The 72,089-nt window shown below is 37.3% G+C and overlaps 1 protein-coding gene across 1 annotated transcript; it reads right to left on the minus strand.

Moving 5' to 3' along the window:
• Positions 1 to 25,678: 25,678 nt before the first annotated feature.
• Positions 25,679 to 26,581, minus strand: LOC149155697 (glutathione S-transferase U19-like). The gene is made up of 2 exons (XM_089441078.1): positions 26,249 to 26,581; positions 25,679 to 26,044 (listed from the first exon to the last, which is right to left on the minus strand). Exons 1-2 carry the CDS (start codon positions 26,579 to 26,581, stop codon positions 25,679 to 25,681), a joined length of 699 nt encoding a protein of 232 aa, XP_089297204.1.
• Positions 26,582 to 72,089: the final 45,508 nt, after the last annotated feature.

Below are 72,089 nucleotides of genomic sequence, written 5' to 3' on the forward strand. Positions count from 1 at the left end.
CGTAGCACTTGTACCCATTTGTTTAGTGGAATTACAAGATTTGTGTGTTGGATAATAGCACTTATTTTAAACTCGGTAGGGAATTGTAGTGCCTATTGTGGAGTTGTAGCTTCTATTGCGGGGTTGCTTGCAAATTTACAACAACAAAGAGGAGTTGCAGCCATTTCCCTTTTCTCATGTGTGTCATTTTTAATCTAAAGAGTGAAGTTTTCACAACATAAACTATAAGAATAAATATAAAGTGGCATAAAGGAGACTATTTATGCCTTCACCAATAATAGGGAAATCATGGATGGACAATGCGTAAGCAAGGAATGAAAGGTGTAAAATGACATGAAAAAGGTTTTGGACAATTGCTGAAAATGTGCCAATTTTGGCACCCATCAATATTAAAGTTGCAACATAATATATGATGGTCTAAAATGGATTTGAAGAGAATGAGAGTGGTAATATTCCACTAGACAGGATAGAGGAAGATAACACATAGGAATGTAATCCTACATTGTGATTTGTTAGTTGAATGTCTCATCTATTTTCCATAATGTACTTTAAATTAGGGTGTCCACCTTCTTTGACGTAGAAATGCAATTTCCAAATGAATTTAGAAGTTTTCATTATATAGTTTTGGAGCATGGTTATGTAGACGTGTAATATTACTTCATTCGCCTACCTAAATGGAAGTTAACCATTTCACTCGATCATTCTTACCATTCTCACATTTAAGATTTCAAACTCCCGGAATGCATTCTTTATTGTTGTTAAAAAAAAATATTAAGATAACTAAAATCAACAATCCAAAAGGGGATTTTACAGCTCTTACGTATGAAATAAAGAGGTTATATATGTAACAACCCTGGTTAAAAATCCATGTAAAATATATAAAACCACGGTCATGGGACATGTATTCTAGGATGAGTGGTGGGCAAAATACCTTAGTGGGTGTTCATTTCAGTTATTATGGCTAAGGAAATTGGCAAAGGCAATGGAAAAGGATTTGGAAAGGAATGAGGCATTTATTAGCATTTTATTTATGAAAATAATGGAAATTAGGAGAAAAGGAAGGTGAAAGGTCACATGTTGCACATGAGGAGGAAATTGAAGGAAAATAATGGAAATTGAAGAAAATAGAGGCCTCATTGATAAAAAGGCTTATGAGGATTAGTTCATGGAATTTTCTTAGTTTAATTTTGGAGCTCTCTCTAACTCTTGGACACTTAGAGTTTCCTGGAGAATTTTGGAATTAAAAGAAGGGAAGAGGAAGGAAGGAGCAAGCAAGGAAGAGCGGGATCAAGCAACCACAACATGATTCTTTGTAGGTATCAATTTTCATGTATGTTTTCCTTGCTAGATTTGGCATGCAAGGTATTGAATGTGGTCCTTTGCTGTTATAGCATGGGTTTTCCCAGGTGTGACATTGCTTTGATCCTAGCCTTGCCATTTCCGGATAGCCATGGTTTCATGTTTTGGTTGAGCTAGATTGTTCGATGGATTTGAACCTGAGTGAGGTAGATCTCCAAAAGAAAGAACACATAGTGATCCCTGGATCAGACTATGGACTGTGGTAAAGCCACTAGCCTAGTGACCCTTGAACTAGAGTCTCAGTTGTGGTAAAGCTAGGTATTTTGTACCTTGGCGGGCCTAGGAATCCTCAACCAATGAATGGTGGGATATACCATAAAGCTTAGAGGTGGGTGCTCCCCATAAAGCCTAGTAATGCTGAGATGGGATATGCAGTAAAGCCTGGAGACTATGTCTCGGTTTAGGGCCTAGTGATCCAGTCTTGATTGCAATAAATATTGAGAGTCTAGGGTACAAGAAAATTTCTCACGGTGTAGGTGGAGAAATTCGGCGACATCCATGCTTTTTTTGGCCTAGTTATCAGGGATGGATTACAATAAAGCCTCGTTTATAATGATCAAGGTGAGGTGGTTTAGTCTCGGGATGCCCTGGTTGATTCTTTTGGTTTGAGGCCCACATTCATGCTTGGAATATGGCACATGGGTGAATGGTTGGATAGAGATTTGGCTCAACCATTATATGGTCGGGTGGAACGTGGTAGTCACATACTAAGTTGGCTTTTGTATTCTTTAATAAGAGGTTATTTCCTTGATATCTTATATATAAATGGACTGGTCTATATGTGGATTCTATCGCTCATGTATCATTGATGATGATGTATGGCTCTCTTCATGTTATTATTTGTAAATGAATAAACAATGTATCGATGAGCTAATAGATGATAATGCAACTAACGATATAAGGGAACAATGATTCTTACTGATTCTCAGATAAGTATAAGACCCCTATGCTTAAATATTTTGTTTATACATTTAGATTACATATTTTTGATATATTTGACAGAATGTCTGTCATAGCTAGTAGGCATCTAGTCAAGCCCTTGATTAAGTAATTGAATTTTGATAATCATTCTACCTTTATGTTTTGAAGGTGTCATTTAATTATGGGAAATTACCTCGGCTCTAGGCCTGAAACAGTGGCTCAAATCCTAGGGATGCTCGAACAACGTTGAGTAAAATAGTCCCTGGACACTAGCATGACATGTTGTGGGATCTTCCAGAGCCCTCTAGACATTGGAAAGCCCATAGCATGGGAGATTTTAGGGGTTAATTGGTCTAAAAACTTAGTGGGCCAAGGGTTGGTTGTTATAAAGGTTGGGATGTTTCCTAGGAGTCCTCATGCTGATCTGGAAGGTTTGTATTTTGTGTTTGCATCAATTCCTCTTCCTTAAGGTCACATAGGAGGTTGAATCCCATCATAGTAGCCTCTCATCACATGTTTACCCTGGTTGGCCAGTTACTTGGGTAGATGTGGGAGGAGTGTGTTACAATACATGAGCATAGAGATTAGGAAGGTTAGTTATCCTTCATTATTTTTCTTGAAGTTAGTTATCCTTTACTTCCTACCTTTTTTTTCATTGATTTCTTGAGATCCATGTTTTATGCCTCTAGATTATTACTAAAATGTGTTTATTTGACTGGCTTCCTTTTTCCCATGGTGAAGGGATGATCCAGGTGGCTCTAGAGAGGGTAAAAAATCAAAGAGGCTTTAGGAAAGGCTGAAAAATAAAATTTATTATATTGCTATGAAACTAAGGTCATTTCAAAGAGTTCATCACAAGATTTCCAACAACACAAATGGTACCTCAATCCAAGACTATATGCGAAAGCTATGGCCCATTAAAGTTTTGGTCAACTATGCCCCTTGGCTAAAGTTAGTAGAGCACTAACTAAATTTGGAGCCTGGCTAAATCTGGTTGTTTGGCTAAATTTGGAACAATTTGTAACTTTATAGTGATGGTTTGTAGCAGTAAGAACTGGCGAAATTGTCACATACTTAAAAAACCAGTGACCTCGAAATTCTAGCAGGAAAATTCCAAACAATTGGTCAATATATGTTAAATATATATGTTGTATGGGGGCAGGCCGCCATTGGTGGACTCACCACCCAACGACCATAACAAATTTTTATAATCGGGCCGACATGGATCAAACCTGCCTGGCCCGCCCCATGAGTGGCCCCACTCACCACAATCCAAACAATGCAGACATAAATATAAAGGGCCTTATTTAAAAAGTTGCGACCCATGGGTTTGACCCTGGGTCTTACTACAATGATTTGCCTTATCTACACTCTGCCAACCAATCGCCCTAAGGGCCAATCCTTGGTAAATCTACGACCTCATAAATATTTAAACATACATTATCAACAATTTGGAAAACGAATGAAAGTGGAGCCACATGGCGGAACCAAGAGTGGGAAAAATTATCTAGACACAATATTCATTCATGCAAAATCATTAAGGAATCTAAAAGATTCCCTGAGGGTTGATATTTCAGATGTCAGAATTATGCCAAATTTATACTCAAATTACATAGAATTTCGCTAGGACTCTAATGATGTAGACGGATTTCTAGTATTAGTGTATTTTATAGAGACATTGTTGAGGGAAAAACCATGACGTAGGAATCTACATGGAATCTAAAAGATTCCCTAGGGGTCACTTTTTGAAGGTAACAAAAGTATGCCAAATTTATACTCATTTTTATGAGTATTTCACAAAGAGTCTGATGGCGTAATGAATTTCCTCATCTAAGCAGTAGAATTTTAGTCAATCTATAGAAAAGAATATTTGCAGAATATTTAAAATTCTCTAGAGCCCTGAAAATGATAGTTTTAGAACCATGCCAACTTTATACTCATTTTACTCTATTTTTCACAAGGAACTTGACGGTATGACCATTTTACTCATCCAAGTAGCTGAATTTTAGTCAGCTCACATAAGAAAATCTTTGAGGAATCTTTAAGATTCCCAGGGATCCCAAATATGACCAAGTCAGAAAGGGATCAAGTTTATAGTCAAATTTCACAATTGTTTGCCAGGAATTCAATCATGCATTCCATTTCTTCATCAGGGGTGTGAATTTTCAGGCCAACCCTAGAAGTGCAGGTATAAGAGGCACTCATGTGATTTCTTCTTTTGATTTTTTTTGAAATGATGCTTTTATTTTTATATCCTCATTTTCTACTATGTTGGAGGATCTTTGTATGCCACTTCATGTGATACTTTAGTATCTTTTCATGCTAATGGATAGCTTTTATGAGTGAGAGTTCCTATAGGAGAACATCTCGTGGAGAGACATGCCACTCTGGTTAAGGGAGTTGTTCCTTGTATTTACAAAAAATACATCATGTACTCATCATATTCTTATGGAAACTAATGAAATGGCCACCCCAATCTTGACATTGAGCCTGGAGACAGTCCACATTGGAAGAACTCCATTATCAAGTTGTGTGTGTTCTTCAATTTGATGGTTGCCATTATGTTTCTTCTTCTTTAAACTATGCACATGTGGTCTTCCATACTCTTTCACATGCAATTCCACTAACACCACGAAAGTAAAAGATCTTGGTTAATTCCAATAGCTGAGAGGATCCAGATCAATTTTGGCATCAGAGCGATCTTTTTGCTGATGCGAATTGTGAGTGTGAATGATAAATAGAGATTGAATGTGCAAAAAGAAGGAAAATGGAGGATCACAAATATCTCATGAGGCCTTCTACAATATGGTCAACATGGTATATATAATGTATGCAGGTTATGAGGAGAATATTCACTTGAATATTGAGATGGAGTGAAAGAGAAAGTAGATGATTATGCTCCATCTCAACCTTCAAGTGAATATTCGTGTTCTTCATCTTTGTCTCATCATTCAAATGAAGAGATTAATCAGAACCTTTAAGCATAGAATGATGAATCAAAGAGACTTCTACAAGAATCAGAAGAGGAGAAGAAGAGATTGCAACTTCAATTACGAGCCGTGAAAGAGGCCTTGGAAAAGTTGAATTGCAACAAAGGCTTAGCGAAACCATCATCACCTTGTTTAGAATCAACAATTGAGGTAAACAATGTTGATAGTTATTTAGTTTCATTTTCACATAATGTTATTTATGTTGGAAGCATGGAGGTACCCATTTCATGAATCTGAGTGAGACTCCTTACCAAGATGGGGCATAAAGGAGGGGGACTTGGTGTTAATTGCGAAGGAATGACTTAGTCATTGGAGGTTGTGCAAGGACCTCAATTTGCAGTACTGAGGTACATTGAAGGAGAGTGCTCAAAGCCATTGTCGAAACCATCAAGGAAATAGGATGATGGGAACACATCAAAATCCTCCCATGAAAGTGTACATTGTAGAGGAAGAGTTAAGAAAAACTCTCATCCCCAGGATTGCACCAGAGACAACAAAGAGAGGTATAAAAGGTCTCATTATTCTAATGTTCATTTTAATTACAAGCACATTTTTAAGGATCAACAAAATTTTTCCCGTAAAAAACATGTAGTTTTTGTGGCTTGTATAACCATGTGGTTACCGAGTGTTGGAAGAGAATGGCAGCAAGAAAGAGGACAAGACATGAAAGACCTTATCCACATGAGGGAAGGAAGAAGGTTAAGAAAGTCTGGAGGAAGAAGATTCTTTTCTGTCATTGCAATAGAGATGGACATCAGAGAGCCACAAGTTGGAGGCTCCATCTAGAGAAATGTCTCAAGAAGGACAAAGCGCAAGTGCATGAACCAGTTAGTAAAGTTGTTCAACGAGCGAAAAAACTATGGAAAGATGGCCCATTCACTCTCTTGATTGAGAGATGGTTCTTTTAGATATAGTAGCTTTTCATGACCATATTTTTGTAAATCATATGTTGCGAAATGATTGTAAAAGTGATGATGTGCTTTTCATCACTTATGAAAAAAAACATGATGATGATGACCTTGATATAAACTTGACCGAAGGGTGCCTTATAAAATCTTTGCAAGTATGGGGTTATTTGGGTCATGATTGGTCATGTAATTGAACATATAATTTGCAAAGAACGTACTACAGGTTTTCATATGATGCGGATGTTAGTTCATCACTTATGGCTCTGAAGTACAAAGGTGAAGGAGAAGGAAGTGTGGCTTGACATGGAAATTGTTGTGCAGATAAGGGAGTACAACAGATTGTGGACTGTGTTCCTACTTTTGGAGGAGAAAAAGCTCCTTAGTGGGGAGGATTAATCCAGGTGGCTCCAGAGAAGCTCAAAAATCAAAGAGGGCTCAAGAAAGGCTAAAAAATAAAAGTTCTTTTATTACCATGAAACCAAGGTCAGATTGAAGAGCTCATCGCAAGAATTCCAATGGTGCAAATGAAACTTCAATCTGACATCATATGTGAAAGTTATGGCTAATCAAAATTTTGGTCAATCAGGCACATTGGATAAAGCTAGCAGAGCACCAACTAAATTTGGAGCCTAGCTAAATCCAGTGATCTGGCCAAATTTGGAGGAAATTAATGAGGTAACAATTTGAAACTTTACGATGATGGTTTCTGGCGGTTGGAATTGGCGAAATTATTACCTACTTTAAAAAATCGGTGACCCCAAAAATCCGGTGGGAAAATTCCAAACAATTTGTTTAAACATATATATATATATATATATATATATATATATATATATATATATATATATATATATATATATATATATATATATATATATATATATATATATATATATACATATATATATATATATATATATATATACATATATATATATATATATATATATATATATATATATATATATATATAAAGGGTGGTGGACCACCAACCCCGCCACTCCTATAAATATATGTTAAATATATAAGTTGAATGGGGGTGGGCTGCCATTGGCAGACACGCCACCCAATGACCACCATACATTTTTAAAATATGGCCAATGAGGATCTAACCCACCCAATCAGTTTAGCCGACCCACCCCATAGGCAACCGCACTCACCACAATACAAATAATGCTACCAAAAATACAATGAGCCATATTTGAAAAGTGGCAACTTGTGGGTTTGACCCCAGGTCTTACCATAACAATTTGCCTTATTTACACTCTACCAACCAATCAACCCAAGGGACAATCCTTGGTAAATTCACCACCTTTTAAATATTTAAACCTACATACTAAGCCATTCGACCAACGAATGGTGGCAGAGCCACATGGTGGAACCAAGAGTGGGCATAGTTATCGAGACGAACAATATTCGTTCATGCAAAATCATTAAGGAATCTAAAAGATCCCCTAAGGGTTGACTTTTGCAGGTCTCAGAATTAGATCTCCATCAACTGGAAGTAATTTGTTTAGTGCCTCCCTACCTGCTTTGCTCCCTTGTTAGCTTTATACTCAAATTACTCAAAATTTCTCTAGGAGTGTAATGGTGCAGACACCTTTCTTATTTGAGCAACAAATTTTCCAGAGACAGATTGTTGAGGGCATAACCATGAAGGTGGAACCATGACACATGAATCTACATGGAATCTCAAAGATTCTCTTGAGGCCAAATTTTGAAGGTGACGAAAATATCCCTGCTTTATACTAATTTTTCTCATTTTTTTGCAAGGATTCTGATGGTGTAATCGGTTTTCTCATATGAGAAACATAATTTCTATGAATATTCAAAGAATAATCTTTGTAGAATCTTGACGAATCTTTCAGATTTCCTAAAGGCCCGAAAATGACAGTTTCAAAACCAAGCCGAATTTATACTCATTTTTCTCAATTTGTCACAAGGAACATGATGATATGACAATTTTTCTTACCTGAGAAGCCGAATTTCAGTTAGACTATAGAAGTGAATTTTGAGGAATCTTTAAGATTCCCGGGGAGCCCAAATTTGACTGAGTTAGAAAGGGGTCAAGTTTACAGTCATATTTCACGATTTTTCACCAGGAATTGAGCTGTACAGTCCATTTCTTCAGTAGAGATTGTGATTTTTAGGCCATCGCTAGAAGTGGAGGTATAAGACGCACTCATGTGATGCCTTCTTTTGATTTTTGTTGAGATAATGCTTTGATGTTGAGATCCTTGTTTGCTGCTATGTTGGAAGATCCTTTTTATGTCATTTCATGTGAGAATTTGGTATCTTGTCATGTTTATGGAGAGCTTTTATGAGTGAAAGTTCATATAGGAGAACGTCTCATGGAGAGACATGCTACTCTAGTTAAGGGAGTTCTTACTTGTATTGAGAAAGAATACATCATTTACTCATCATCTTCCCATAACAACTAATTAAGCACTCCCCATTCTAGACACCAAGCCCGGAGACATAGTCCACACTAGACAAACTTCATTATCAAGTTCTATGTGTTCTTTGATTTTATGGTTTCCATTATCTTTCCTCTTATTTAAAGTATGCACATGTGGTTTTCATACTCTTTCACATGCAATTATGCTAATATCACAAAAGTAAAATATCTTAGTTAATTCTGGTAGATGGGAGAATCCAGATCAAGAAAATTACAAAGGAAGAATATCCCAAAGGCCTTTGAATAAGGGGAATATTTTTAATATATTATGGATGAAGGTGGGAGATAGAGCCATGATTTTTTGATAGTTGAATGAGATGAATGGAGTGTTATGTTGGAAGAATATTTTCTTATCCTTGGGAGTAATGTCTTTATTTAAGTGATTTGGGAGCTTGTAGCTTGAATTATTTACCTTGGTGGATTGATACCTTGACTTTGGGGTGTTGTTCATGTTGAATTCCTATCATTGGGTATAATTTTTTCTATGGCAAGCAATTACCTAAACAATAATTATATAAAGATAATTGTTCTATCTTTGGGTATATATATATTTTTATAAATTCACATGGATTATGCATTTTATTTAAGTGTGCTAACTATGTAGGATTCTTATGGTTAGGTGGAAATTTTCCTGTATGAAACTAATTACCCAAAATGTATTTGTATATAAATAATTGTTCCATCTCTATGCATAAATATTTTGTTAAATGTTATTTCTTGTTATAAATTTAAATAAATTATCCATAAAGCATGTGCTTTTATGCCAAATTATGTACATATTATTTGGTTCCATAATTCCTCTTAATTGATACATCGTAATTCCATTACATTTTATTATATTTCACAAATACATGTATTAAAGGGAAATTTGAGCCTTAATGGAATACACTATTTGTGTTGTATGGTGAATTGATTTCTAATTTTCAAATGATTGTAGATGATATTATAGTGATTTTATTAAACATGTTTTCCCTTTTCCTCATTAGTGGTCAAGATTGAGGGAATAAGTTGGAGAGTGAGTGGGAGGATGCGCATTTAACTTCAAGTAACAATCCTTCTCCAACCCTAATGGTGTAAAATATAATTTTTCACTATCCAACCCCATGTGGTTGAAGGGTTAGGATGGAGATGAGAAGACTCAATATTTTAAACTACATAAACTAACGTTAAAATAATTATAAAAAGCTTTACATATTTTTGTTAATCATTTCAAATTTATTATGATTCTTTTTTTCTTTTTTTTGCTTAAGCAAGAGCAGTTCCTTCTATTTCATTATAGCGAGAAAAAATTTACAGAATATACAAAACCCTGAACTCTCGAAGGCGATAGGGTAACCAAGGGCATGATGCCAAAGTAAAGCTTTACCCCACTACATCAGACAACAATATCGTGCCCAACATACTTTAGGATGACTCAAACAAAACAAAAGCCAAATCTAAGGCTTACAAACACCCTCGCCACTCAAGCGAAAAGCCCGCCAAGACCCGTGACCCCACCAAAAAGTAGCTACAGATCTGACGGTAGACACAGCCCCAAGAGATCAGACGACGCCCTGAAATATCGCACCACCTAAAATGTGCGAAACTTATCTCGCGATGGAGGGTGGTTTCAAAACCTCGCGTTGGCCATGTGGTAGAAGTCTAATGGGATCGCTGCCAAAAAAACCTAAACCACTTACCATCCAAAATCAACGTGGTCACCCATAAACCACCTTCTCTTGGTTTTCCAATTGGGAAGAGAAATGAAGGGGAAACTACTTCACCGAGAAACAAGAGCCACCATAGCCCGGACTCTCCCTTTACAAAACCAGCAACGGAGACCCCTGAATATCGTGGGTAGATCCTGATTAGCAATCTGAAGAGGAAGGGGTGTGGCCTCATTACACCAGGTAGAAACTAGACAAACTTAGCACTTGTCCGTCCTCCCCTAGCCTCCCGGAGAACTATGATCGAACTTGATTAGAAATCATCATAGAGTTTCTTTCTTTCGGGCCCAATGTTTGAAAAGTTCTCTATCTTCCGCTGCTTGTTCCTCACAAAGAGCTTTTACTCCTCTGAGAGACATTTCCTTCCAGTTCATCTCAAACCTTATTAAACGCTCCTTGATTGACAAGAGTATCCGCTAGTTTGTTGGCTTCATGACTGACATGTCTGAAACTAATAGTTCTTAGACTTTGGAGATGTTTTTGTATTCTCTGGTACACTTGAATTAGTCTCCAATGTTTTGAGACCTTCCCCAGCACTACTCCACAACTGATTCTTCTAACGGCTTTTATAGAGATTTTTGAGTCTGCCTCTATGATGACATTTGAGCTATGAGTTTGTTTCAGTAGTTCCTGGCATTTTTCCAAGGCCATTAATTCAACCATGTTATTTGTGGCTTTACCTAAGTGGCAGTGGAAAGTGAAGCTTATAATTCCATCCTCATCTCTTAACACCCCTCCATAACTAGTTATTCCAGGGTTGCCTTTCGAAACCCCATCTATATTGCATTTCAAGTAGCCTTTCGACGGAGGCTGCGAGAAATCCTTTTCCTTTCCCAAATTTCCTTCTTCTCTTATAAGTCCATTGATAATGGTTTCTTTCATTCCCAGTTGTGTGAGGGTTCTCATCTCATTTATTGTGGGCATGTTTTTGGGAATATTGTGAATAGTTGTGCTCACTGTCTCTCTAATCTGCTTCAAGATTAGATCCAACAGTTGAGGAGGATTGGAATTTTCATCCCTGAAAATCCTTTTATTCCTTTCTTTCCAGACATTCCAAATGATGAAGCTAGGTGTAAAGGCCTAGGCCATATTGAGAAACTCATTCTTCGAAAAGTTCCTTCTCCACTTGAACAGGGTGTTTGTGATGCTTTCTTTATCTCGATCTGTCTGTTGAAAAATGGTTGCAAAAGAGTCCCACAACCAGGTGGTAAAGGTGCAACTGTTAAGAATATGCTCCATTGTTTCCTCTTGAGCTTCACATAGCTAACATCTAGAGGGCCCAATAATACCTTTTTTCCTAATGTTGTCCCAAGTTAAGATTTTCTTATGGTGAACTAGCCACATGAATAGCTTGATCTTCATCCACCCTTGTTGGCTCCAGAGTTGTTGCCAAGAATTCATTGCAGTCCTGGAATCCAGGTTCATGAGAATCTTCTTAGCTTCCTTAAGATTAAAGGAGCCTTCTTTGTTGAGGCCCCATCTTAATTGATCTTGCCCCTCTGTAACCAAGATTTTTCTTTGTTTTAGTATGTTCATAATTTCCTCGGCTTTTTTTTGGGGGGACTTTCATCATTACAGTCTATGCTTCTCCAATTTCTCCATTTCTCAGAGCTGTAAGTATGACTCCAGAAATCTTTAACTCTGATTAGTCCCTGGGAATTTGTTTCCTGCTTGAGTTCTTTATAGTCTTCTTTTAGCAGCATTGGTTCTTGTTGCCATTTGTCCTCCCAAAAGAGAGCAAGATCCCCTGCTCTGATTTCCCAGAAACTGTGGTCTTGTACTAGGCATCTGTTTTCCCAGGCTTTATTCCAGATGTAGGAGCCCTTTATGTTTCCCGACATTCTAATAAGATCATTAGTTTGCCAAGAGCTTGCATATTTTTCTTTCCAGGTTTTAGCCCATTGAGCTTCTGTTTCTTTAACCCACCTCCCCCAGAGTTTAGCTCCTAGCACATTACTTAACATTTCCTGTTCGTCTAAACCTAGTCCCCCATGAATTTTAGGTTTGCAGATTTTATCCCAAGAAACAAGTGCCCATTTCTTTCTTGTTTCTTCCTTGCCCCAGAGGAAGTCTCTCTAGATATTTCTGAATTGTTGTAAGACCCATTTGGGGGCTGGGAGAGCTAATAACAAGAACACTGGGATTGACTATAGAACAGCCTTTGTCAGAATTAATCTGCCTACCAGGTTCAATGATCTGATGGTCCATTTTTTAACTTTGTCCTGCATCTTATTGAGTACCGGTTCCCAAATGCTCTTATGCAGGGGTTTGTCTGTAAGGGGAATTCCCAAATACTTTGAAGGGAGGGAATCCCTTTGGAAGCCCATAATTCTTGAGATATTTCTCTGAATTGCAATGTTAGTATTCAAGAAAAAAAAAATGATTTGGAGAGACTTACTTCCATACCTGTGGCCAAGGCAAAAATGTTCAGGATTTGTTTATACTATGAAGCTTCTTTGACAGTGGGAATTCCATGTAGCATTGTGTCATCCACAAATTGTTGATGAGTCATTGTCTATCCATTTTCTGTTAATTGAAGTCCCTTAATTTTTCCCAAGAATTTAGCCTGCTTAATGGCTCTGCCCAATCCTTCCATCATGAGGATAAAAAGAAAGGGAGAGAGTGGGTTGCCCTGCCTGAGACCTCTAGAAGGAGTGAAGATAGCTGAGGGAGATCCATTCACCAGAATAGAAAAGCTGGAAGATGTTACGAGAGCCATGACCCATCTGATCCAGTTATGATCAAACCCAAACGCAGCAAGGATCCTCTTGATGTAGCTCCAGTTGACTTTGTCATAAGCTTTGGCAATATCTAGTTGCATGATCATACCGACCTATTTTTTACTGGTTAGCGTGTGGACTGTCTCGTGTGCAAGAATGATATTATTAAGAATTTGTCTTCCTTCCACATAACCAGATTGTTCACCTGAGATTAAAGAAGGAAGAAGAGGTTTGAGCCTGCTAGCCAAAATCTTGGATATAATCTTGTAAACCACATTACATAAGGCAATGGGTCTAAACTTATCAGTAGTCAGGGCTGAATCCTGTTTGGGGATCAAAGAGATGAAGGAGGTGTTGAGGGCTTTCAGAATAGTCCTATTTCTTCTGGAATCCTCCACAACATTCAGGATGTCTTGCTTGACAATGTTCCAGCAGGCCTTAAAAAAATCCACATTGAAACCATCTGGACCTGGAGCTTTGCCATTTTGCATGTCCTTGATAATCTCACTAACTTCCTCTTCAGTGACTGGTTTGTTCAGGTTGAAATTGTCCTCTCTAGTCACCAGCTTAGGGATGTTATTTGTAATTTCTCTGATGTATTTCTCCCTGTCTGGATTATTCTCCTTAGTGATACTTTTGAAATGTTGAACCAACACTTCTTCGATGTTCTTGTGAGAGGTCTGTAGCTGCCCTTTGTCATTCAAAATCACAGAGATTCTGTTGTGAGCCCTATTGGCTATGGTGGATCTATGAAAAAAATTTGTGTTACGATCCCCTTCCTTAAGCCATTGAATTCTAGACTTTTGTCTCCAAAAGATTTCTTCTTGTTTGCATAAATTCTCCCATTCTTGATGGTGTTTGTCAACTAGTTGACTTTTTTCCTTATCAAAACCCATTCTGATCAATGCTTGATTGAGTTCCTGTAGTTTGGCTTCCACTACCTTTTTCTCCACAAAAATGTTGCAAAAAACCTCCTTGTTCCATTCTTTGAGTCTGAATTTAATACGCTAAAGTCTTTTGTGTAGGATGAACATATTCATGCCCTAGATTTGAGGATCTTCTAGCCACCATAGTTCAATGTTGTTAGTGAAATCTGGGTGGGAGATCTAGATATTCTCAAACTTGAAGGGTCTGTTCTTGGGAGAATTAAACCCCTCGAGTTCTAACTGAATCGACCAATGATCAAAACCTCCAAAGGGGAGAACTTTAGCTGTTATTTCTCTATTTACTAGCATAAGCTCCCCGAAGATAAGAAATCTGTCTAACTTGGAGGTGACTTGAGCCTCACCTCCTTTATTGTTCCAAGTATATAGGCCATTCTGCATTGCCGAGTCCACCAAATTCATGTCATCAGTAAAGGTATGGAATAGATCTGAGTCCTTATTTAGTAGTCTGGTGCCTCGTTTTTTTCCAAAAGTGATTTGATCATATTAAAATCTCCTCCCAAGACCCAAGGTATACCTACATGTCTGCTCTTGAGCTGTGCTAAGGAGTTTAATAGTCTTAGTTCTTCATCTATTCTTTGCGGCCCATAGACATTTGTGGCGAGGAAAGTGTCCACAACTCCCACTGGTTGAATGATTACAGATAGATAATTTCTTGATGCCTCCGCATCTAGAATACTAACTTTTTGGGGGTTCCATAGAGTGAGGATACCTTCCACTGTGTTTTCTGTTTTCACTTCAAGACACTCAAAATTGTTCATCCATTTGCTATGGATTTGCTTTAACTTTTGAATGGAACATTTTGTTTCTTGAATAAAGATGATATCTGGTGATGTTTGTTTCATTCTGTGACTTAACATTCTTTGTTTTCTTTTACTGCCTAGACCTCTAATATTCCAAGATATGAGCTTCATAATTAAAGATTTGTGAAAGAGTAATTGGTTAGGTCTTTCATCTTACCCGAATCTATCATTAGCTTTCCACACTCCATCAGGAGCTCATTTTGCTTTTTCCTGCCCCGTTTTTTACCTGGATTTCTAGTTGCTAAACCTGGAGTTGATTTCATAGTTTTCACCCCTCTGTGTTCCTGCTTGTGAATACTTTTACCTTTATCCAATCCTCTTTCCTGGGTTTTCCATAAAAATAACTGTTGTATTCTAGAGCATTCTTCTGGAGGTATTGATTCTATTCCTTCCTTGGATCCCTGCCTCAAGAATCCTTCCAGATCCAGGTTTTCCTTGTCTAAGATTTCCTGTAGTTCATGATCTTCCAGATCTAGTTCGCTTTGGGTCATTTCCTGGTCCATCTCCATTTCTGTCTCACTCATAACAGTCTCATTATGGTATACCATGTCTTGAGATTGTTTCCTATTTTCTTCCGTTTCTTTTTCATTAGGATCTTTCTCCTGGGCTTGTTCATCCTTTGTGTTATCCTCATTCTCATCCAGCACTTGAAACCTATTCTGGCTGACCCTTTGCCTTTCGTTCTACTGTTGCTTCATTCCCTTTTTCCCCCTTTACTTCTACTTACCACTTTCTGAAAGCTCTCTGTATCCTTCAAAGTATTGAGGTGTTCTTTGTTGTCTACTTTACCGAGAGGGCAGTCCCTGAGTAGATGTCCATGTTCATGGCATCTATGACATCTGAATGGGATATGCTCGTAGTCCACGATTTGCACCCATTCCTCATCATGAACTTCCAGAATAACTTCATCCGGAAGAGCTTCTGATAGATCCATCTCCACACATATTCTTGCAAAGGAAGTATATTTCCTTCTTCTTGTGGCTTCAGAAACTTTGACAAAACGTCCTAGTTTATTACCAATAGCTGCTAATGATTCCGTTTGCCAATAATCAAGAGGTAGAGAATATAGCCTTACCCATACTGGAACCAAGGTGAAGGTCTCCCGCTCTGGGACGAAGTTCATCCTCCATGGCCTCATATAGAGACCAGCCGTTGCATAAAAGTAGGGTCCTCCTTCAAATATTCTGTCTTTGTCTTCTATGTTTGTGAACACCACTGTGAAGAATCCTTTTGACCCAAGATGTAGGTCAATGCTTCCTTTGGGCTTCCAGTGGCACTCAATCCACGTTTGCAAGGCTTTTTCAGTGGGCCATAGTCCCATGAATTTACAAATGATGGCATAGTTCCCCATGTGTTCTCTGTGCGCTTGCAGAGCAGGGTCATTTAATATTACTCTTGGCGTGATTGCAGCTTTACGCTTGCAAGGTCCCGTTTTCTTGTGTTCTCGTGACCCAAGATATTTTTCTTCTTCCCCCTTATCCTTTATGTTGTCATTTGTCTTGGTCGTAGTTCTCTCTGTCCCCTTAGCATTATCGCTGTTTTTTCCCCAGCCACGCCTTTGTTGTTACATTCCGTTGTTTTTCCTTTGTTGGATACCGCGTCCTTGTAGGAGGGAGCCGAGCTCCCTCCTTTGCCGCCCTCCATCAGAAACCATCTCTGCTATCCTCTGAACCGTCACCGTTTGCTCCCGCTCAGTCAAAAGCCCTTTTCCGAAAACCCCCAAAGAATGGAATCACCCAACAGGTCTCAAATTTATTATGATTCATTATAACCATTTACTCAAATACATAAATAAAACTTCCTTTGTCAATTATATATATATCTATATATATATATAATTGATTGATAAAACAATATTCAAGTCATTTATCAATTATGAATTTTGTATAATTAAAATAATACTAGATCCTTCTCACTCTTTATGCATCTTTCCATAGATTAATTTTGGAACATTGTAAATTGCTCCATCATCCCTATAAGCAAACATTACATCGTTAAACAATTCCAAATTAAATAAAATACATTTCGAAAGCCAGAAAATACAAACATCAATATGTTACATTAGAAAAATGGTAAATGTATTTATATAATTTTTATATAAAAATACATTTGTATCATATTACACATAGATTTAAAAAATAAAATCTATTTAATATTAAATTTAGTAGAAAAAGTTTTCTAACAAAAATTTTCGCAGACATATGTATATAAAGCATCATAATGGGTGATGACGCCATTTATTTAGTAGAAAGGATTCATGGGACTGTTCTAGACTCGATCCAACTTGATGCCAAAAGTTATACAAAGTGCAACATGTAACCACTTGGAGAAGCTTAATTCATGCAGGGTGGTGGAGTCAGACATAGACAACAACGAAGTTAATTAGAAAATATGGTGGAGTTATGAAGGATATGGGAGCCATCATGGTTGGTCGTGTGAAGAGGACTAGCTACTATTCAACATTATCTAAAGTTTAGAGGTGGATAGCTCACAAATTTTTGGGCAGCAAGTATTCTCTTACTATTTTTAAGCACATTTGATGTTTCCCTCATTTTTTTTTGGTTTTTTTTTTAATCTACATGAGTAGACTGAGTATTCAGTCTAGGAGGCCCTATGGAAAGGAAGAGAGCTTTCTTTTCCTATTTTTGTCTTTTTTATCCATATGAATATTCAATCTAGGATGCCCTATGGCAAGGAAGAGCACTTTCTTTTGATAGTGATAACTATGGGAAAAATTAATTATCAGGCAAGAGTTTTTTTTTTTTCCAAGAGGGAAATCTATTTATGGGATTCCACTCTCAAGGATCCTATCCTTTGTGAACCATTTACGATATAGCAGCAGTCTCGAGCTCACCTTCAACTCCTTTTTCTCTTATCCTTCTTTCTATGTTTCATGTTTTAGCCATTTTCATAAGTTTAACTCTCTATGTTCCTGTTCTTTGGGTAAGTAAAGCTTTTTCTTTTAGTTGCTATTCTCATCCCTTTTCTAGTGAGCCCATTCCTTGTTTTGGGCCACCGCTTTCTTCCTTTTTGGAATTTTCTATCTGTATTTTTTTGGGTTTGTCTTCCTTCCATGGTAGGAGGCTTAGGTAGAAAAAATGTTTACCTAGTTATTTAATAGTTTATCTTGACCTTGCCCAACTTTAGCTTCCTTTGGAGATCGCTTTCTTTATTTCTATATTTCTTTCCTAAAGATTTTCCTCCTCTCTAAAAGTTTCTTTGGCTTCTTTGGTCCTACTGCTCTCCTAGTATTGTTCAATGTGCTCAGATTTCGTTGCTTGAGAGGTCAGAAAGGCAAAAGTTCCAATTCCCTCCCCTCTCGCTTGAGATGTCAATGCTCTACAGAGTGCACTTGTTTGTGTCCACTCTATTTCTCTTGAATATGAAGCATAAATCTAGGAGGCCGAAAAAGAGGAACGAAAATTTACAATAAGAACAAAAAAACCAAGCACACAAAATATATACAAACCATAGATATCTATTGACCTAATTAAAAACAACCATGGGAAAATTACTGGTAGATTGCTAAAAAAATTCGACAAAATTTTCTTTATGCATTGACGAAATACATAGAAAAACCAAGAAATCATGCATAAAATCTCTAACAATAGAATGCAAATAAAATATGGGTAGCTGTGGAGGTTTCATCCACCAGTGAAGAGGAAGCCTACCTTGATACCATACAAGTTGACTCACCATCGAGTAAATGACTGCTATTTTTTCATTTCTAATACTATGTTACTAGCAAGGCTGCAACTATAGATATAGATAATTGTTTGCTCAATAATAGTAAGGTAAATAGGCAATGCAATATCTTATCGGTATTATTATTAAGCCCAAGAGTCTCGTTATATCAAAGACTTGAGCGTTATTTCACTTATCTTAACTAATTTTTCACAATTTCCATTAAAATAGTAATACAAATTCTACATGATTTAAAATTAAAATAAAAAATACAAATTTCTAAGATGCATTCAATGCTCACAACTTTGGCCGGGAAAGTTTCTCCGCAAATTATTTGGCTGGGAAACTTTCCCTAAAATTTCTTTGTAAAAGAATCGTGGTATCCCTACAAGATATACGACCCTATTTTAAATTAATCATTTCACTTATTTAATTACAGAGGTAATACTTTTCTAAAATTATCTTTAAAACATAAGATCATTTTATGTTACAAGTGCGTTGTTGGAACCAAATGAATAACATTGTGTATTGATCTCATTTTCTACTTTGCCCTCCTCGCAGGCTAAGTACAAGAACAGTAACTGATTTAATTACATAAGATCAGTTTGTGTTACAAGTGCGTCGTTGGAACTAAATGACTAGCATTGTGTATTGATCTCATCTTCTACTTTGCCCTGCTCGCAGGCTACAGTCCAAGAACAGTAACTGATTATATTTCTTCCTTTCCTGCGACGTCAAATGGTAGATCATAACAATTTATAATTGGCTTCCAATGTTTGGAAAGATTTAAACCATCCAGTAGAAACATTTAGTGACATTTTAATAAAGTATGAATGCGTTTTCTTTATTGCTGGTAATATTTAATCTATTAAGAAAATAACAAATCCCATAAATATTAAAAAGTCCAATATACATATAATTTTAAATAAATCAATCTGCTTTCCTTTCCTTTGTCTTCTCGGAAAGGAGTTGGAGACTAGCTTGAGCCTGCCGCTATAGCATAAATGGTTCAGAGCAAGTAGGATCCTTGAAGTAGAATCCCTTAAATAGATTGACCTCTTGAAAAAAAAAGAACTGAGACATTGTCTGATTATTTTTTCCGCAGAGTTATCAACATGAAAAGGGAGTGCTCTTCCTTGCCATAGGGACCTCCCATGTCACGCCCCTACACCTGCGGTAGTCTTCCAACCGCTTGTAGCGAGGTGCGGCACCACCGAGTGATTTCTTTTTAACAATACTAACACCCGTGGACTACGCCTACTCCAACATTAACATACTTAGTTTGTGTTTTATAACCAAGTAGAAGCATTATCCTTTATACTTTAATGAAGACCATTCTCAATTATTAACCATGAACAATAAACCGAGAACATCAACAATAATCAAGTACAAAGGGAGGGGCAACTCCCAGAAAGTCTGCCCGACAATTTTATTATATCAAGAATATCAGATTTTACAACAAGTGTGTCTTGGCCGAACCAAGTCTCACACTTAACCAATTTTTACAAAAGACAGGCCACCTGCCTTTTACAACATTTTATGCACCTTTGCATAAGAAGGAGTGCTCACCCGAGCCACTCGACCTTCCCACCAAATCCTGCATAAAACCGCACACAACTCCCACCTCGGCACGCTTGCCTTCACCCAAACCGCACTTAAGTCAAAACTGCACCTTTAGTAGCACTACGCATGAGGTATGCGTAGTCTACCTTTACCCCTGCTGTTTTACCCCTATGCGTATGAGAGATGAGCGAAGATGCTTGTTACAAATGAGCTCCAAGTTCATTTATTTATACACACTCTAACGTAGGTTTATGAAGGGGTGTGTAGCCCCATGGCCGACCCCACCATTATGCCCATACGCCACATGTCTCCATTCAACAAGTCGGCCTTCACATCCTTTTAACTTTGCATATAAACCTTTCGTTCAACACTTAGTCGAATTTCCGTGTGCGCTCACCCGCCCGTCGTGCAGACCCGCCCGCCTGTCGTGCAGACCCGCCCGCCGTGCAGCCTCGCCCACCCGCCGTGCAGCCTCGCCCGCCGTGCAGCCTCGCCCGCCCGTCGTGCAGCCTTGCCCGCCTGTCGTGCAGACCCGCCCGCCGGTCGCCCGCGCCCGCCCGTGTGCCCGTGCACGGTGACTTCGCCCAGCGCCCGAACGCGCCCGTACCCAAGGACCTTACATCCTAGGTCGAGTACATAGATAGATCCAAATACTGTTGGAATATTAATTCCAACTGCAGCAGAGTTTGCGGACGTGGACCGGGGCAACGATGGCAGGGCAGTGATCAGCCGGAATCCACCATCAAATCAGCCAGCACGCAGCAGGAAAAACCTCTTCAGCAAAACCACCCGACACTCATCGGACCGCCTTTTGCTGTGAGGCAGCTTCCGTACGCTCGCCTCCGATGCAATCATTTTTGGATGCGTGGTCCTTTGTACGTTCACAAAACCTGCCATATCGGAGCCTAACATTCAGCAAGAAGTGGGCTCCCGAAATCTTCGTCCACCGTCTGATTGTCTTCAATAATCTCCGTCGTCCATCAGAGAAACCTGCATTCGAGCCAGCATTAAATACCTTGCGTGGAGTAAAATCAAACATTTCAGTTTGACCGCTGGTTCTGTCAGCAAGGGATTAAATGAAACTTAAATGTGGTTCGTAAATTGTTGGTAGAACCTTAAATTTTAATTACACGGAAGTATGGGCACAAAAATGTATTTTTTGCATTATTTGTTTTTGTGCGTTGACCATTTTTCACATATGAATTACAATGAAAAGAACGCACACCGTAGTGTGTAAAATATGGAACAGGGACAGCGTAGGTTCACAATTCGTATGGAGAATGATGCGCGGCAGCGTGATGGTGTTGAGTTTTTTTTTATCCAAGTAATGCAGCGTGAAAGAGCAAGAATGCACAGCAGTGCATAAGGAGTTCAGGCCGTTGTTTATTGCACACATATGGGTTCATTTGCATAATGAATGATAATGAGAAATGTAAGCTCGCGGCAGCGAAAGAAAAGAGGGGGAGCGCATATGTTTCAGTATGGTTTTGTAATGTTTTTCTTGTTGACCAGTGTGTAAGCATGACACAGAACGCATAGCAGTGCATGGTGTTAAGAAAAGGAATGAAGACGAAGACCAGTGTATGAAGTAAGAGCGTATGGTGTGAGTGAAGAATTTTATTTTTCATAGTGAATGTAATGAAAATTTTACTGCATATGTAAAAATTCATTTTTACAGCAGTATGAGTAAAATGTTTTCACACCAGTAAATGTAAAAGAGTTTTACAGCAGTAAATGAAGAAGGGATTTTTACACACTAGCAGTGTAAAATCTCAGAAGGAGACAGAGTAAATATTTTGTTGGCTGAATGTATTTTTGGTGAATCCCTCTCAGTAAAAGAGGATGAATATGTATCAAGCATTATATTTTAATGAATACAAATCTCTTTGTGTGGGTGTGTAATACTCTGTTCTCAGACAAATTTTTTTAAAGCTTCCCTGTGCAAAGGATCCTGTGGAGAGAAGGAAACAGAGCATTGCCTCTGTGTGTTCAGTTTGTTTGTTTTTGGGATTTTACCAGAAAAATCCCCAACAGTGGTATCAGAGCAGGCTTAGGCTCTTTGAAGGCGTCAAAGAAGTTGAAGGAAGGTTTCTTTGCTGCAGCAGCTTCTCCAGCAGCGTGAAGACTTAGTAAAATGATCTAGGTATTTCTCAAGTTTTATGTGTTACTGTTGAAGACAGTGAGTTATTTTAATACACAGTCAAACATTTTAAAGCATAGTTAAGAAGTGCAAGGAATGGCTAGCACCAGCACTAGCATGGGTATTTTTAATACTCAGCTCCCACTACTCAATGGGAAAAGCTATGACTATTGGGCAATAGTTATGAGAGCTTTTCTTTTCTCAGAAGATTTATGGGAATTTGTTGAAGATGGTTTTGAAAACCCAGCAAATGATGATGAGTTTAATGGATTAACAAAGGCAGAGAAAGAGTTGTTGAAGAACTATAAGAAGGAGGATGCTAAGGCCCTCTACTTCTTGTATCGAGCAGTGGATGAGAGTGTGTTTCCAAGGATAGCAGCAGCTAAGACATCCAGAGAAGAATGTGAAACTCTCAAGACAGCGTATCAAGACATGGAAAAAGTGAAGACAACAAAACCTCAGTTCATTGAGAAGAAATATTGTGATGAAAGCTTAGAGAAAACAGTGAATGATAAAAACTGTTTGACTCATAATGAAGATGATGAGGAGATGGCTAAGTACATCCCCAAACAGCAGTGCCAATGCAAGGGCAGCAAGAGACACCCTTGAGGAGAAATGAACAAGAGGCAACAAATGAAGGTATGAATTCTTTGTTTGCTTTATCTAGTCATGTTGATGACCCTGTTTATTTAGAAGATGGAGTTAAAGATAAGAAATGGACATAACCCATGAATGGGAGAAATGAATTAAAGTTCCTTGAAGATCTGTTTAAAGAATATGGAGTTCGATATGTAACTCTTGTCAAGATGGCTGAGATGGGCTTCACTGCCAAGACCCTTGTCAATATGACAGAGGAAGAGATTGAAGATTTGATGAAGACCCTGGTAGAATTCTATCAAATAAATATTCTTATAGGGGAGAGATATGAAATTAAAACTCCCATGAGAGCAGAGAAGGAGCAGGTAGCAGATATACTGACCAAACCATTGGATCAGAAAAGTTTTGAATTTTTGATGAACTGTCTAGGTATGTCTAAACGCCCAGCAGTTGAAATTAAAGGGGAGTGTTGGAATATTAATTCCAACTGCAGCAGAGTTTGCGGACGTGGACCAGGACAGCGATGGTAGGGCAGTGATCAGCTGGAATCCGTCATCAAATCAGCCAGCACGCAGCAGGAAAAACCGCTTCAGCAAAACCACCCTACACTCATCGGACCGCCTTTTGCTGTGAGGCAGTTTCCGTACGCTCGCCTCCGATGCAATTATTTTTGGATGCATGGTCCTTTGTACGTTCACAAAACCTGCCATATCGGAGCCTAACGTTCAGCAAGAAGTGGGCTCCCGAAATTTTCATCCACCGTCTGATTGTCTTCAATAATCTCCGTCGTCCATCAGAGAAACCTGCATTCGAGCCAGCATTAAATACCTTGCGTGGAGTAAAATCAAACGTTTCAGTTTGACCGCCGGTTCTGTCAGCAAGGGATTAAATGAAACTTAAATGTGGTTCGTAAATTGTTGGTAGAACCTTAAATTTTAATTACACGGAAGTATGGGCACAAAAATGTATTTTTTTATATTATTTGTTTTTGTGCGTTGACAATTTTTCACATATGAATTACAATGAAAAGAATGCACACCGTAGTGTGTAAAATATGGAACAGGGACAGCGTAGGTTCACAATTCGTATGGAGAATGATGCGCAGCAGCGTGATGGTGTTGAGTTTTTTTTTATGCAAGTAATGCAGCGTGAAAGAGCAAGAATGCACAACAGTGCATAAGGAGTTCAGGGCCATTGTTTATTGCACACGTATGGGTTCATTTGCATAATGAATGATAACGAGAAATGTAAGCTCACGGCAGCGAAAGAAAACAGGGGGAGCGCATATGTTTCAGTAAGGTTTTTAATGTGTGTTGACTAGTGTGTAAGCATGACACAGAACGCATAGCAGTGCATGGTGTTAAGAAAAGGAATGAAGATGAAGACCAGTGTATGAAGCAAGAGCGTATGGTGTGAGTGAAGAATTTTATTTTTCATAGTGAATGTAATGAAAATTTTACTGCATATGTAAAAATTTATTTTTACAACAGTATGAGTAAAATGTTTTCACACCAGTAAATGTAAAAGGGTTTTACAACAGTAAATGAAGAAGGATTTTTACACACCAGCAGTGTAAAATCTCAGAAGAAGACAGAGTAAATATTTTGTTGGCTGAATGTATTTTTGGTGAATCCCTCTCAGTAAAAGAGGATGAATATGTATCAGGCATTGTATTTTAATGAATACAAATCTCTTTGTGTGGGTGTGTAATACTCTGTTCTCAGACAAATGTTTTTAAAGCTTCCCTGTGCAAAGGATCCTGTGGAGAGAAAGTAACATAGCATTGCCTCTGTGTGTTAAGTTTGTTTATTTTTGAGATTTTACCAGAAAAATCCCTAACAAATACGAGAATAAATGAGAGAAACAATGGGTGTCCTTAAAAATAGTCAGAGGATGCTAATTGAGATATCCACGTCCAAACATTCGAGAATGTTGAAGAGTTGTTAGTGCTCTTCGCACGATAAATCACGATGGCTCCACTATCCTCATAACTCCACCATGTTTTCTAATTAACTCGGTTGTTATCTATGTTTAAGTCAACCATCCTACATGAACTAACCCTCTCGCTCTCCAAAGATGGTTGCATGTTGCACCTTGGTATAACCCTTGACATCAGGTTGGATCAAGTCTCTAGCAGTCCCATGCATCCTGTCTACTGTACACACTATGATTACTACATATTATCACCCATTAGGATGGTCTCTATATATAGATTTAAAAAAGTCTTCGAAAAATTTGTTCGAAACACGTTTCAACTAAGTTTAATATTAAATACATTTTATTTCTTAAATCTAATTGTAATATGATACAAATGTATTGTTATATAAGAATTATATAAATGCATTTACCATTTTTCTAATGTTATTTTCTTATTTTGTTTATTTTGGAGTAACGATGTAATGTTTGTTCATGGGGATGATGGAGTAATTTACAATGTTCCAAAGAATTATCCATGCAAGGATGCATACAGAGCTACAAGAATCTAGTATTATCCTAATTTAATGAAATCCATGATTGATAAATGACTTGGATATTGTTTTATTAATTATATTAATAAATAAAACGGAAGAAGTTGCTTCATTTATTTGAGTGCAGGGTGTATATATATATATATTCCAGGATTTTTTTTCCAATCATATTCAAATAGAATTTTGTTAATCTACTCAATAATTTATGTGGTAATTCAGGTCATCGTGAAAGAGAAACTTGCTGCTATATTAAAAAGAGAATACACCCGTCGGGATTTTAGTCTATCTGCAAATAGTCATAAATTCTGTGGCAGCGCGAAGAAACATGTCCACAGGCCTAGAACCAACATAAGACTCGAACTAAATTCATTCATATCAGTACTATACTACGCCACTCTAACCAGTTATGATTTCCAGTCATTCGAAGCTGACAAATCTCTTCCTAAATTGAACGGCATATTCCAAAACCTTTTGAGGGTCCGGAAGGATTTTGTTAACGCTCCCTCTCTCCATGCATGTCTTCATCCACTGCTGGAGCCTTGGGAACTCACTTTCCCATGGTATCTTCCATTTCCCCAGCATTTCCAATGCATGGAACCAACACGCATAGGGAATGCATACAATGTCCACGAACCCAAACTGGTCTCCTCCAAAGTAAGGCTTACTTCCTCCTGCTGACAGCTCCCCTTCTAGCAATCCCAGGTATTGTAACATATGGCGCTTACCCTCTTCTTGAGCTTCTCCTGTGCATTTCAAAATGCCATAAAATGCGTCTTCGAAAAACTGAAAGCAGACACACCATTTGACATGGATTAGATACATCATAGAAGTGCTAGTCATAAAAATGTAACTTCAACCTTTTATTTGCAGAGAGGGAATGTCTGGGTTAGGAACCTGAAATTACATGTCCGATTTGAATGGTCCTAAATGCAATTCATTGAATAAAATCTATTGTATGAGATTTAATTTGGTTCTGAATATATTTACCTTCTTGTTTAGAAAGTCTGCCCAGAATCTTGCAAGAGCTCGGTCATAAGGGTTGGAGGGCATCAGAGGGTTAGTGTTCTGCCAGGCCTCCTCGATATATTCGAGAATGATGAGGGACTCAGAGACAGGCCTGCCATTGTGGATGAGGACAGGTACCTGCTTGTGGACAGGATTCATTTGCAGCAGTAGGTCAGTCTTGGAGTCAAGATTCTCTTCCTGGTATTCATATATCACCCCTTTCTCTTCTAGTGCAATCAAGACACGCATGCCGAAGAGACTAACGCATAGATTTAACACTTTCACCTGTTCCTTGCATTCGAACACTGTCGACATTTGAAATACTGCAAATCACAGGAAACGCACAGGTACGAGTAAATGGATGCCTGACCTTCTGGCCTTGTTTACGCAAATACTTGTAGCCAATAGTTCTTCTCGAAAAACACAGGTCTGGGGATGGAGAGCATTTTTTTTTTATCTCTACGTATAAAACAAAGATCTTGGGATGTCGATCACCTGTGTCCTTGGCCTCCGTTCTAAATAATTGGTGCATAATAATTGAGCAATGATGTCGCTGTATAATAATTGAACACTGATTGCCACATGATTACTGAACTCCGAATTCTAAGAACAGAATATTGTTTGTACTTTGTGAGCAGCGTGAAAATATATTAATGGTTTTGCGTTAAAACTAGTTTATTTATCTAATTCGGTATCTATTATGGATAGTATCAAACTTCTAAATGTGTAAAAAAAAATTGGAGTACAGAATTTGACAAAAGGTCATTGAGAGATTTGTTTTTTGTCACGACATAATAGATTTAGAATTAAATAGAATTAAATATATTTAGGCTGGTTCTAATGGTAAGCAACAATGTCTTATTTTCACATTATCATTATTAAATATATATTTGATACCAATTTCATACTTTAAAATTTACCAGTTTATTATTTATTATTATGAATATGTTTGAGGATCTAAAACAACCATGTGTCCTGTCTCAATACAATCTTCATTTTGACTTTGATTATTACTGCCGAGTTCATAAATTTGAAGCTTGCCATTATCTCAAAGTATGTAGGTACTTTTCATGTATTAAGTCGTTGTCAAAAAGTGGCTGTCAAAACGCTGCATGGTGAACCTATGCCTTTCAATCCTGTTTTGTTTTATTTGGGTTTCACGATTGTTACCATTTTGTGGTGACTTTAAATTATGTTTTGGTTGCCTAAGATGACTTTAACATTTTAGCCACTTGTTACAATTTTTGTGGTGATTTTACATTATGTTTTAGTTGTTTGAGATATTTTAAGATTTTTTTTTTTTTTTAATTTAGTTTGTGTGGGATATTTTAAGGAGTTTGTATATCTAAGTTTAGATGCTTTCAGTGGTTTGTGTATTTGTGTTTTCATTTGGATAGTAATATTTGTGATGTTATATTCTTTGTGTTGTATTTATGTATGTATACGCAATTATATAACTGTAATTAGTTGGTAATGAAAAACGTGACGATCTGATTAATAATTAATTTCCAGCATGCAAGAAGATTAATTATGCACAACTATTTCATTTAATTCCAAGTATGAAAATTTTAAGAGCTAATTTATTCTTAATAATTTCCCTGTGGGTATAACAAATATATCTCAAAGAGTACTGCAAAAGGGAGATGATCTTGTTAATAATTAATTTCCAGTTTGCAACCAGATTAATTATGCACAACTATTTCATTTAATTCCACGTATAAAAACATTGAGAGCTAATTTATTCTTAATAATTTCCGTCCAAGTATAACAAATATATCGGGAAGAGTAGTACCAAATATATTTATGTATGTACATGTAATTATATAACTGTAATTAGTTGGTAATGAAAAAAGTGACGATCTCATTAGTAATTAATTTCCACTATGCAAGAAGATTAACTATGCACAACTATTTCATTTAATTCCAAGTATGAAAATTTTACGGGCAAATTTATTCTTGATAATTTCCCTGTGGGTATAACAAATATATCTCAAAGAGCACTGCAAAAGGGAGATGATCCTGTTAATAATTAATTTCTAGTTTGCAAGCCTGCAGCATGAATTTTACGTGAAGTGAAAGTTACATTTATTGACCACTAGTAAATGTCAGTAAAACAGTAAATGCAATTTACTGTGGGTTGGTAAGTTTTGGTAAAGATTTTAATTTTATTTGAGCTGGAGTATGGGCATAAGTAAAAGTTGGTAAAACCATTTAATTTTACTGTTTTCCTTTTACGGAAGCATGGCAAGTGAAAACGTGAAGTAAGTTCTTTTTGTTGTCATATATATATGTAATATTTTTGTGTGTTGAAGTGTAATAGTGAAGAGAAAAGAACGCAGCACCGCGTATGAAAATATACACAGCAGTGTAAAAGAATTGTAATGCACAGCAGTGCGATGTAAAAATAGAACGCAACAGCATGAGAAGAATTGATGTGAAATTTCCACACAGCAGTGTGTTGATGTCTTTAGCAGAGACAGAAGTTTTATTTGTAATGCAGTGTAAATCCTTTCAAAAGGAGAGACAAAGTAGTTTTTGTGTGGAACTCAAATGTTCATGGTGAATCCCTCTGAGAGAGAGGAAGAAGTTTGTAAACAGCAGTTGCCTTTATTAATGAATAGAAATTTGTTGGTGTGTGAGAACTCTGTCAGCTGCAAATAATTTTTTTTTTTAAGTTTCCGCTTCGTTAAAGATCCTGTGTGTGAAAAATAGAGCATTGTTCTCTGTTCTTTTGAGTTTGAAATCACCTGAAATTTCCAACAACTGGTATCAGAGCTAGTACAGGCTCTTTGAAGGGTTCAAAGAAGCTGAAGGAAGGATTCTTACTGTAGCAACTTCTCCAGCAAAGTGAAGTCTCAGGCAAAAGAATCCAAGGTATTTCTCTTAAATACTTGACTGTATTTTGAAGCATAGTTAAGAGTGTAAAAATGGCTGGCACCAGCACCAGCAATAGCATGGGTATGGAGATCCCACTATTTGATGGCAAAAACAATGACTATTGGGCAATAACAATGAAAGCCTTGTTTGCTTCCCAAGACTTATGGGAAATAGTTGAGGATGGTTTTGAACAACCAGCAGATAAAAATGAGTTTAATGGATTAACTCAGGGAGAGAAGGATTTGTTAAAGAGCTACAAGAAGAAGGATTCAAAAGCTCTTTTCTTCTTGTATCAAGCAGTGCATGGAAGCGTGTTTCCAAGGTTAGCAGCAGCTAAGATATCCAAAGACGCATGGAAAACTCTCAAGATAGCCTATCAAGGAATGGAGAAAGTGAAGACAGCAAAACTACAGTTGCTGAGGAGAGATTTTGAGAACCTATGCATGAAGGAGTCAGATAGTATTGACTCATTCTTCACACATGTAATTGGTCTAGTCACACAAATAAGATCTCATGGAGAGATACTTGAAGAAAGGAGGATTGTGGAGAAACTATTGAGGTGCCTACCCTCAAGATTCCATGTGATTGTCACCACCATAGAAGAGACAAAGGATCTCTCAAACTTTTCAGTTGATGAACTTCATGCATCACTGATCACACATGAGCAGAGGTTGAGTAGAAATGAAAACTCATCTCTAGAGCAAGCCTTCAAGACCCAGATGTCCTTTGGAAGAGGAAGAGGTCAAGGCAGAGGAAATAAGAGAGGAAGAGGCAGAAGCCAAAACAGAGGTGGAAGGAACAGTCCAGCAAATGCTCAAGGAAGAGGCAGCGATACAAATCAGAACCAAGGTCAAGGCAGCAGCCAACAAGGAGGAAAACATCATGCTCAAGGACAAAGGTATGAAAAATCCAATGTCCAATGTTATTATTGTAAAAAATATGGGCATTATGCCAGTGAATGTAGGAAGAAGCAGCATGATGTGAGTAATAGGTCTAGTGCAAATATTACTAGAGAAAATGTCAGCCAAGATAATGTGTTGTTAGCTTGTAACATGGCTGAAACAAATAGTGAAGATATATGGTTTCTAGATTCCGGTTGTAGTAACCATATGACAGGAAACATAGCCCTGTTTTCTGCTTTAGATCAAAGTGTGAAGTCACAAGTCACACTTGGGACTGATAGCAAAATTTCTGTTATGGGTAAAGGAGAAGTTAAAATATTTACAAAGCAAGGTGAAAGGAAAACCATAGCAGATGTCTATTATGTTCCTGGAATGAGATGTAACCTCTTGAGTATTGGACAACTTGTTCAAAAGGGTTACAATGTTTTCTTTGAGAATGATGTATGCGCCATCATGGATATAGCACCCAACAAAAGATGCATTGCTGAAGTGAAGATGACAAGGAACAGAATATTCCCGCTCAGAATAAGGGCAGATTTGAAAAACAAAGATGCAATGGCAGCAGTTACCCAAGAGGCTTTCCAGAGCCAACTAAAAGATGAAAATTGGTTGTGGCACTTGAGATTTGGACATCTCAACTTTGGAGGCCTTAATTTGTTGAGCAGAAAAGGAATGGTAAGGGGATTACCATTGATAGAGAAACCAGACAGCCTTTGTGAAGGTTGCATATTGGGGAAACAACATAGAGAAAGTTTTCCATTAGGGAAAAGCATAAGGGCGAAAGCACCCTTAGAAATTGTCCACTCAGATTTATGTGGACCAATGCAAACCCCATCTCTAGCAGGCAGCCAATATTTTCTAACATTTATTGATGATTTTACAAGAAAGACTTGGGTTTATTTCTTGAAGAAAAAATCGGAAGTGTTTGAAAAATTCTGAAATTTCAAAGTACTTGTGGAAAATCAAAGTGGGCTGCGCATTAATGTTTTGAGAACAGACAGAGGAGGTGAGTATATCTCCAAAGAATTCCTACGGTTTTGCAGAGAAAATGGAATACACAAGCAATTTACAGCAAGGTACACCCCACAGCAAAATGGAGTCGCTGAAAGGAAGAACAGAACCATTATGGATATGGCAAGAAGCATGTTGAAGGCAAAGCATTTGCCAAATGATTATTGGGCTGAAGTTGTAAATTGTGCAGTATATATCTTGAATAGGTGTCCTACAAAAGCTGTGATGAACAAAGTGCCAGAAGAGGCATGGAGTGGGAGAAAGCAAGGAGTCACCCACATGAAAGTTTTTAGATGTGTGGCTTATGCACACATTCCAGATTAGCTAAGGAGGAAGTTGGACAGCAAAGGGGAGAAATGTATCTTCATTGGATATAGTGAGGAATCCAAAGCTTACAGGCTATATATCCCATCCACCAAGAAATTCTTTGTGAGCAGAGATGTTCAGTTTATTGAGGAGGAAGCTTGGGATGGAAGCATAGAGAAAATAGTTAATGTTAAAAACTCTTTGTCTCATGATGAAGATGATGAGGAGATGGTAGAAATACATCCCCAAACAGCAGCGCCAACACAAGGACAACAAGGAACACCTTTGAGGAGAAATGAGAGTGCTTCTCCAAGCACACCACAAGGAGGAAATTCAAGTGCATCTTCAAGCACTTGCACACCAAATGAAAGAGGTAAGAAGTTTAGAAATTTAAGTGACATTTATGATGAAGGAATGAATTCCTTATTTGCCTTGTATTGTCATGTTGATGATCCTATTCATTTCGAAGATGCAATTAAAGATAAGAAATGGATAGAAGCTATGGATGAGGAGATGAAAGCCATAGAAAGAAACAAGACATGGGATTTGGTTGTGTTACCAAAAGGTAAAGAAGTCATTGGAGTCAAATGGGTCTATAAGACCAAATGCAATGTTGAAGGCAAAATTGAAAGACACAAGGCAAGACTTGTTGTCAAGGGATACAAGAAGCAATATGGGAGAGATTATGAGGAGACTTTCGCACCGGTTGCAAGAATGGAAACCGTGAGAGCAGTGCTGTCCATAGCAGGACAAAACAAATGGAAATTCTACCAAATGGATGTGAAGTGTTAAAGGAGGAGGTTTACATTGAACAACCTCTAGGCTATGAGAAGAAAGGCCAAGAGCACAAAGTGTGCAGATTGAAGAAAGCTCTTTATGGGCTGAAGCAAGCTCCAAGAGCGTGGTACAGTAGGATAGATTCCTATCTACTGGAAAATGAATTTGACATATGTGAGGGAGAACCCACTGTCTACATCAAAGAAAAGGATGACAACATTTTAATTGTTGTTTTGTATGTTGATGATGTGATTTTTACAGGTAATGATGACTACCTCATTGAACAGTTCAAAACAGTCATGAAAGAGGAATTTGAAATGACTGACATGGGTTTGCTGAGATACTTCTTAGGAATAGAAGTAGATCAAAATGAAAATGGAATTTTTATATGTCAAGCAAGATATGTAAATGATGTGTTGGATAGATTTAATTTGCAAGAGTGCAAAGCAGCAATCACTCCCACGGTAATGGGATTATAACTCAGCAAAGAGGACAGCAGCAAGGATTTTGATCCTAGCTTATATAAGAGCATAGTTGGCAGCGTTATGTATTTAACTGCAACTAGGCCTGACATAATGTTTTCTGTTAGTTTGATTTCCAGATTCATGGAGAGGCCAAAAGAGGCACATTGGCAAGCAGCAAAAAGAATTCTGAGGTATGTCAAAGGTACAAAAAAATTGGGCATTTTGTATACTTTTTCAGAAAGTTCAGATTTAGTTGGATATACTGATAGCGATTGGGCTGGAAGTGGAGATGATCGGAAAAGCACTTATGGTTATGTTTTTCACATGGGTTCAGGAGCAATTTCATGGGCTTCCAAGAAACAACCCATTGTGGCGTTGTCTATAGCAGAAGCAGAGTACGTGGCAGCTACAGCAGCAGCGTGTCAAGCAGTTTGGATGAGGAGACTGTTAAGAAGTTTATGCCAAGATCAGACAACAACAATGGTGATTTTTTGTGACAATATCTCAGCTATTGCGTTGTCCAAGAATTCTGTGTTTCACAAACGGCCGAAACACATTGATACAAGGTTTCACTACATCAGATAATTGGTGAACAATGAAGAAATTATTCTACAACATTGCAGCACTCAGGAACAGGTTGCAGACATTTTGACAAAGCCATTAGACCAGAAAAGCTTTGAATTTTTAAGGAAGCGTCTGGGTATGATTGATAACCCAGCAGTTGAAATTAAAGGGGAGTGTTGAAATAATAATTTCAACTGCAGGTTTATTTGATTTGCGATGCGATGAGATCGCAGATTGCATATCGCATGTGTGCTTGGTTCCTCCACTTTGTTCACTTGATTTCCCCGATTGCGATGGTGTGATGCAATCCGATCGCATATCGCAGATCGCACCATGTGTGTGTGCTCCATTTCCGTGTTCCGCCAAATGCGATATGTTTTAGCGATGCGATATTATCGCACATCGCTGATCGCTCAGCTCTCAACTTGTCTTAGCCTCCCGATAGCCTTCTGCAATGAGATCCAATTGAAGTCAACAATTGAGTACAGGCCTACAACATGAATTTTACGTGAAGTGAAAGTTACATTTATTGACCACCAGTAAATGTCAGTAAAACAGTAAATGCAATTTACTGTGGGTTGGTAAGTTTTGGTAAAGATTTTAATTTTATTTGAGCAGGAGTATGGGCACAAGTAAAAGTTGGTAAAACCATTTAATTTTATTGTTTTCCTTTTACGGAATCATGGCAAGTGAAAACGTGAAGTAAGTTCTTTTTGTTGTCATATATATATGTAATATTTTTGTGTGTTGAAGTGTAATAGTGAAGAGAAAAGAACGCAGCACCGCGTATGAAAATATACACAGCAGTGTAAAAGAATTGTAATGCACAGCAGTGCGATGTAAAAATAGAACGCAGCGGCGTGAGAAGAATTGATGTGAGATTTCCACACAGCAGTGTGTTGATCTCTTTAGCAGAGACATAAGTTTTATTTGTAATGCAGTCTAAATCCTTTCAAAAGGAGAGACAGAGTAGTTTTTGTGTGGAACTCAAATGTTCCTGGTGAATCCCTCTGAGAGAGAGGAAGAAATTTGTAAACAGCAGTTGCCTTTATTAATGAATAGAAATTTGTTGGTGTGTGAGAACTCTATCAGCTGCAAATATTTTTTTTTTTAAGTTTCCGCTGTGTTAAAGATCCTGTGTGTGAAAAACAGAGCATTGTTCTCTATTCTTTTGAGTTTGAAATCACCTAAAATTTCCAACAACTAGACTACACTCCAATAGCCATAGGCGCACTTGTGGTGCCATCCTTAAAGAAGTGATGGTGGAACAAGTGGTTGAGGTCTGATGAACACCATGTCAAGTCGTATGGTAACCTTTCAGGAAGCCAACACTTGCAGACTTAATAGTTGACAACCTGAATCATCAGAAAAATAAGTCAAAACTATAATAGCACAAAAAAAATACCCACCACGATGGGCCTTTGATGCACCGAGCCTGCAAACAAGCTAATGAGATTGGTCAATGGACCACCACCTAAAAATAATCATAGCAAAGGTAATCTTAGATACCCAGACATAGAAATTGGAAAATAGAGTAATAAAGGAAGAAACAAAAACATGAATTACCTATGGACAGGTTTCCTGATTTGTAGATTCCTCTAAGGGGTGAGAAATTGAATGGGCCCTCGGAAACCAACATTTCCAGTAACATCGAGTGCGGAAAAGGTAAAGGGGCCACCATTGTTAGAAAGACTTGCAAAGAGAAACCCTTCCTGAATGAGCAACGCAAATGGAGTACTGAGGACGAGATTAGATCAAGCGGTTACCAAAAGGAACCCTAGACCAAAGCTGACCGTGCAATCTGAAGCCAAAAGATCAACCCTTGTGGTGAATTCAGGTGGCACTTGAGACTTCCAGAGCCTAGCGCCAGATGGAAATCCATCAATAAACAAGTTATGCATATGCAGCAATTTAAAGTGCCAGATATAAAATATGATATAAAATCTTTGTTAATAATGTTTGGATGGGGTAATAATATTAATTTTTTTTTATGTAGTAAATATATTTGATATGTAGATGTAGAGCAATTGGAAAAATTTGTTGCTGATAGTTTCACTTTCTTTTTGAGGTTGACTAAGCCTCGATATTTTCATTTGATACTTTCTTTCTTGTTACTTGGTGATGTAGTGTGTTTTTAGTGTAAGTAGAATCTATCTCATCTTCGCATGACGAAACGATAGAGCTCTTACTATAAGAGCTTAAATGATTAGAATCATAGTTATTCGATGAGTTGGCCAACCTATAAATTCTTAGAGATACAGATTGTCCCCTTAGTTTATTCCCAATTTCTTCTCCATGGATTGAGGTTGGACATAACCTCTTTGAGTGAGATGTTTACAGATTAGATAATGTTTTGCGAAGATTTGGAGGTGATTGAGGGGGAAATCAAGAATACCAGACTTCCATGGACGTATCTTTGGAGATGAAGAGAAACCATGCCTTCTTTTTTATGTTGAATATCCACCTCTTCCTGTTCATGATAGGTGACCACGGGGGCTTGTGCTAGACCTTTGTAACGTTGTTTTTGAGGATTTTGCTGAAAGTGTGGAAGACATTCGGCTAGAAGTAGCTAGTCTACTAGAAGATGTTAAAGGTTGCAATTTTGGATTTCCAGTTTGACTTGAAGATGCTCTACCTTGAAAGTAGGTATTTGGCCCATTTGAATTAGAAGTAATGCTACACCGTTGTGGACTAACATTGATTACTGAAATTCGAGAACTAGAATTTCCCTGAAGAATTCTAAAACAATGAACTTAGCAAAATCAGGAAATACGATTTATTGATCATTACCCCTTGGAAAAACTAAAAGATACCCATAGAAAAATACGATCCTAAATAAACTTTCCAAAACTTCCATAAGCAAAAATATAGAAAACATCCCTTCAACTATAACAATTACTCATAGAAAATTGCTTGAACTAAACAGAAGAGGATTGTGCTCCAATTGCTTGAACTAAACAAAAGCAGATTGTGCTCCAAACACTAGGACTTCAAGGAGACAATTTTTGTTGCAATTACCACAAATCTTGACAGCAGAAGAGATAAAATTTGCATCAAAGTAATTTTCCATAATTACACGGAGAATGAAATATTAAGAATGGAGAGAAAGATTGAATGATAAAAATTAGATCCATTTTACATGTAGAGCGAGAAGTGTCTCACCCTCGAGGTTTTCCTGCTTGATACTTGTGGCATAGAAATCACTCCACTCCACAGTGTACCTATCTCAGAAATGTTAACACATGGAGCATCCTGCTTCAGTGAAGGAAAATGTGGAGTGCCTGGGGGATTCAGAAGCCTTCCATTGCATTACAAACCAATCTCAGGAATAGAAATGTATATGTGATGAGAAAACGCATTTGGAAAACTAACAATATGCACCCAAAGAAGTGAAAAAGAGAAAATATGTGCCAACATTAATCTTCCAAGTAGAAGAAATAAAAATGTGAAAAATAAATGACTATTCTGAAGGCATAGTCATATTTCTACAGTGCATAGTGACAAGTGCATATTCCTAGCAAAAACATGAAAAAAGCTTCCAACTCTTGTTGCATGTGAACTATAATCCTACTTTGAATTGTTCAGGCGATAATATTTATTTAGAGAAGTACTCCCCATTGAATGTTTGAGCCTTTCCATCAAATCTTATACTCGGTGCTGATCAATTTGCATCAAAGTTTCTACGATTGTACATATCTACTTTTCTACATGGTCATTCAATTAACTTGTTCTGGTGGTTTTTTAAACTTCAACTACTTCACAAATGAGGCTTCTACATTTATTGTTTAATTTGAAATTCAACAATGCTCATCACATGTGTAGCAGAACTCCATGGAGAATGAGCTCCAATTGTCTCATGCTCTAGTGAAGAATTCAATGCTAAAGTAAGAAATTAGGAGTTGAATGAAGAGGGACACCCTATAAAGATGAAGGAAGAGGAATAAGGTGATGTAGAAATAGACTAGTCTAAAGACACTACCAAGGCCAATCCTAATGAGGACATACCTCCTATATTCATTAATTTTGACTCAAACAATGATGAGTAGGATTTGTCTATCTAGCTTTCATTACAAGGTTATTTTTTCTTCTTATATAATTCATGTTACCTTTTGATAGTGTTAGCCTCCTGTTGCAACAGGGTATCATCTTTCATGATTGACATTTTACATGCCAAATATGTCATACTTTGCAGGCTGTAGTGTTCCATATTTCCACGAGGTGCCATGAGGTATGCTTAGTCCAAATGCACTGCTGTATTCCAATTTTTGATGAGTAGTTCCAGTTTTTGAAGAGTTTTCACTTAAGGGAGGTCCAAACAGTTTAATCTTGGTCTCCCTAGGTTTCAATTTCCTGTTTTAGAATATAGAGAATGATATCTGTCCAAACAGTTTAATCTTGGCAGATTTGTAGATAGGTAGAGAATCAAAGGGACCCAACTGTTTAATCTGGGCCCTGGCAGAAATAAGTGTAGATTTAGATAGGAAAAATTCAAAAGAAAAATTGTAAATCTGGGTTTGCAAGTCTAAGTGCACCCAATTCAAAAGAAGAAAAAATGTTAGGAAGGTAGGCTGGGTAGGTAGCTGTGTGGTTGCAGAAAGGCAATTTATGATCAATTTTGTGTTACAAAGTGCTTTATCTTTACAGATCACGGTGCAGGCAGTTTTCATGCAAGGGAGCTCAAAGGTGAACATAACTAACTCCCCCTTCTTCTAATTCCCCAAGTCACTTACTAACTTCCCAAAGAGATCAAGATCTGCTTGATTTCTCTTAGTTTCATCATCATCCATATCAGTTGCCTTGGTGAAGATCTGCTTCACTCAAGGATTTTATTTATTTTCAAACTCTTTTCCCCAAAATTAGCCTAAGGTCCCTGACCTTAGTGCCTTCTTATCATCTTCATATTAACTACTAACAAGTATTATATAACTCCCTATCAGTTCTCCCCTTTCCCCTACTAAAACTTTGTATATAAAATTCCCCTATGTAAATATTCCCCCCTGGCAATATAGCCATATTTTCTCTAAGTCAGGGAAAGAACAGTCCATCTGGGGCTACTTTTAGCCCATCCGTGTCTAAGCAGGGATTAACCTAACACCTGGCCAGATTAATAACCTCTTCCGTAGCCCTAAAAACCCTCAAAAACCCACTTTTTTCCCCCTTATCCTAAGTTTCGGGCATAAATTGCTAAACCCGCGCGCAAAAAACCATGTTTTACCCCTTTTCCTAAGTCCTAACTGTAAATACATTAAACCGCGCTTGTATTAACCCCAAACCCACTAAACCTAAGTTTCAAACCCCACCTGCGGGCGTTATTAAATTTGGAATATTCTGCGCATATTCCCCGCCCGTATATCCCCGTCGACTCGCCATCGCTGCCAGCTGTTGGATCATCCGCCCCGCAGATCTACGGCTGACGGGCCCTCCCATCCCCGAACCGCCCGAGCTTTAGCGTCTGGGAGATGCGCGTTATTACCACCGTACTCTCGCCACGCGTTAGGCTCTGGGATGTGGCGGAGCCCCTCCCCCCAAAACTGCCCAGGCGCTAAGGCAGTGCGCCCAAAACCGCTTACTGCCCTCCCCTGTGACGTAAGCCCCACGTCACCTGCCAAGTCACCTGCCACGTGGCCTCCTGCCACCATACCCTGCCATTGTACATGCCACGTCACCGTCCGTACATGATGACGTCACCCGCTGACATCATACCGCCACGTCATCATGCTGACATCATCAGCACTTTTTGGTGCGAAGGGAAAAAATCGCACTTCAGAGCCTCGGAATCAGTTTCTCAGGCAGTTTTTGATGAGCGATTTATGCCCATCGCTAGATTTTTTGGGCCAGAATGGGGAATCTTCAGGGAATCTTTTCATTCTGCAGCCCCCAGGAAGCTCGAAAGGCGCCGAATGAACTATTTTTCTTTGCGAAGCACTCAGAAAGGAGCAGAAAGCAGTTTTGAAGAAAACAGAGGCCGAACAGCGGCCATTAAATGACGATTTAACACACAGCACATCAGAAAAACATCGGTTTATTGCCAAAGAGTATCAGAGGAAGATGAAGAGCCAAAGAGTATCAGCCGAAGACTTTTTAGGGGCTCGAAGCACCTGAACATTGATGAACCCCCCCAGAAAGTCAAATCAAGAGGCATAATCCCATCCTTGCCCTCAAATCACAATTAAAGCTTTTAATGCAGACAGACAGCAGAGATGCAGAAACCCATACACATTTATTTCAGAAAACACTGCAGCAAGCCACCAAGGACAACATCATTTACTCAATTTTGATACGGCGGCCCTGAGCGCAGCCCGAGATATTTTTGCATTTATTTCTGGATAGGATTAGGTTAAGTAATCATCTTTCTTTCAGACTTGATTAGGTCAATATGTAATAAAGGAACTCTGTAGATAGTTTTTCCCTATATATACCGCCCTCTACATTGTTACAAGGGTTGGTTGATCGAGAATTTTCACTGGAGACTCGCATTGTATACCTGCGTTTTTCTATAATCAAAGATTGCTGAAAGCTTGGAGAGAAAACTGACTGTTGTAAATGAATGTTTTTGGAGATATGAAGATAGAATTCTTGTGTTGCAGCCTGAAGCAATAAGTGCATCTTACCTATGTTTATTGTTTACCACTATCTAAATAGCAGAAAGAAAGAATAGCTTAGAATTTGTTTAAATACACTCTATGCTCAATTTCTGCTATTTCTTTATGTTTTCCTCTGATTGAATTGGTTATGAATATGAATTCCTCCTGGCTCATGTTTACCCCAATTCACTTGTGTTGGCCAATTATCTAGGGATTCTTCACTGCCCCTAGGTAGAGCTCTGTTACCTCCATCTGCTAAGCTGATTGAGAGATTCTTAACTGCCTCTCATTACTTAGCATTCTTCCCATCATTTGAACCTGAAATATTGTTGCATGCTCAGCTATATTGCTCCATTTGACCTCTCTTGTGACCGAAGAAATGCACCAGCAGTTCTCCTCCTCGACTCCACGCCCAATGGTCTGAAACTTCCAGACTATGCCTGGCCTCTTTGTCTGAAAACATCAATTTTCCCACCAAAACAAAACAAAAACCCCCTGAACTCAAAACCTAGCCTAAAATCCTTTTCAACAAAGCTAAATCATAAAGAGAGAGCCCTCTCTAATTGCAGGTTGGCTAGAACCTGCAGTCCAAAGTTGGTCTGTGGTTACCTCGGCCCTATCCTTTTCTGGAGCTTAAGGACAACCTGAGTGATAACATAATGGCGAATCCACTGGGGACCATCCTCAGATAATTTCACAAAGAAAGTTGGAAAGCTCCGCTGGGAAGAACCAAACCTTCACAACCATTTTTCAAGTCTAGTTCTGATCTTTGATGGTGGACAGAGATCAAGCACTCCAAAGTTGATCATCCACCTGGCGGCTCCACATCATCTGCATAATCAAGGCTCCACTGGAGGAACGAACCTGAGAAAAGACTCTTCAAAGTTGCGAGCGGCTTTACAGCCAAATAAATCTCGTTTCACAGTGTTAATAGTCAGGTCAAATGACTAGGTATGGGGAAGATGAGGTTGAACAAGCTGTAAATGAATTTAGAAAGTTGTTATCAGAATATGAGCTTGATGAAAATTCTTTTAGACTGTTGTTGATTAAGATCACTGCAATACAACAGCCTCAAATCAAAATGTGTCTTCTTGATTTGGTCATGGAAGAACATGAAAATGAGATTGAACTTTTGCACTCTCAGATCCAATCATATAATTTTCAAGATCCTAGAGTTTTTTTTCAAGAACTTCCTTCTCCTGGTCATAAGGAAATTGTATTACCTTCTGACTTACAGATTAAAGTTGATCATGTTTTCAAGAGAAAGAATGAAGTACTGGCTGCAGAGGTGATTACTAAGGCTGCAGCTCTTCCATCAGACAAAGAAAGCCTAGAAGAAACTCTCCCACATAATGCTTTTATAGATCCTGTAGCTGATTACATGGAGGATCTTTTCAACTCTAAATATTTAACATATTGTCTCTATGAAGACCAAGACAGTCAGCAAATACCTTCATATGTCAGAATTTTGATTATGCGAGCACAGGATCAGACAATGTTTTTGACTTCACCAACTATCAGTCAAACAGTGGGTTTTCTTCTACAAGTGCTGAAGTGGCTGCACTGGTTGTTTCATTTTACCTAACCAGCAAACAAGTGCTGATTAGGGTAGGTAGGTAGGATTTGAGTTTTATGTTTGTATAGCAGCTTGACGCAGTTGATGCCCGAAGTGAAGGCCCTAAGCTCATCAAATGTACTTTCATATGTATATATAAAGTGCCCAGCAAAAGGAAAACTGTCACATTACAAGCAATTAATGGTAGAAAAGAACTATCCGCAATCAAAGGCATGTTTCAGCAGCATTGTACATAATTATCAAGCACGCAGAAGAAAGCAGGCGATGCTGTACAGTTCACAGTAATTCAGTTGAGGAGGAGGTTGTTCATAGTTCAAAGTTTATATTTTCAGCAGCCAGAACAAAGAAGTGTTTCCAGTCTACAGCAACAAATAGAAAATCAAGGCAGTCTGACCTACTTTTCTTGGCTTTTCACAAGGAAAAGCCATCCCTAAGTGGAGCCACTGCTAGCCTCCTGTTGCAACAGGGCATCATCTTTCATGATTGACATTTTTACATGCCAAATATGTCATACTTTGCAGGCTGCAGTGTTCCATATTTCAACGAGGTGCCATGAAGTATGCTTAGTCCAAATGCACTGCTGTATTCCAATTTTTTATGAGTAGTTCCAGTTTTTGAAGAGTTTTCATTTAAGGGAGGTCCAAACAGTTTAATCTTGGACTCCCTAGGTTTCAATTTCCTGTTTTAGAATATAGAGAATGATATCTGTCCAAATATTTTAATCTTGGCAGATTTGTAGATAGGTAGAGAATCAAAGGGACCCAACTATTTAATCCGGGCCCTGGCAGAAATAAGTGTAGATTTAGATAGGAAAAATTCACAAGAAAAATTGTAAATTTGGGTTTGCAAGTCTAAGTGCACCCAATTCAAAAGAAGAAAAAATGTTAGGAAGGTAAGCTGGGTAGGCAGCTGTGTGGTTGCAGAAAGGCAATTTATGTTCAATTTTGTGTTACAAAGTGGTTTATCTCTACAGATCACAGTGCAGGCAGTTTTCATGCAAGGGAGCTGAAAGGTGGACATAACTGACTCCCCCTTCTTCTAATTCCCCAAGTCACTTACTAACTTCCCAAAGAGATCAAGATCTGCTTGATTTCTCTTAGTTTCGTCATCATCCATATCAGTTGCCTTGGTGAAGATCTGCTTCACTCAAGGATTTTATTTCTTTTCAAAATCTTTTCCCTAAAATTAGCCTAAGGTCCCTTACCTTAGCGCCTACTTATCATCTTCATATTAACTACTAACAAGTATTATATAACTCCCTATCAGTTCTCCCCTTTCCCCTACTAAAACTTTGTATATAAAATTCCCCTATGTAAATATTCCCCCCTGGCAATATAGCCATATTTTCTCTAAGTTAGGGAAAGAACAGTCCATCTGGGGCTGCTTTTAGCCCATCCGTGTCTAAGCAGGGATTAATCTGACACCTGGCCAGATTAATAACCTCTTCCCTAGCCTAAAAACCCTCAAAAACCCACTTTTTGGCCCCTTATCCTAAGTTTTGGGCATAAATTGCTAAACCCGCGTGCAAAAAACCATGTTCTACCCCTTTTCCTAAGTCCTAACTGTAAATACATTAACCCGCGCTCGTACTAACCCCAAACCCACTAAACCTAAGTTTCAAACCCCACCTGCGCGCGTTATTAAATTTGGAATATTCTGCGCATATTCCCCACCCGTATATCCCCGCCGACTCGCCATCGCCGCCAGTCGTTGGATCATCCGCCCCGCAGATCTACGGCTGACGGGCCCTCCCATCCCCGACCTGCTCGAGCTTTAGCGTCCGGGAGATGGGAGGTATTACCGCCGTACTCCCGCCACGTGTCAGGCTCTGGGATGTGGCGGAGCCCCTCCCCCCAAAACCACCCAGGCGCTAAGGCGGTGCGCCCAAAACCGCTTACCGCCCTCCCTTGTGATGTAAGCCCCACGTCACCTGCCGAGTCACCTGCCACGTGGCCTCCTGCCACCGTACCCTGCCACTGTACATGCCACGTCACCGTCTGTACATGATGACATCACCCGTTGACGTCATCCCGCCACGTCATCATGCTGACGTCATCAGCACTTTTTGGCGCGAAGGGCAAAAATCGCACTTCGGAGCCCCGGAATCAGTTTCTGAGGCAGTTTTTGATGAGCGATTTGTGCCCATCGCTAGATTTTTTGGGCCAGAATGGGGAATCTTCAGGGAATCTTTTCATTCTGCAGCCCCCGGGAAGCCCGAAAGGCACCGAATGAACTATTTTTCTTTGCGAAGGACTCAGAAAGGAGCATAAAGCAGTTTTGAAGAAAACAGAGGCCGAAAAGCGGCCATTAAATGATGATTTAACACACGGCACATCAGAACAGCATCGGTTTATTGCCAAAGAGTATCAGAGGAAGATGAAGAGCCAAAGAGTATCAGCTGAAGATTTTTTAGGGGCTCGAAGCACCTGAACATTGATGAACCCCCCCAGAAAGTCAAATCAAGAGGCATAAGCCCATCCTTGCCCTCAAATCACAGTTAAAGCTTTAAATGCAGACAGACAGCAGAGATGCAGAAACCCATACACATTTATTTCAGAAAACACTGCAGCAAGCCACCAAGGACAACATCATTTACTCAATTTTGATACGGCGGCCCTGAGCGCAGCCCGAGATATTTTTGCATTTATTTCTGGATAGGATTAGGTTAAGTAATCATCTTTCTTTTAGACCTGATTAGGTCAAGATGTAATAAAGGAACTCTGTAGATAGTTTTGGCCTATATATCCCGCCCTCTACATTGTTACAAGGGTTGGTTGATTGAGAATTTTCACTCGAGACTCGCGTTGTATACCTGAGTTTTTCTATAATCAAAGATTGCTGAAAGCTTGGAGAGCAAACTGACTATTGTAAATGAATGTTTTTGGAGATATGAAGATGGAATTCTTGTGCTGCAGCCTGAAGCAATAAGTGCATCTTACCTCTGTTTATTGTTTACCACTATCTAAATAACAGAAAGAAAGAATAGCTTAGAATTTGTTTAAATACACTCTATGCTCAATTTCTGCTATTTCTTTATGTTTTCCTCTGATTGAATTGGTTATGAATATGAATTCCTCCTGGCTCATGTTTACCCCGATTCACTTGTGTTGGCCAATTATCTAGGGATTCTTCACTGCCCCTAGGTAGAGCTCCGTTACCTCCATCTGCTAAGCTGATTGAGAGATTCTTAACTGCCTCTCATTACTTAGCATTCTTCCCATCATTTAAACCTGAAATATTGTTGCATGCTCAACTATCTTGCTCCATTTGACCTCTCTTGTGACTGAAGAAATGCACCAGCAGTTCTCCTCCTCGACTCCACGCCCAATGGTCTGAAACTTCCAGACTATGCCTGGCCTCTCTGTCTGAAAACATCAATTTTCCCACCAAAACAAAACAAAAACCCCCTGAACTCAAAACCTAGCCTAAAATCCTTTTCAATAAAGCTAAATCATAAAGAGAGAGCCCTCTCTGATTGCAGGTTGGCTAGAACCTGCAGTCCAAAGTTGGTCTGTGGTTACCTCGGCCGTATCCTTTTCTGGAGCTTAAGGACAACCTGAGTGATAACATATAGTTTTTCTCATATTCAAGAAAGTTATGGTTTAAGATTTTGTTATTATATGGACTTTAAAGTATCCATATACGGGATAGTACAAATATTGCAACATCTTAATGGTGTATATTTGAAGTTATGCAACTCATTTTCTTTCCTCAACTATTATTAATTTATCCTTGATGAACCTTAAGCCCTTCACTCTTAAACTTCTTGAAAATGGTTTCAATTATGTTATTGGCCCCCATAGAATCCTTGTAGAGGACATTTTATGCTCCATTGAGTCCATCACTAAGGGCTTTCTGTCTCATGAAACAGAGGAAATTAGACAAGAATGTGGGAGAATTTTAAAGAAAGTGAAAACTATTGGGTGTGTAGCTTGATTATCTTTTGTATTCAAAGGTATTGCCACATTGGACTCCATTTTGAAATGGGGCGAAAATGTTGCTTGTAAAATATTCGCTGCAGAGGGGGTCTGGGGGGCCGGCTGCGACCTCTGGGGAGCCCCCCCTGGCGGGGGGTTTTTGGGGCAGTGCCCCTATAGTGAAGAATAGATGTAAAATTGCCTTGTAAAAGTATAGTAATTTCTAGTCAATCTGGGCCAATCTTTAGGCATAGATTTGACGGTAAAAGTTACGTTTAATTTAGGGTTTTTTTCCCTAGAAGGCAACCCCTCACTATATATGAGGGAATTGTATTGCATCTATGTAGATCTGTATTCTGAGTGAGAAAGCGAGAGGAGATTGAGAGCAAAGAGGGTGTTATAACGGATCTGCTGTAGGTTGTATCTCTTCAGTTTGATAGATAATATAAAAGGAAGGACTGGTTGTTTCTCCGTGGACGTAGCCCAAATTGGGTGAACCATGTCTATCTGTGTCTCTCTTGTTTTATGTGTCTTCTATGTTTATATTTCTGCAATATTTTATGTGTTCCATTTCTCCGTAATATATAATTTTCTAACAACTGGTATCAGAGCCGAAGGTCTTTTTTGCTGACAAAATCGTAGGAGAGAAGGATTCCTAGTTTGAGTGGGAGTAATGGCGGAAGATGGTAAGTTTAGGGTCGAGAAATTTAACGACCAAAAATTCTCGTTGTGGAAGATGTAGATGGAAGATTATCTATGTCAGAAAGATTTGTACCTACCATTGGGCAGAAAAACAAAGATGCCAATGGGTATGATAGATGAAGAATGGAACCTTCTCGATAGAAAGGCACTTGGAACAATACGATTGTGCCTCGCAGTGACAATTGCCTTGAACGTTTTGGAAGGAAAAAAGGACGGAGGGTTTGATTAAGGCATTGGCAAAACTATATGAAAAGCCCTCGACCTCAAATAAGGTATTTCTTATGAAGTGTTTATTTAATATGAAGATGTCGGAAGGTGGATCTGTTGCAGACCATTTAAATGATTTTAATACTGTTACAAGTCAGTTAAATTGTGTAGGGGTAAACATTGATGATGTAGTTAGAGCTCTATTATTCTTGTGCTCATTGCCAGAAAGTTGGAATGGTTTAGTAATGGCCATTAGTAACTCTATTTCTGGATCTAGTACTTTAAAGTTTGATGATGTTGTTGGTGCTGTCCTTAGCAAGGAAATGCAACGGAAAAGCTCAGGTGAGACATCAGGTAATGCTTTGAGTGCAGAGTCTAGGGGAAGAAAAATGGAAAGAGGAAAGATCTCAAGATATGACAGTAAATCAAGGAAAGGCAGATCCAAGTCCAGATCAGGGATAATCCACTAGAAATGCCGAAAGAAAGGACACCTAAAGAAAGACTGTAGATTTCGGAAGGGAAAAGAAGGAGATGCACAACAAGAAAACAATCATGAAGAAAATGTGACAGGTGAGGTGTTACAAGATGCTTTGATTCTTTCTTTCGAAAATATTACTGATTCCTGGGTGGTAGATTCAGGGGCCTCATTCCATGCCACACCTGATAAGAAATATTTTCATGACTATGTTCAAGGAGATTTTGGACAAGTCCGTTTGGGTGATGATAAACCCTGTAAAATTGTTGGAATGGGTAAGGTTCTTGTAAAATAGAAGAATGGAAACCAATGGCTACTAAAGGAGGTAAGGCATGTTCTAGATTTGAAGAAAAATCTGATTTCAACAGGGTAGTTAGGCGATGAAGGTTGTGTGACAACTTTCACAGATAAAGCTTGGAAGGTCACCAAAGGAGCCCTGGTAACAACAAAAGGCGAGAAGGTTGGTACATTGTATTTATGCAATGGCATTTCTAACTCTGTCAATGCTTTAACTTCCGAAGGAGAAGATGCATCATTATGGCATCATAGGCTCGGACAAATGAGTGAGAAGGGGATGAAGATCCTTCACTCAAGGAATTTGTTGTTGGGTTTGAAGAATGTTGATTTTGACTTGTGTGAGAATTGAATTGATGGAAAACAAAAGAGAGTCAGATTTCTCAGAGTTGGGAAAGAAAAGAAGAGCGAAAAATTAGAGCTTGTGCATACAGATGTATGGGTACCTGGTCAGGTATCATCTCTTGGTGGCTCTCATTATTATGTTACTTTTATTGATGATGCAACTAGAAAAACTTGGATTTGTTGTATTAAAAAGAAATCTGATGTATAGGTACAACCACAACAACAGCAACAGGCACCCCAAACACCTGAAAGTGGTGTTAGAAGATCTACCTGGATAAGTAGACCCCCTGAACGATACTCTCCTTCATTATATTATTTATTGTTGATTGATTCTGGTGAACCCGAATGTTATGAAGAAGCAATGCATGTTGAAAGTAGGAAGAAGTGGGAGCTAGCCATGGAAGAAGAGATGGACTCCTTAATGCATAACCAGACTTGGGACTACGTCAAGTTGCCTGCATGTGAAACTACATTGTAGAATAAATGGGTTTACAGGCTGAAGGAAGAAGATGGAGGAAAACAAAGGTACAAAGCTAGACTTGTGGTGAAGGGGTTTGCACAGAAGAAAGGTATTGATTTTGATGAAATATTTTCTCCTATTGCTAAAATGACTTCAATCAGAACTATTCTAAGTCTATTAGCAGCTGAAGATTTGCATCTTGAGTAGTTAGATGTAAAGACAACCTTTCTCCATGTGGATTTGGAGGAAGAGATATATATGCAGCAACCATAAGGATATGAGGTAAAAGGGAAGGAGAAACTAGTGTGCAGGTTGAAGAGGAGCTTGTATGGCTTGAAATAGGCTCCAAGGCAGTGGTATCTAAAATTTGACAAGTTTATGTTTGGACAAGGTTATACTAGATGTCACTCTGATCATTGTGTCTATCTGAAAAAGAAAAATGATAGCAACTATATTATATTGTTATTATATGTAGATGACATGCTTGTTGTAGGGTCTAACATGCAGGAAATAAATGTGCTCAAAAGAAAATGGGCAAATTCATTTGCAATGAAGGATTTGGGAGCTGCAAAACAAATCCTTGGTATGAGAATAACTAGAGACAGGAAAAATCACAAACTAACATTGTCTCAGAATGAGTACATACAAAAGATGTTGAAAAGATTTAATATGCAGAATGAAAAACCAGTTAATACACCTTTTGCTAGCCATTTTAAACTTAGTAAGGAAATGTGCCCAAAGACCCAAGAATACATGGATTATATGTCTAAAGTTCCATATGCATCAATAGTTGGAAGCTTTATGTATGCAATGGTCTCCACAAGGCCTAATATTGCACATGCAGTGGGAGTTGTAAGCAGGTACATGAACAATCCAAGAAAAGAACATTGGATGGCAGTGAAATGGATTCTCAGATATTTGAAAGGTACCACAAATCAAGCATTATGCTTTGGTGGTTCAAACATTTCTCTACAGGGATATGTTGATGCAGATATGGTAGGTGACATAGATAACAGGAGGAGCACTACAGGATATGTATTTACTGTAGGTGGAACAACTGTCAGTTGGGTTTCAAAAATCCAAAGTGTTGTTGCACTTTCAACAATAGAAGCAGAGTATGTTGTTGCTATAGAGGCTAGTAAAGAAATGAATTGGTTACAAAGGTTTATGGGTGAATTGGATAAGGAGCATGATATGGGCATGTTATACAGTGACAACCAAAGTTCCATTCATCTTGCAAAGAACTCAGCATTTCATTCTAGGACTAAACACATATAGCTCAAGTACCATTTCATACGATCAGTGTTGGAAGATGGAGAGTTGAAGTTGGAAAAGATACACACTAGCCAAAATCCTGTAGATATGCTAACAAAAGTTGTAACTAGGGAGAAACTGAGAATATGCCCAGTTTCAATTGGTCTTCAAGTATGATGAAGAAGATGAGAAACAACCAAGTCCAAAGAGGAGTCATTGTCCAGCAAATGAAGCAACGGTGGAGTTGCTATAATCAGTCTCCAAGTGGGAGATTGTTGGGTGTGGAGCCTGATTATCTTCTGTATTCAAAGGTATCACCACATTGGACCCTAGTTTGTTTCCGCCCATAAAATATTTGCTGCAGGGGGGGTCCAGGGGGGCTGGCTGCGACCTTTGGGGAGCCCCCCCCTGGCGGGGGGTTTCGGCGGCAGTGGCCCCAAAGCTAAGAATATATGTAAAATTGCCTTGTAAAAGTATAGTAATTTCTAGTCAATCTAGGTCATTCATTAGGAGGAGATCTGACGATAGAAGTTATGTTTAGTTTAGGGTTTTTTGCCCTAGGAGGCAACCCTCACTATATATGAGGGAATTGTATTGCGTCTATGTAGATTTGTATTCTAAGTGAAAAAGAGAGAGGAGATTGAGAGGGAAGAGGGTTTTACAGTGGATCTGCTGTAGGTCGTATCTCTTCAGTTTGCTGAATAATATAAAAGGAAGGACTAGTTGTTTCTGCATGGATGTAGCCCAAACTAGGTGAACCACGTATATCTGTGTCTTTCTTGTTTTATGCGTCTTCTGTGTTTATATTTCTGCAATATTTTATGTGTTCCATTGCTCCGTAATATATAATTTTCTAACAAAAACCCCCAACATAACTTGTCTAAAGAGGAGTTTGTAACCATCAAAGAGCTTAACAGGAACTTTGACATTTTGATCTTAAAAGTGGGTAAAGGGAATGCTTAAGTTATAATGAATTCCTATGATTATGAAGCTAAGTTTCATGAGCTCTTTGCAACCTCTGCATACAAACCGCTCCCTAAAAATCCTATTACTTATATCAGTAACCTCATCATCCAAGCTATCAAATCTTCGTCCATTGATCCTCTTATATAGAAGAGGCTCATCCCTCAGTGTCCTATGACCCCTAGAATATTTGGGCAATCAATGATTCATAAAAATGATATCCCGTGAAGACACATAGTAAGTGCTAATGGAGTCCCTACTCATGCACTCCCTCGCTTGCTAGCCACCAAGCTTCAACCTTTCTTGGCACACCTTATTCTTTGATTAAAGATTCCCCCACTTGATCCAAAAGGCCAAATCCATTCACCTTAACCCCAATGACATCTTGGTAAGCTTTGATGTCGTCTCCCTCTTTACCAAAATCCTTGTTCCTAAAGCTTTAGAATTAATATCCAAGTTGGTTGATCCTAAAAACTTTAACCACATTAAAATTTGTCTATCCTCTACCTTCTCCTACAAAGGTATTTTCTATGAACAAACAAAAAGAATGGCAATGGGTTCTTCCCTATCTTTGATTGTGGCACATATCTTTATGGAGCATTTTGATTCTATGGTCCTTAATTCTTGGCATCAAAAACCCAAATGTTGGTACAAGTTTGTTGATGACATTTTTGTAGTGTGGCCTCATGGGCTTCCACCCCTCCAAGATTTTCTTCATCACCTCAACAACCTTTCCTCGCATATCAAATTTACAATGGAATTGGAAGAGCGCTCATCCCTACCCTTCCCGGATGTCGTTGTTACTCGTCTCTTTGATGGTTCACTTTGCTTCTAAGTCTATCACAAAAAAGCTCACACTAACCAATACCTCCATGCTAACTCTCATCATCACCCTATGCAGATATTCATATTTAATTCTTTATCATATTGTTCATGAATTAATATTATTTTATTTAGTTTATCTTATCTATTACTTTTATTTTTTCAAAATCTATCAATTATTTGCTATTGGAACTTGAAATACCATCTTTGAAGATTAAGAGGCAATCTATGTTCAAAAGGTTATGGAATTTGTCAAATTTAACATAACATAAGTGATTTCTCTTTATCTTCTAGTTTTAAATTGCATTTTGTTTACTAATTTTTATCTTCAATAATTTTTTTATATGTCATGATTCTTCTTAGGGTGTTTCCTTTGCAAAATCTAATACAATTGTTAATAATTATCCTTTAAAAGAACTTTAACAAAAAAACACTGGTTATAGGGGACGAAATGAAAGGATCATCTCCTGCCATCAATTTTTTAATCATCTCCTCACCATCGATTGTTTTCAATAAAGATTTCCTTCCCACCCTTATAGAAAACAATTATTATCTATTTATATGCTCAAACCGCTGTTCCAAGTCACAAAATTTCTATTATTTAAACTAAGTGAACCGAAAATTGAACGGGAAGGATTACATCAAACTTGAGCACGATGAACCTAATAAAGTTTATTTAAACTCTGTGAACTTACCTGGAAATCGAGCAAGTGCGAAGGATTACAGCGAGCTCAAGCACGATTAACCTAAGATAGTGAGTGATAAATCTTATGTTTTTTAATGTAGTTGTTATATATATGTTTTGGTAATTTTTTTTTTTGTAATTGAAGATTTGCTAGACTTACACAACGATTTTGCTAGGGTCCAGAAATACACCTCTCCCGCACAATAATTTGGGATGTGAAAATAACATCTATATATTTTTCTGAAATAAATATATTTTGGATTTGTTTGATTATTGGTTAAATATTAAATTATTTATATATTTTAATTTAACGGAATATTTATAAAAGATATAAACTCTATTGAAATATTTTGAATTTTCTTAATTAATTATTTTAATTGTAAAATTTATATATATTTTTTACAGTTTTTTTATCGCTTAGTCAAAAGGCTGATAATATATTGTATATTAATTAATTTAATTATATAAATATAAAAATATAAAAAAAAATAGTGATTTCCGAAGAAATTAAATTACTCGCATATTTTATTTCAAATCCCTAGGTAACAGTATCATAGTTCTTAACATATCTGCGACTAAATGATTCTTTTTAAATATTATATATTTAATATTTTAATTATCAGTTTATTTTTTTAATTTGTCCGAAAGGTTTTTTTTGTATTTTGAAACAAAAAGCAAATATATATTGAATTATTCATATAAAAATAAATTTTATCTGTCTTTACATATGTGATTTGTCTTTACATATGTTCTGAATTAATGATTTTTAAATCAAAGGAACAAAATAGTTTAACCACCAAAATTCAATATATATTTACGGTCGGATAGGATTTATACAAACTATTGTATAAAACCATTACATACTTCTATAGCCATTACTTATTTCTATACTCTGAAGCACAGAAATACTAAATCTAGGATGAATTCAAATATGAGATGAGAGTGCCTCTGAATTTTATAACCTTTTGTGTACTTTACTATACATAAAAGCCCTCTTCTAACGGATATTATATTAAGATATATGTGAGTAAAGCTAATGTATTTTTGTGACATATGAGACAGACACAAAATACTAATACATGATATAAGATACATCAAAAATAAACTCAAAATACTAGTGTTGCATTGAGGAGGGTTTCCCAAGCTAATCATTAGTTTGGGAATCCCATTAGACTCGTAGAATTTTTATATCTAACACTTTTTTTGACATAGTATTTTCTTTGATATTGTATTTAGTTTAAGGTAATATATTTAAAAAAAAATCAAAATTTTCCTTTTCATGTAAGATATTTGACACACCCTTTCTGATGGGGTGATCAATTGTCTGAACAAATGTATCATGAGCGACCACTGGGGCCTGCTGTCACTCCATGCGCTCATTAACTTCTCCCTCATGTGTAATCTAGACAATCATTCCGCCAGTATGAAGGTCTATCCTATGAGAATTGTTGACAAATGCGAAGGATGGTTTGGGTATTAGTCCATCTTGGAACGTCAGGCAATGAATTTTGGTTGAGGATCAATGAGGTGTGTGGTTTTCGATCCATGGTAGCTCCCTGAGGTCTTGAGCTTGGCTGCGACATGCAGTGTAGGACAGTCGCACTGTGGTGTGGTTTGGGCTCCTTTATCAACTTTGTCCCTGGGATCCGAGCACATGAATGAACAAGGTACTAAGTTGTCTCCAAGACTCCATCTGTTTCTGGCTTGAGATCAACATTGCACCATTTCTGGGTCTTCAATTCTGTATGCGTGGTAAGCAGTCTGCGTTTTCTAATTCCTCTGCACGTCCTTACATTTTGAAGGTTGTCCCTCTGGTGGTTTGCAGTTGTGTGATTGTTGGCTCTCCATGGGCCCTCCCTAGTACTTTTCGTTGTGAGGGTGTCTCGAGGCTGGTTGGAGAATGGTTTGTATGCTTTGTTGTGATCAATTGTGGTTGCATTAGCTGTGTGGGTGGGTGTTTTGGACAAGCACTCCTTTACATCATATAGTATGAGGGTGTCTATGGGTCGGCTGGAGGTCGGTTTGTGAGTTCAAGCAGGGTTAATTGGTGTTGCACTATCTATGTTGGTGGGTGTTTTGGACAAGAGGTCATTCACTCTCCTTGTCCTTGAGCGCGGGTGGTTGGTGGTCTCAGTAAGTATTGTGTGCTTTGCAGGTTAGCTCTTCTCCATATGCCTTGCCAACGAGGTCTCCCCCACCGCGGGGGAAGGAAGTAAGCTCAGGGAGGCCACCCTGAGCCCGACCATAGTTCGTCCATTACAAATTCGAATAGCTGGGATTCTGAGGACACCAATGCTCTCTCTCCAGCCTGCTCAATTGGTCATGTAGAAGCTCTTGCCACAATGCAGTCCATTGTTGATCAGCTCCAGTACATTCAACTCAATAAGGATATTCTCAAGGACCACATGTATGAAGACTGGAACGAAACCATGGCCTACTTGAACAACATTCAATTCACCTAGAATGAAATTCTGGAGCAACTAGACAACCTCTGAAGAAGCCACCACCGCATCAATGACCACCTTCGCAGCTTGGAAGCGAGGCTGGAACATATCAGCTTTCATATACATGATCGAGTTGTCTCCTTTGGAGCTCTCCCTGTACTCCCCCATCATCCCCCTCCTCGAATTACTGGTATAAATTATGGTTTATTTTTTGTTTACTTCAACTATCCTTGGGCTTGAAAGCCTTCCGTCATTAATGTATGTAAGTTGTATTTTATGGTATCCTCCAGTCGCCAATCTCAACAAGTCTGGTCGGAATGAGAGAGTGGGGATTGTTGAGTCGAACTCTGTAAGCTACGCCTTTTTGGAAATCTAATGAAATCTCTTTTGAACGAAAAATAAGAAGAAGATATGAGACACACCAAAATATTTATGTTATGTTGGATATGAGACATACCCAAAATACTAATATAAAATATGAGATAGACTTAAAATAGATCCAAAAGGTATGCTAAAACAATCATTAGTTAGGAACCATCTTAGACTTGTAGATTTTTTATATTTTATGGAAGTAATGTTGGCTTCTTAAACAAAAATATCCCCAACATCATAAATTCAAATTATTCTTTATGTTTCATGTCACTTCAAAAATAACAACAATATACTCAATAAAAGTTCAAGAATTGAATTTGGGTGGGAAACATAACAATCATTCCTCCCAACCTCCCAACATAAACCTAATTGACAAAAAAATTAAGTGTTTATCAATAAGAATAAAAATATAAAAAATTAATAAAAAATAAAGTCATTATTGATTTTACTTTTCAATTTTAAATTATTTTAATAATGGTATAATTATTATATTCTATATATCTAAAGGAAATGTATTTCCTTTGTTTTTCTCTTTTAAATTGTAGTGGTAAATGCTATAAATAAATTTAATATGTATTTAAAAGAAAAAACAAAATTTATAATAGTTGGTATATATATATATATAGAGAGAGAGAGATTTTCACTTAAATTGAAATTAGTTTATTATTCTTTAAGAAGGGTAATATATTACACGAATTTATTTAAAATATTATTTATCTGTTTGAAAAGTAGTGAGAGAAATGTCTCGAGTTTGTTATTAGTTTTGATGACTTAGAAGGTTAGGAAAATCAATATCGTGACAAATATTTTTAGATTTTGATCTAGTTTGGGTAATTTGGGTATACATAGGGCACCACAAGAAAAAGTTCTTTTCATCTTCAACCATCTTAATGTCATAATACCTAGTTATGTTGTTATTGGAGTTTGTCAAAAACTAATTTCATTATTGAGGTTTTTCAATAACTAATTTCACTACATAATTGGTCCATATTAAATATATTGATTTTCTTCCTTACTCAAAATCCATAGATATTTTTGCTATCTAAAAAACACTTTTGATTTTCTAAATTATAGTTTACCAAAACATTATAGTATCTTACCTTTTTATATTCTATAATTCTAATTCTTTATGTTACACTAAATTTAAAAGTAATAATATTTTTTACCAAATACTTTCTATCTTCTTGTTTTTGTTATTCTTTCTCAAGCCACGTCATATTAATGTTTGTTAATTTTGATTTGATTCTCAAACTGGTATATCACATCTCCAAGTACATGAATCATGCTTATGGCATGATAATTTTCTAAAACTCCTCTCCTATCATGACACAATCAAGCCATTGTCACATGGAGCTTGGGATTATAAATGATCAAGCTGCAATTAATATCATATAAATCGTCTGAATTAAACCAAGCTTGAGCCATAAATCCGCATGGTCTTGTTTATTATAGGATTATATTGCACGTGCTGTAATTATCTCTTTATCAGACTTTACGATTTTATACTGCTTGTAGATATTTATATCATAATAATGGCCGTCAGGCCAAGACCACGTTACGTTTGGATATTCTAAGTGATAGATGTAAGTATTGTATGTTGTTGTGAATAAAATATTGTTTATTTGAAAATATGGCGGTAGAAAACGCGTGAGTTGTTAGGCTAACCTGCTGTAAGGAAATCAGTTTAATTAGTTGGATCAGTTTAATTAGTTGGAGTCGAAGTAGTCGGGAAAGGTCATGTGGAGGGGAGGAAAAGAATAGATTGCAAGAGAGAAACGCAAGTCTCTAGGGAGAAGCGAGGGGATTTTAGTGGACAAGACTGGACAAAAATAGAATAAAGAAAATTTAGACACTAAACTAGCAAGACATTGCTAGGGTCTAAGGAGGAAGTATATGACGAACTGGTTATGATTTCTTCTAACAAAAGGTGAGGGGAATTGATTTAACAATAGTTCATTCAGTTGAGAGGAATGTGCTTGCTCCTATTATATTTTTAAGTATTCAGATTCGTGTTTAGAATTGTTTTTGTAATATTTTAAAGACTTATTTTTAAGTAGAATATGGTTATATGCGCAGGAAAATAAGAGTAAGTAGTTAGCATATATTATTGAAGTTATGAAAGGGTTCCTGTTAAATATCTGAATCTTTGAGATAAATTGTTTTCTGCGTAAATACTTTTGAACATATTTTTAAACAAAGAAAGCTCTATTTGAATGATTTTACTTGTGGATATTATATAACTAAACCATATATTATATAACTAAACCATAGATATAAATAAGATTAACATAATTGGAGATTGGTGAAAAAAGATAACTTCCACTCTCACCTTTAACAATTGCAGTTCCTACTCAATGTAGGAGACATCTTGGAATGGTAGTTACAGAAAAAAAAACCTTTGGTACAAGTATCTTGCCGTTAACCCCTCTGCACCAGAGATTACTCAGAAGTATTCTAAGTTTAACCAGGCTGAGGGTTAATAAGTAAGAGTTAGGAACTAAACCTAAAGTAGGTTGGGATAAAGAAAGAATGAGCGTAGATGCTTGGTAATATAATTTATTTGTGTAGAAAAGAAAATAGATTTATTTTCAAGTAATCACATTTATTTTCAAGTAACCACGCAGGAAGAAAAACAAAAAATTATATACAATGTTAGTCATGACTAAGTGACTTGCATGAGGGAAATATATAGTGGCTATATAAAAATAAAAAAAAATAACTAAGAATGAAAATTCACCCCTTCCATAAGGTAGAATGGCTACAACCAAGTAAGCCACATACATTAGAAAGAAATATTCAAGTATGAGGGAAACTGGAATGAAGCATGTTCACATTTCCTGCTAGAAAATAAACCATTTTATTTATAGAACTCATGAAGTAGAAAAAGTCCAGTAATTCCAACCCTAGCGCTTTGTTTAACATAGATAAAAATTGGTTTCTTGAAGTTTATAAATGAAATAAAAACACAGGTTGTCTAATGTACTGAGTATGTAGAATACTATATATATGAGTATTAAAACTCAGTGTAAACAATGTTGCATACATCAGTAAAATAGAGTGTTAATAGGCTCGGTTTAAAAGATATATATATATATATCCAAGGTAAAAACAATGCCAACTGGGGCCATGGACATAATAGGTTGGCGATAATCATCTGGCGAAACATGTCTTGCAACAAAAAGGAAGAATATTTTAATGACAACCAAGTACTTGGAATGCGCTTAGAGTAATAAGTTTGTTTCACGATAACCCATGCCAGACGTAATTCTATCTCAGAGAAAATAAGGGATAAAGCCTTGGTCAATAAACCATACTCATATTTTTACAAATTGTGAAAGTAAATAAGGAAAATTTATTCGTAGATATTACTTGATGAGAATCTTCTTAACTGCTAAGACTTCCAACACCTATTAGAAAGTATTTTTCATCAGTACTGTGGTAAGAAGAAGGCTACAATAACTAAACCTATTAGAAAGTATTTTTCATGAGTACTGTGGTAAGAAGAAGGCTACAATAACTAAACCTGATTCATGAATTATAGTTTGAGCATCAATTTTAGAAAAAATGAATCCTATGGTTACAATTGGTTCAGGGTGACCTGAGGGTAGGTTGTCTTAGAACTTTCCCTAAGGAAATCTGTAGAAAAATATAAGAAAAAAATAATATCGGAAAGGAAGGGTTTTTGGGCCTTGATTAAGAAAATAGCGTCATCCCAGTAGGACAAAAAAATATGAGATTCTTCACTTTAAAAGCACTAGAGTAAATTAAAAAAAACCTACAAAGGCATAAATCCTGAGAGTAATTTATACCAGAAGAGTGTAGTAAACCCTTACCACGAGATTCATATCAGGAAATGCAGTTAGGAGTTCCATAGTAACTCCACCCAATCGTAAGGAGAGTTAAGGAAAATTAAAAGTAAAACAAAAACATAAATGAAGAACCCTTAGAGTAAACCAATTAAAAACCTGAATAAAGTAAGGGGGACAAATAAAAACCCCTTTGAAATTACGTGGACAAAAACCTCACATGATAAATAATTATGTGAAACCTCAAACCAAGAACTAAATTATTTTCTTTGGATGAAACTTAATAATAAATGACAATAAGCCATTAACAGAGATGGGTAAAATATAAACCGTTAGGTGAAAGGTCGAAGTTCCTTTAGAATTTCCTAAACCTAAATAGGAGATTTAAAACACTATTCGTTAGCAAATCCCTTAAGTTTTGAGTAATTCAAATAAAAAGAACAAGAATTCAACATTCATGTGTGAGTGAAAGGGATGGTCATTAATTGTTGACACCTCCATGGTTGTATCAAATTGTCAATTGAACAAGTCGCCGAGAACCGTTGTAAGTATCTAACAGATCTAGTTTTCCTTGAGGTGTTTAGGTATAGTAATTGAGGAGAGAGAAAATCAAAGAAGCCAAAGGATATGAGAAGCAAAGAGATAAAAACCCTCATTCGAATTTCCGTATTTCTTAATGGCGAAACCCAACAGAGCGAATGACTGAGGATAGGGGGTAGTAACCCTAGCTAAATGCCGGGGAAAGCTCTCCAGCATTGGTTTGCTTTGACAAATCTAAAACGTTCATTGTTGACACATCACATTGGTAGATCATTATCAAATAGAGTAAGGGTAGCCATGTAGCTATTATTCACGTGGCACGACACTATATAATTGAGCTGCATTAGTCTGAATGCCTAATGTTGATGCTTAGTGCGATGAGAAATATATCCACTATCAAAAGTAAGGTCACGAGCTACAAATGTATTATAAACATTGTTAACCAAGCAACCAAGAGTTTAACATGATTATGAGCTAGATATGATAATCCCCCAATGGTGCAAACTACATAGGCCAACATTAACATACAATGCATGGTATGGTGGTATGGTAGTATGTCACCTTAGTACTTTTAATTTTACACTTTTATGTCCAACAAAGTATTTTTATTAGCAAAAGTAAGAGGTGGTGATGGATAAACTTTGTTCGCATAAGGTGAAAGTAAAAATGATCATAAGGTAGCAAAATAAACTTAGATTAAACAAGCATGATATACATCTTACTATTTATGCAAAATTGAAGTAAGAAAATTCACACATTCATGATAATGAATTAAGTAGAAGTGTGATTAGCAATTTTTTTTTGTTTTTTTTTATGTGAATTTGAGGTAGATGACAAGGATATTAGAAGTTTTTCTGTCTCAGAGTTTCATCACATCCATCAACCAAGATTTTATTCACTCATTTGGAAATTAATATTGTAACTATTTTGTCAAAATATGGGTTTTTCTTTATCTCACTTGCATTATTTGTGTGCAAGGTTAAGCCCTAGGTCCCAAAACCCTAACCCTATCACTTTTGATATTTTTTAATAACTAGTTGTATGCCTCATGTAATCATGTTCCACTTTGTTTGACCCAATAATTTTTAACATACTTGTGTGCAATGATGAATGTGACTTGATATGGATTAAGCCAATACACACCTTCCCATTTGATGCAAGGAGAGACCAATGCAAATACTAGGTAGTTACAGGTGATGCAATAAATATTGGTTCTTATTATCTTATTTGTTTTGATGTGCACTATTACCATAAATATAGCAAGTCAAGTGTTGATCCTCACTAAGAAGCCTATGCCATATGGGAATAAGAGATTATCCACCATTGTCTCCTTAGTAACTTTTGTCTAGTTTATTATTGTTGGATATTATCCCCATAAGGGAGGCTTCACTATAAAATATCACCAACAAGATATTAAATTATGAAGGGATCAATGGTGAAGCAAGGTATAATAATTGAAGGAAAGGGTATTTTCCAAGCCTTGGAAGGTTGAGATAAGGGTTTCCTAGAGTTCAAGTGCAATTTTCTAAGACCTTTATAATTTGGAAGAAGGACGTTATAAGTTAGGGTTTGTTTGTGTTGAATTCACAATTATATTTTTTGGTTGGGGGGGGGGGGGGGGGGGGGGGGGGCGTGAATTTGTATAATATGAATTTTTAATTATTTAAGGCATTCAAACACAATTACAAAAACTCTCGTAAGAAGAAATAAAAAAAAACATATAAATCTAAACCCACCAGGGAGAAAACCAAAAAACTTATTTGAATTATTGAACTATGTAGGAACCAACCTATTATTACAATATTTGTAGGAAACAACCTACAAGACACAAAAATTCCCTTATATTTATAAGCACCAACTTGTAGGAGACAAAAATATCCTTGATGCTTCTTATGAACCAGCCTACATGAGACACCAACCCCTTTTGATATCTAATCTGCAAACGTTTCTTCTATGGAAGAATATCCTCTTTAGCAATTCTCTGCAATCACTTCTACCCTCTTTGATCATTAATGTTTGCTCTTACAATTGACTTCCTTTTTCTAAATTACATAGTAATCTCACTTAATATCTTCTCTACAATAGGGTCTTTTGTGACTAACCTCTACTAAATTTATCCTAGCCACTCTTGTGAAAACTTGAGATTCATCTCTCATACATTTTGTAACTCACTTTACTTGTGAACATTTCTTCAGATACTTTGTATACAACCAATTACGTAGTATTTTTCTTCTAGAAATTTTGTATAAAATTAAATAAGCGACATTTCTTTGATTCCACTCGTAACGTACTAACTGAAATATATAACTCAATCATGCAAATTTTCATTTCTATATTTGAGGTATTTTATCAAATAACTTGCATGAAAATTGTAATAAAACACCTTTAACATGTTTTTTCAAATTCTTTGCATGCAAATAGGCATATATCAACTACAATAGTACTGTCATACAACAACGATAACATACAAAATACTATACCCATCAACAAAAAAATATTTTCATTGGGGCATTTCATCAAACAACTTGTATGCAATGAATTGTAAAACCATTTAGGTATTTCCTGAAACACTTTGCATGCAAACTAATATAACAACTTTTTCAGGGAATATCTCCTAAATTATAGCAATCTAGGTATTGAAAATTGAATCAAATGATCAGTTAAATTTCCCCTCACTATGGTCTTAGCTTCAACTTTTGGAACCATCAAGAAGAAAAGTTATAGCAAATATGCCAACATGAATTGTTTGATGCATTATTTTAGGAACATTCGAGAAGCTTGACTTCCTTAAACACTATCTCATAAAATATCATGAACCAGGATTAAAAATAGAACCAAATGTTCAAAACAATTTTCCCTCACTATGGTCCATGTTTCATCTTCTGAAAGGTCACAAAAGAAACACTATAGCATAAATTCCAAAATGACCCATTTGAAGATGCATTGCGGAATCCCAACTCCTTCTGATTTTATTTCCTAAAATTTCGCAATCCAGCATCTAAAAATTGGACTAGGGGATGAAAAATATTCCCCCCCACTATGGTCTAAATTTCAGGTTTTGGAGCCGTCTAGAGGAAAAGTTATAGTAGAAATACAAGCATGGTATGTTTAAAGAATAATTTAGGAAGTCTATCTTCCTTAACCAATGCTATTACAAAAGTTACTACTTATAAGGCTATGACCAAATGGTGTAATATCTATAGCCATGATATTCTAAAGGGTGTATATATAAAAATTTTGAAAAAGAGAAATTAAATAATCATGCATGTCACTAAAACATCTATGCTAGAAATATCATTAATACAAAAATGAACAATTTTTTATTGCAACTACACATATACTAGACACTGAATTAGGGTGAGCCATGTTCCACCCTACCATATGCTCAACTATGCTACAAATTTTGTCACAAATTTCCACCCCGATGGCAGATCTTGATTCCTTGGGGAGAACTTAACTCAGGGTTATTTCACACACTCAGATTCAAACTAGATTTTAACATTAGAAGTGAAGGCCATTGTCCTTCACACATAGAGAGGAAACTTAGTGATCAACATTTCCATCTTCGACCAATATAAGATTCACAAAAGTATCATGCATTCATGAAAAACAATAGGGTGTCCTTCTTTCATTTCTAGAGTCCCTTGTCCCTCCCCTCTTCAATTCTCTATGTGTTACACACAACCAGTACCATTCTGATTCATCAAAGCCATATAGTCCAAAGAAAAAGCATCAAAACAAATTTATTTCATATCACATAAGCTTTCTGCCATAACTCTTAACCAATCATAAGTTTTGAACCTATTTGGGTTTTGTCACTAATCCTTTAACCAATTTTAATTTTCCAAGTGAGAGAGAGATGATTGAGAGAGTAATAGAATAGAGAAAAACAAGAATCTTAAGAACCAAGAAAAATAGCCCCTTGATTTCTCCTCCCTCTTTTCTTTATAAGATTCAAACCTTCTTCCTTCATATTCCAAACCTCTTTTCTTCTTGGAAATACTAATCATCAAATGAAATTGAAGTATTCACTCAAGGTATATTTTTCCTCTTAAGTCAAGTTCTCACCCTCCCCAAGGCATCATAGTCTATTAGTTGTCCACTTTCTTCAATGCCATAATTTTTATTAATAAAAATAATCATTACATAATATAATAGAATTTGACATCATAGAATCAATGATGTCACCCTAACATTATATGTTCTCAATTACAATACAAAATTTGGGGTAGTTAAATGGGCATCACAATCCCCTTCCCATTTAAAGAACATTGTCCTTGGTGTTCTATTATTTGTAGAACCATTCTATGTAGAGGAAGGGATATGCCACTTTCATATGAACAACATTTTCCATTTTTTTAGTTTCCACTTTGAGCAATATTATTAATTTTTCATGGTCTAGCTACCTCTAGACCACCTGGCATTCCAACACATTTGTTCATGGTTGTTCGTTGCTTCCCAAGGCTGCCATAGGGAAGAGGTTCAACTCACTGTTTTCTTGGACACACCCCATGCATTCATTATCCCAATGAGTTCGTACACTAATCTTTGAGAACCAATTCATTCAAGTCTCCCCTTTCTTTCCTCCCCAGTCCCTAAGGAAATCGATTCCTTGGAAATCATTCTTCACACTGGAAGAGTCTTTATACTTGTGAAGTCTTACAACCAAGGCGTCCCTCTAGCTTTCTATAAATAGCACAATACATTTTTCATAAGATAACTCATGGTGATCAATGTATGTCATAGGGTTCTAGTGTCACCACAATGGCATTGGCCCTAAGATTGTCAACTTCACAACCATCATCTATCCTTCATTGATAGATCATAATTTCAATTGTATCACAAGAATACATATTCCATGACATTAAGCATAATAATTTTAAATCAAATATGCTTTATTTTTCTTTTCTTTTTCAAACTTTCTTCATATAGGAATCATATTCCATAAATATGAGAGTCTTCTCATGATATTTGTCTCGTGGATATGGTAGTACTCAGACTTTATTATCATAACCAAGGCCATTTCAACTTTAACATATAATCTCAACCAGCCTAACAGTGATAAGTGTTCATACATAAAATATTTTCAGTGCAGGATTTATAACATCCCCTAAAGTGGTCTCAAAATTATTATACACATAATAATTCAATCACTTAAATTCATTTAAAAATAAATTAAAATGAAACTGCCATTGCATTGTTTATTTTCATAAGAATAATTCCAAGCCTTCCATAATAAATTCAAATATTTATTACAATAACCAAAGGGTAAAAAATGAAAGATGCATATCTCTAAATTCATGACTAATTAGCTTCCATTTTTCTTTACAGGATGAGAGATTTATTCCACTCATTCCACCACTAAACAATTCGTGAAATTTATTAGAAGAAATTTATTTTCATGACATTCAATCATGAAATTGATTCTCTCATACAAGCATGCATGCAATCAACGAACCAACCATATGTACTAGCATTATTCATAATATGAGTGTCATGACCGAATCATGGCATAGTAACTCATTGATGCATCAAAAGGATTCTAGAAATATTTACACATTGAAGGCTTCTTCACTTAGTCATAACCCAATAGGTATGAATGACAAAATTGCTTTCATATATCAACAATTACATGCAATTTCCACATTAACTAGGGAAAAAAAATCCTTCAATTACATGTTCCTTTACAACGAACTCAACATTATATTAGAGAATCACTTGTCTGAAGATTAGAAACTATTTGTCCAATACTCATGGACTCATGAACACAATTGCCATCCCTACATTTTCTTCATACATCACACATTTTCATGCATTCTCTCAATGCATTACCAAACATATTTTATCTCATGAGTGTATCATTCACTCATTTAATTGTTGTTCAACATGTTCACATAATGCATGTACACATTACTAAGAATTTACAAAATATTTTTGTGCTGACAATTTTCTGCCTTAACCATCCCCCCTCATGGGAATCCATGCAATATGTGCATCAATTTGAAAAACAAAAGACATCAAATTCAACTGAAAATATTTCTTACTGAATTCCTTTACCTTTTTACACTTGACTTTTAATTCACCTACTTACTTTCCTATCATTGCTCACATTCTCAACTAAGATATTTTTAAGGAGTTTATTTGGCTTGTTAGCATACTTGATGTTGCAAGAGACCATCCTGGGATGCTTGCAATACACCATCCTTGGACACTTGCAAGACACTTAGCCCATAAGCTTTAGGACAACGAGCTGATCGCAGTGGTACCATTCACTTGTCAACCTCAATTTTCTGGCTGTCCCAATTTTTTCTAAAGTGAATTCAAGTGATCCTCGCCAATAGATTCTTTAGGTCGCCCTCTTTCCAAGAAGACTACTCTTAAGTAATTGACTGGGATTTGTGTATGTTAGGTACCAGATCTCAAGTCATGGATTATGAGAAGATCGAGAGCCTTGAAAAAAGGTTTGATGAGTTCCACGGAAATATGGAACAAATTACCTCACAGTTTTCACTACTCACCAATATGATTTTCACTTCCATGGAAATCACCAACATTCCCACCCTCGACCATGCAAGCTGGACATGTACAACTTTGATTGTTCTATTCCTATAGTATGGGTAGCTCAAATGGAACAATATTTCTCCCTTAATCATATCTATGAAGATCAAACTAAACTACATGTCAAAGCCCTTTACTTTGACCAAGTGAGATGGAAATGGTGGCAGTTGCATTAGAAATGTTATCTTGGGAACATAACTTGGCACATGTTCTCAAAAGCCCTATGTGACCGCTTTGAGACGGAATCTAATTTTTGGGTTGTCTCACCAATCTTAGGAAGACATGCACACTAAAATACTACATTGCAGCTTTTGAGACATCGACCATCAGAATCGATGGTCTAAGAGATGAATTCTACTTGGAGTGTTTCATCAGTGGTCTCAAAGAATCCATACATGCTCATGTCCGGATGCACCACCCAACTAGGTATGGACACCTGCAAAAAGGCCATCAAGGTGGAACTTGCCTTAGCTACCTAGTCCAGTCATCCAAATTTCATAGCCAAGGGGCGTCCCACCCAAGCTTAGGGCCCTACCAAAACACTTAAGGTTCAAAAGGTGTCTCCAGCAGAAATGGATGAAAGAAGAAAACAAGTGTTCTGCTAATACTTTCATGAAAAATACTCCCCGGGGCATAAATGCAAGGAACCAAAATTATTTCAAATTGATTCTACTTATAATAGCTCATTTGAGGCATCTCCAACCCTTGTTGGGCTCCAGTATGAAGTTGAGGAAACCAAGCATAACAATGATCTCATAGCTACGCCAGATGATATAGTTATCTCACTACATGCTTTAGCGGACATTTCTTCGCCTCAAAGTATAAAAATTTGAGGCTATCTTAAACATCAACCAGTAGTGGTATTGATTGATAGCAGAAACACTCATAAATTTATCCATAATAGAGTCACCAAAGTTGTTCATTGTTTTATGCCGATAGTCTATAATTTCCAAGTCTTTTTTGCTGATGGGGGGGCCATGAAAAGTGAAGGACGCTGTAAAAATTTTAAACTCCAAATGGGAGACAACTACCTAAAGACCCACATGCTTGCTATTGAAATGGATGGTTGTGACATTTTCTTGGGTGTTGAGTGGATTCGTACATTGGGCCCAATCACAATGGATTTCAAGGAGTTGTATATGAGACTTAAGCAGAACGACCACATTCATACATTATGTGCACTCCAGGGAGGTGCTCCTACTATCATCAGCTTGCATCGAATGGAAAAGATTTTGAAAAAGGGCCATCATGGAGTCATCGCCTAATTTAATGCCATCCAGGCCATTGACTCTACTACTCCTCATATTCATCCTGAGATGCAATAGGTCTTAGACCACCATCAACAGGTATTTGACAAACCTAAAAGGCTTCCACCCTCTAAGGGTGAACATGATCATAGTATCCCTTTGTCCCTGGGGGCCGAACCACCTAATGTGCACCCATAGAGATATCATTTCGCTCAAAATATTGAAATTAAAAAAATCATCAAGGAACTCCTAGAAGTCGGTGTTATTCGTCCCAACATCTGTCCTTATTCATCAGTAGTGGTCATGGTGTTAAAGAAAGATGGTGAATGGTCCATGTGTCTAGAATTTCTAGCCCTCAACAAGCTTGCTATCAAAGACAAATTTCTTATCCCGGTTGTTGATTCTCTTCTTGATAAACTACATGGTGCTCAATTCTTTACCAAGCTAGATATTCGCTCTGGTTATCACCAAATACGCATGAATGAAGTAGACATTCCCAAGACTTCCTTTCGAACTCATGAAGGCCATTATGAATTCTTGGTCATGCCATTTGATCTCCGTAATGCTCCATATAATTTTCGAAGCCTCATGAACCACCTGTTGAAACCATATCTCCAAAAATTTGTCCTAATCTTCTTTGAATACATTCTCATATGTAGCCTAACCTGGGACAAACATCTTCGTCATGTAGACGTGATCTTGCAACTACTCCAGAATCACAAATCATTTGTCAAATTGTCCAAATTTTCTTTTGGCATGGAAGAAGTTGAGTATTTGGCACATATTGTGGGTCGTGAAGGAGTGAGGGTTGATCCAAAAAATAGACAAACAATGCAAGATTGGCCCCAACAAATAACCTGGAAGAGTTTGAGGGTATTCTTGGATCTCACTCAGTACTATTACAAATTTGTCCACAATTATGGTCGCATTCCTATACCCCTCACTAATATTCTCAAGAAAAATTCATTTCTTTGGACTGATGCAGGTCAACAAGCATTCGTGGCTCTCAAACAGGCCATGTGCTCCACTCCCATATTTTCCCTACTAAACTTCACCAAATCTTTTATAATTGAATGTGATGCTTTTGGTATTGTTATTGGTGCTGTATTAATGCAGGAAGGTTTACCACTCACCTTCACTAGCCAACAACTGAGTGGAAAACATCTGGGTCAATCTACCTATGAGAAAGAAATGATGGCCATCTTACATGTAGTAAACACCGAGTGACCATACTTGTTGGGGTGGCGTTTCTAAATCTGCATGGACCATCAAAGGCTAAAATATTTTTTGGAGCAACGTCTATCATTGCCACAACAAAATAAATGGTTGGCCAAAATGTTGGGATATGATTATGAAATAATTTAGAGGAAATGGCGTGACAATGTAGTAGTTGTTTCCTTATCACACCAATTTGAGGATGAGATCACCTTGCTATCAATCTCTCTTCCCATACTAGATTGGATTGAAGAGGCTCGCAAAGATTGGTTATCACACCCATCTCTCTCCCAACTTATTGATAACTTGAGAGAAGATCCAAATTCTTCATCTCACTACTCTTGGAAGGATTATATTCTTTGCTACAAGGATTGAGTAGTTATATCACTCAATAGCCTCATTTTGGAAGAGTTACAATCATCTCCAACTGCAAGGAATTTAGGCTTTAAGAAGACATATGATCATGCTCGTCGTTCTTTATTTTGGACTAGCATGAAAAATGACATTCTTAATTTTGTAGTTGAATGTGATGTGTGTCAATGCAACAAAGGAGAAACGATCAAGTTACTAGGAACCTTACAACCATTGCCATTCCATGCCTTTGTCTGGATGAATGTTTCCATGGAATTCATCACTAGTGTTCCAAAGTCAGGTTAGTAAATCTTTCATCATGGTGGTTGTGGACAAACTTTCTAAATATGCTCATTTTTACGCTCTTCCCCACCCATTTTCCCCCAATTTGGTGGCTCAAGATTTCATGGACCATATTTTCAAACTGCATGGCATGCCGACTTCCATTATGTCTGATTGTGAGCCCACTTTCACCAGAAAATTTTGGCAAGAATGTTTCAAGCTAAAAGGCACACAATTCCAACTAAGTATCGCCTATCATCCCCAAATCGATGGTAAAACAAAAGCAATCAACAAATGTTTTGAGACATATGTAAGGTGCTTCACTTCTGAAAAGAAACATCAATGGGTATAGTGGTTACCTTTAGCTGAATGGTGGTGTAATCCTAACTATCATGAAGCCACCAAGATGACTTCATATGAGGCAGTGTATGGCCAACTCCCAGCTTCACCTATTTCTTATATCCCTGGATTTTCTAAGGTGCATACAGTTGATCAGCTCCTACAAAACCATGCCACCATGATCGCTCATTTCAAATATGATCTCCATCAAGTTCAGAATCAAATTAAGCAGTAGGTAGAACAACATCATTTTGAGCACACATTTTAAGAAGGGGATCAGGCATTCTTGTGACTGCAACCATATAAGAAAACATCTCTCAAAGAAAAGCGATGCCAAAAACTAGCACCAAAAATCTATGGACCTTATTAGATACTTCAGCACATTGGAGCAATCGCCTACAAACTAGCCTTTCCACTAACTTCAAAAATCCCTTTGGTCTTCCATGTATCATGCCTCAAGAAAGTGATGGGGAACAATTACAAAATTCAAACCAATCTACCTGAATTTGATGAGGAAAGCTCACTCTAGCTCCACCCACAACAGGTCCTCGATACCTGTGAAAGTCATCTCCACAGCCACACAATCAAGGAAGTCCTCGTTAAGTGGAATGACACCTCTCCAGAAGACGTGACCTAGGAACCAACAATTATTCTTCAGCAGTTTCTGCAGCTTCAACCTTGAGGACAATGTTGCTTTTGATGGGGGAGGGCATGTTAGGGTCTAACCCCAACCCCTTTATTTATGTAATAATCCTAATGGGCCAACTCATAGTCATAGTTAGTTACAGAGTAAATAAATCCCGCATTAATAGTTTTAAGTGGTTGACCTGCATTGGAGAAAAGGGACCACAGTTAGTTGTAAACAAGCCACAGTTAATAAATAAAGTGGTTAACCCGAGTTATGCAAGGGACCACTAGTAGTTAGGGTTTTTTATGTCATTTAGCTATAAATAGTCTTAGTTAGTAAAGTAAATATCATCGAGTCTTATTGTAATCAAGCTCTGCTTTGCTGGAGGTTTCCCCCTTGAAAAGGCACGTGAACATAGAATCTATTTCTAAATAATAAAATACATGCTGTTTTTCTCATTTTATTTTGTGTTCTAGGCTATATTTCTTTGCATTTTTGGTATTCTAGCATTTCTCAGAGGTCAAGAGCATAACACAATCCAAGCGCAATTTTTTGTTAAGGGAAACTCCCCTCTTAATTCATTTTCATAGTTGTGACTTACTATTCATTTGGTTCATATTGACCCAGTCAAACCCTTCTCGACTGATTCTTTATCCACATCTACCCTTTAATGCAACTCTACAAGGAAGGCTTCCAAGCTCATTAATAATTTCATCACATGAATATGTTAGAAAGATATTGTGATTGATGGCAAAGGAAAAGAAGATGATTACAAAAGAAGTTTGCAAGCATAATGGAGATCAACACAAGTATGGAAAAGGAAAATAATTATTAAAGTATAGATACTTTGGAGCCAATTCTAGTTTAGAATATCATCTCAAAATCTCAGAACTTACTAACATGGATAAACCTCCCAGATATCTTTCCAATGGTATATAGAAGTCCAAAATTGGCCTCCTTGTTCATAATTTATTGTAATTCAAATGCCAATGCCCCAAAAGGCCAAAGATTATGGAGTTAAATTGGAGAAGGGACAAATTGGTGCAAGATTGGTGATTTTGGAAAAATGGTGGAGCCATTAGTCAAGTTGCTAAAGGAAAGGTAGGTCAACATGGCCTGACAATAATAATAGTAGAAGAAATAAGGATTGGTCAAAGATAGAGCCCACGTCCATGTAATCTTGCTAAAGGTTCCCGAGATGGTGTGAAAGGAAGTACAATGGAAGAGAGCCAAGGATGAAGTATGGCCAAGAAACATGGCATAATGAGTAGTGAAGGGACAAGGCCTAGATATTTAATTTTTTAATGAATAAAATCATTGCAAAACCATGTCCTGAGACTCCCTTCTCTCTCCATACTAGCGGACGTGTGGAAAATTTCTATTGTCTTGTGATGATATCATCATGATGTCAACAAAGGACTAATGTGTCATGTGTTTTCAACACTTTCAGGTGGCTAAGTGAGCCAAATCTAGGTGACACATGTCACCGCTTAGATGACACCACATGATGACGATGACACAAGCATGACTTCATGTGGACACATCATCCCAAAAGGCATTCCTAGAAATATTTATAAGGCATGCACGCAATGACATCTAGGATGACTTAGATTCGAGACATAGTGGAAGCCACGCAACAATGAGAGGTCACCCCTACAAGTTGTTGATTGGTCAAAGTGCTCACCACATCATACCGAGCTAGTGACCTTAAAACCTTTGAAAGATAATAAATTAGATATCTCCAGGTTGACTAGCCTCTGGGACATGTGAAGTACATGGTGGAATTTACATTGGAGCCACGAACCAATAATGGAAAGCTCAGAAAAGGTCATGTCAAAGGCATTGCCCTAGAAGGAAATTAAAAGGCACAAAAAGGAGAAGCTTTGGCCTGATGAGGATTTGAGACACGATGATGAACACAGTGGTAGTAGAAACAAATGGTAACGCTGCACATAGAGGATGACGACGAACCCAAATTATATGTAACCCCTGAAGGGCGACCATGTAGTTGTTTTCAAAAATGCTTCAAGAAACAAAGGTCGAGGCCTAAAACTTAGACATTGGGACTTGATGCTATATGTGGTATTATGATCGAGGGTGAAGAAGGTTATAAAAGAAAATAATTCCTCAGGGCTTAAGGTGAAATGGGCCTGAAAGAGTTATTTTTGGCAGAGTTAAGTGCTTTGGCCTATAGTAGAAGGCTTATGTATGAACGGGTTGGTAGTGTTAAAAGCTGGTGTTGATGCCATATACAGTGGAGCGCAATAAGTGATATGAAAGAGGGATGAAAAAATTGCAAAATGGATAGAAACATGGATAGATTTGGAGAATAATTTAGCATATTAGCCAAATTTGAAGATTAGGCAAATTAAAAAAATGAGTCCTAAAGACTAATATTTTCCAGAATTGCAACAATTGAAAGTTAAACTCAGTTTTTCTTGCAGAGACATATGAGATGCGTTTGAAGACTTGGAGAGCACATTTAGAATACATGTTGGAAGCAAGGAAAAGAAAAAAATAAATAGGTTATGCATGCCATTGAGCTGAACTTAACTCAAATTTCAAGAACTAAAAATATCAATCCAAATTCTTTATAAGTATAATCAAATTTGTAAGAAAGTTGTTGAGAGTGTGTGTTGGATTGATATTGTTGGTGTATTTTCTGATTTTATTAGTGATTACAGATTGTTGGACATCATATTATGGTGGTTATGGTGAGAGAATGAGGAGAGAAATTTATTTGTTTTTGAAAGGAAGTGACCTTCACGATTTGTTTTTGAAAATTGTATGAAAGATGAATCATTGAGGTTAATCGAGTAATAGTTTTTATATAAGTGATTTTAGATGCTTTTAATA

Source organism: Pinus tabuliformis, chromosome 9, assembly GCF_031772625.1.
Source record: "Pinus tabuliformis cultivar Carrire ecotype Pingquan chromosome 9, CPIR1, whole genome shotgun sequence".
Classification (NCBI taxonomy): domain Eukaryota; kingdom Viridiplantae; phylum Streptophyta; class Pinopsida; order Pinales; family Pinaceae; genus Pinus; species Pinus tabuliformis.

Coding starts and splice junctions, on each gene's coding strand:
- LOC149155697 (XM_089441078.1), bottom strand. CDS start 26,581: ATGTCGACAGTGTTCGAATGCAAGGAACAGGTGAAAGTGTTAAATCTA. Junction 26,045..26,248: donor CAGACTTTCTAAACAAGAAG/GTAAATATATTC, acceptor GTCTGCTTTCAG/TTTTTCGAAGACGCATTTTA.